Source organism: Osmia lignaria, unplaced genomic scaffold (genome assembly GCF_051020975.1).
Source record: "Osmia lignaria lignaria isolate PbOS001 unplaced genomic scaffold, iyOsmLign1 scaffold0002, whole genome shotgun sequence".
NCBI classification, from domain to species: domain Eukaryota; kingdom Metazoa; phylum Arthropoda; class Insecta; order Hymenoptera; family Megachilidae; genus Osmia; species Osmia lignaria.
The window spans coordinates 20819063-20891151 of NW_027478159.1; positions in this window are offsets into that span (position 1 = coordinate 20819063).

Here is a 72089-nt window from a genome sequence, read left to right on the forward strand (position 1 = left end):
CTCGATATATCTCGAGAACTACGCTTCTGATCAAAAAATATCACAGAACATAAAAAGTAGGAAACTTAATTCTCTACAAAAAAGGTCTCTTAACATTTTGCCATAGCTCGCTTCGTTTCCGAGATATTTGCAGATTTATCTCAAGGGAAGGGGCCTGACGGACATATTTCGAGATATTTCTTCTTCTTGTTGTTCTTCCTCTGCACAGCTAAGCTGGAAGTGGCATTTGCAGCTCGCAATAGTGCAGAGTTATCTCAAAGAAAGGGGCCACGGTGTTTCTGTATCTCTATTATGTTGGTGCGGCTTCGGAACTTTTAAATATCTTGATATATCTCGAGAACTACGCATCTGATCAAAAAATATCATAGAACATAAAAAGTAGGAAACTTAATTCTCTACAAAAAAGGTCTCTTAACATTTTGCCATAGCTCGCTTCGTTTCCGAGATATGTGCAGATTTATCTCAAGGGAAGGGGCCTGACGGACATATTTCGAGATATTTCTTCTTCTTGTTGTTCTTCTTCTGCACAGCTAAGCTGGAAGTGGCATTTGCGGCTCGCACTAGTGCAGACTTATCTCAAAGAAAGGGGCCACGGTGTTTCTGTATCTCTATTATGTTGGTGCGGCTTCGGAACTTTTAAATATCTTGAAATATCTCGAGAACTACGCATCTGATCAAAAAATATCATAGAACATGAAAAGTAGGAAACTAAATTCTCTACAAAAGAGGTCTCTTAACATTTTGCCATAGCTCGCTTCCTTTCCGAGATATTTGCAGATATATCTCAAGGGAAGGGGCCTGACGGACATATTTCGAGATATTTCTTCTTCTTGTTGTTCTTCTTCTGCACAGCTAAGCTGGAAGTGGCATTTGCGGCTCGCACTAGTGCAGACTTATCTCAAAGAAAGGGGCCACGGTGTTTCTGTATCTCTATTATGTTGGTGCGGCTTCGGAACTTTTAAATATCTTGATATATCTCGAGAACTACGCATCTGATCAAAAAATATCATAGAACATGAAAAGTAGCAAACTTAATTCTCTACAAAAGAGGTCTCTTAACATTTTGCCATAGCTCGCTTCCTTTCCGAGATATTTGCAGATATATCTCAAGGGAAGGGGCCTGACGGACATATTTCGAGATATTTCTTCTTCTTGTTGTTCTTCTTCTGCACAGCTAAGCTGGAAGTGGCATTTGCGGCTCGCACTAGTGCACAGTTATCTCAAAGAAAGGGGCCACGGTGTTTCTGTATCTCTATTATGTTGGTGGGTCTTCGGAACTTTTAAATATCTTGATATATCTCGAGAACTACGCATCTGATCAAAAAATATCGTAGAACGTAAAAAGTAGGAAACTTAATTCTCTACAAAAAAGGTCTCTTAACATTTCGCCATAGCTCGCTTCGTTTCCGAGATATTTGCAGATTTATCTCAAGGGAAGGGGCCTGACGGACATATTTCGAGATATTTCTTCTTCTTGTTGTTCTTCTTCTGCACAGCTAAGCTGGAAGTGGCATTTGCGGCTCGCACTAGTGCACAGTTATCTCAAAGAAAGGGGCCACGGTGTTTCTGTATCTCTATTATGTTGGTGCGTCTTCGGAACTTTTAAATATCTCGATATATCTCGAAAACTACGCTTCTGATCAAAAAATATCATAGAACATAAATTGTAGGAAACATAATTCTCTACAAAAAACGTCTCTTAACATTTTGCCATAGCTCGCTTCGTTTCCGAGATATTTGCAGATTCAGCTCAAAGGAACTGGCCTGACGGACATATTTCGAGATATTTCTTCTTCTTGTTGTTCTTCTTCTGCACAGCTAAGCTGGAAGTGGCATTTGCAGCGCGCAATAGTGCAGAGTTATCTCAAAGAAAGGGGCCACGGTGTTTCTGTATCTCTATTATGTTGGTGCGGCTTCGGAACTTTTAAATATCTTGATATATCTCGAGAACTACGCATCTGATCAAAAAATATCATACTACATAAAAAGTAGGAAACTTAATTCTCTACAAGAAAGGTCTCTAAACATTTTGCCATAGCTCGCTTCGTTTCCGAGATATTTGCAGATTTATCTCAAGGGAAGGGGCCTGACGGACATATTTTGAGATATTTCTTCTTCTTGTTGTTCTTCTTCTGCACAGCTAAGCTGGAAGTGGCATTTGCAGCTCGCAATAGTGCAGAGTTATCTCAAAGAAAGGGGCCACGGTGTTTCTGTATCTCTATTATGTTGGTGCGGCTTCGGAACTTTTAAATATCTTGATATATCTCGAGAACTACGCATCTGATCAAAAAATATCATAGAACATAAAAAGTAGGAAACTTAATTCTCTACAAAAAAGGTCTCTTAACATTTTGCCATAGCTCGCTTCGTTTCCGAGATATTTGCAGATTTATCTCAAGGGAAGGGGACTAACGGACATATTTCGAGATATTTCTTCTTCTTGTTGTTCTTCTTCTGCACAGCTAAGCTGGAAGTGGCATTTCCAGCTCGCAATAGTGCAGAGTTATCTCAAAGAAAGGGGCCACGGTGTTTCTGTATCTCTATTATGTTGGTGCGGCTTCGGAACTTTTAAATATCTCGATATATCTCGAAAACTACGCTTCTGATCAAAAAATATCATAGAACATAAATTGTAGGAAACATAATTCTCTACAAAAAAGGTCTCTTAACATTTTGCCATAGCTCGCTTCGTTTCCGAGATATTTAAGATATATCTCAAGGGAAGGGGCCTGACGGACATATTTCGAGATATTTCTTCTTCTTGTTGTTCTTCTTCTGCACAGCTAAGCTGGAAGTGGCATTTACAGCTCGGAATAGTGCAGAGTTATCTCAAAGAGAGGGGCCACGGTGTTTCTGTATCTCTATTATGTTGGTGCGGCTTCGGAACTTTTAAATATCTTGATATATCTCGAGAACTACGCATCTGATCAAAAAATATCATAGAACATAAAAAGTAGGAAACTTAATTCTCTACAAAAAAGGTCTCTTAACATTTTGCCATAGCTCGCTTCGTTTCCGAGATATTTGCAGATTTATCTCAAGGGAAGGGGCCTAACGGACATATTTCGAGATATTTCTTCTTCTTGTTGTTCTTCTTCTGCACAGCTAAACTGGAAGTGGCATTTCCAGCTCGCAATAGTGCAGAGTTATCTCAAAGAGAGGGGCCACGGTGTTTCTGTATCTCTATTATGTTGGTGCGGCTTCGGAACTTTTAAATATCTTGATATATCTCGAGACCTACGCATCTGATCAAAAAATATCATAGAACATGAAAAGTAGGAAACTTAATTCTCTACAAAAAAGGTCTCTTAACATTTTGCCATAGCTCTCTTGGTTTCCGAGATATTTGCAGATTTATCTCAAGGGAAGGGGCCTGACGGACATATTTCGAGATATTTCTTCTTCCTGTTGTTCCTCTTCTGCACAGCTAAGCTGGAAGTGGCATTTGCGGCTCGCACTAGTGCAGAGTTATCTCAAAGAAAGGGGCCACGGTGTTTCTGTATCCCTATTATGTTGGTGCGGCTTCGGAACTTTTAAATATCTCGATATATCTCGAGAACTACGCTTCTGATCAAAAAATATCATAGAACATAAATTGTAGGAAACATAATTCTCTACAAAAAACATCTCTTAACATTTTGCCATAGCTCGCTTCGTTTCCGAGATATTTGCAGATTCAGCTCAAAGGAACTGGCCTGACGGACATATTTCGAGATATTTCTTCTTCTTGTTGTTCTTCCTCTGCACAGGTAAGCTGGAAGTGGCATTTGCAGCTCGCAAAGTGCAGAGTTATCTCAAAGAAAGGGGCCACGGTGTTTCTGTATCTCTATTATGTTGGTGCGGCTTCGGAACTTTTAAATATCTTGATATATCTCGAGAACTACGCCTCTGATCGAAAAATATGATAGAACATAAAAAGTAGGAAACTCAATTCTCTACAAAAAAGGTCTCTTAACATTTTGCCATAGCTCGCTTCGTTTCCGAGATATTTGCAGATTTATCTCAAGGGAAGGGGCCTGACGGACATATTTCGAGATATTTCTTCTTCTTGTTGTTCTTCTTCTGCACAGCTAAGCTGGAAGTGGCATTTGCAGCGCGCAATAGTGCAGAGTTATCTCAAAGAAAGGGGCCACGGTGTTTCTGTATCTCTATTATGTTGGTGCGGCTTCGGAACTTTTAAACATCTTGATATATCTCGAGAACTACGCATCTGATCAAAAAATATCATACTACATAAAAAGTAGGAAACTTATTTCTCTACAAGAAAGGTCTCTAAACATTTTGCCATAGCTCGCTTCGTTTCCGAGATATTTGCAGATTTATCTCAAGGGAAGGGGCCTGACGGACATATTTCGAGATATTTCTTCTTCTTGTTGTTCTTCTTCTGCACAGCTAAGCTGGAAGTGGCATTTGCAGCTCGCAATAGTGCAAAGTTATCTCAAAGAAAGGGGCCACGGTGTTTCTGTATCTCTATTATGTTGGTGCGGCTTCGGAACTTTTAAATATCTTGATATATCTCGAGAACTACGCATCTGATCAAAAAATATCATAGAACATGAAAAGTAGGAAACTTAATTCTCTACAAAAAAGGTCTCTTAACATTTTGCCATAGCTCTCTTCGTTTGAGAGATATTTGCAGATTTATCTCAAGGGAAGGGGCCTGACGGACATATTTCGAGATATTTCTTCTTCTTGTTGTTCTTCTTCTGCACAGCTAAGCTGGAAGTGGCATTTGCGGCTCGCACTAGTGCAGAGTTATCTCAAAGAAAGGGGCCACGGTGTTTCTGTATCCCTATTATGTTGGTGCGGCTTCGGAACTTTTAAATATCTCGATATATCTCGAGAACTACGCTTCTGATCAAAAAATATCATAGAACATAAATTGTAGGAAACAGAATTCTCTACAAAAAACGTCCCTTAACATTTTGCCATAGCTCGCTTCGTTTCCGAGATATTTGCAGATTTATCTCAAGGGAAGGGGCCTGACGGACATATTTCGAGATATTTCTTCTTCTTGTTGTTCTTCTTCTGCACAGCTAAGCTGGAAGTGGCATTTGCGGCTCGCACTAGTGCACAGTTATCTCAAAGAAAGGGGCCACGGTGTTTCTGTATCTCTATTATGTTGGTGCGTCTTCGGAACTTTTAAATATCTCGATATATCTCGAAAACTACGCTTCTGATCAAAAAATATCATAGAACATAAATTGTAGGAAACATAATTCTCTACAAAAAACGTCTCTTAACATTTTGCCATAGCTCGCTTCGTTTCCGAGATATTTGCAGATTCAGCTCAAAGCAACTGGCCTGACGGACATATTTCGAGATATTTCTTCTTCTTGTTGTTCTTCTTCTGCACAGCTAAGCTGGAAGTGGCATTTGCAGCGCGCAATAGTGCAGAGTTATCTCAAAGAAAGGGGCCACGGTGTTTCTGTATCTCTATTATGTTGGTGCGGCTTCGGAACTTTTAAATATCTTGATATATCTCGAGAACTACGCATCTGATCAAAAAATATCATACTACATAAAAAGTAGGAAACTTAATTCTCTACAAGAAAGGTCTCTAAACATTTTGCCATAGCTCGCTTCGTTTCCGAGATATTTGCAGATTTATCTCAAGGGAAGGGGCCTGACGGACATATTTTGAGATATTTCTTCTTCTTGTTGTTCTTCTTCTGCACAGCTAAGCTGGAAGTGGCATTTGCAGCTCGCAATAGTGCAGAGTTATCTCAAAGAAAGGGGCCACGGTGTTTCTGTATCTCTATTATGTTGTTGCGGCTTCGGAACTTTTAAATATCTTGCTATATCTCGAGAACTACGCGTCTGATCAAAAAATATCATAGAAGATAAAAAGTAGGAAACTTAATTCTCTACAAAAACGGTCTCTTAACATTTTGCCATAGCTCGCTTCGTTTCCGAGATATTTGCAGATATATCTCAAGGGAAGGGGCCTGACGGACATATTTCGAGATATTTCTTCTTCTTGTTGTTCTTCTTCTGCACAGCTAAGCTGGAAGTGGCATTTGCGGCTCGCACTAGTGCACAGTTATCTCAAAGAAAGGGGCCACGGTGTTTCTGTATCTCTATTATGTTGGTGCGTCTTCGGAACTTTTAAATATCTCGATATATCTCGAAAACTACGCTTCTGATCAAAAAATATCATAGCACATAAATTGTAGGAAACATAATTCTCTACAAAAAACGTCTCTTAACATTTTGCCATAGCTCGCTTCGTTTCCGAGATATTTGCAGATTGAGCTCAAAGGAACTGGCCTGACGGACATATTTCGAGATATTTCTTCTTCTTGTTGTTCTTCCTCTGCACAGCTGAGCTGGAAGTGGCATTTGCAGGTCGCAATAGTGCAGAGTTATCTCAAAGAAAGTGGCCACGGTGTTTCTGTATCTCTATTATGTTGGTGCGGCTTCGGAACTTTAAAATATTTCGATATATCTCGAAAACTACGCTTCTGATCAAAAAATATCATAGAACGTAAATTGTAGGAAACATTATTCTCTACAAAAAAGGTCCCTTAACATTTTGCCATAGCTCGCTTCGTTTCCGAGATATTTGCAGATTTATCTCAAGGGAAGGGTCCTGATGGACATATTTCGAGATATTTCTTCTTCTTGTAGTTCTTCTTCTGCACAGCTAAACTGGAAGTGGCATTTCCAGCTCGCAATAGTGCAGAGTTATCTCAAAGAAAGGGGCCACGGTGTTTCTGTATCTCTATTATGTTGGTGCGGCTTCGGAACTTTTAAATATCTTGATATATCTCGCGAACTACGCATCTGATCAAAAAATATCATAGAACGTAAAAAGTAGGAAACTTAATTCTCTACAAAAAAGGTCTCTTAACATTTTGCCATAGCTCGCTTCGTTTCCGAGATATTTGCAGATTTATCTCAAGGGAAGGGGCCTGACGGACATATTTCGAGATATTTCTTCTTCTTGTTGTTCTTCTTCTGCACAGCTGAGCTGGAAGTGGCATTTGCAGGTCGCAATAGTGCAGAATTATCTCAAAGAAAGGGGCCACGGTGTTTCTGTATCTCTATTATGTTGGTGCGGCTTCGCAACTTTTAAATATCTCGATATATCTCGAAAACTACGCTTCTGATCAAAAAATATCATAGAACGTAAATTGTAGGAAACATTATTCTCTACAAAAAAGGTCCCTTAACATTTTGCCATAGCTCGCTTCGTTTCCGAGATATTTGCAGATTTATCTCAAGGGAAGGGTCCTGATGGACATATTTCGAGATATTTCTTCTTCTTGTTGTTCTTCTTCTGCACAGCTGAACTGGAAGTGGCATTTCCAGCTCGCAATCGTGCAGAGTTATCTCAAAGAAAGGGGCCACGGTGTTTCTGTATCTCTATTATGTTGGTGCGGCTTCGGAACTTTTAAATATCTTGATATATCTCGAGAACTACGCCTCTGATCGAAAAATATCATAGAACATAAAAAGTAGGAAACTTAATTCTCTACAAAAAAGGTCTCTTTACATTTTCCCATAGCTCGCTTCGTTTCCGAGATATTTGCAGATTTATCTCAAGGGAAGGGGCCTGACGGACATATTTCGAGATATTTCTTCTTCTTGTTGTTCTTCTTCTGCACAGCTAAGCTGGAAGTGGCATTTGCAGCGCGCAATAGTGCAGAGTTATCTCAAAGAAAGGGGCCACGGTGTTTCTGTATCTCTATTATATTGGTGCGGCTTCGGAACTTTTAAATATCTTGATATATCTCGAGAACTACGCATCTGATCAAAAAATATCATACTACATAAAAAGTAGGAAACTTAATTCTCTACAAGAAAGGTCTCTAAACATTTTGCCATAGCTCGCTTCGTTTCCGAGATATTTGCAGATTTATCTCAATGGAAGGGGCCTGACGGACATATTTCGAGATATTTCTTCTTCTTGTTGTTCTTCTTCTGCACAGCTAAGCTGGAAGTGGCATTTGCAGCTCGCAATAGTGCAGAGTTATCTCAAAGAAAGGGGCCACGGTGTTTCTGTATCTCTATTATGTTGGTGCGGCTTCGGAACTTTTAAATATCTTGATATATCTCGAGAACTACGCATCTGATCAAAAAATATCATAGAACATAAAAAGTAGGAAACTTAATTCTCTACAAAAAAGGTCTCTTAACATTTTGCCATAGCTCGCTTCGTTTCCGAGATATTTGCAGATTTATCTCAAGGGAAGGGGCCTGACGGACATATTTCGAGATATTTCTTCTTCTTGTTGTTCTTCTTCTGCACAGCTGAGCTGCAAGTGGCATTTGCAGGTCGCAATAGTGCAGAGTTATCTCAAAGAAAGGGGCCACGGTGTTTCTGTATCTCTATTATGTTGGTGCGGCTTCGGAATTTTTAAATATCTCGATATATCTCGAAAACTACGCTTCTGATCAAAAAATATCATAGAACGTAAATTGTAGGAAACATTATTCTCTACAAAAAAGGTCTCTTAACATTTCGCCATAGCTCGCTTCGTTTCCGAGATATTTGCAGATTTATCTCAAGGGAAGGGGCCTGACGGACATATTTCGAGATATTTCTTCTTCTTGTTGTTCTTCTTCTGCACAGCTAAGCTGGAAGTGGCATTTGCAGCGCGCAATAGTGCAGAGTTATCTCAAAGAAAGGGGCCACGGTGTTTCTGTATCTCTATTATGTTGGTGCGGCTTCGGAACTTTTAAATATCTTGATATATCTCGAGAACTACGCATCTGATCAAAAAATATCATACTACATAAAAAGTAGGAAACTTAATTCTCTACAAGAAAGGTCTCTAAAGATTTTGCCATAGCTCGCTTCGTTTCCGAGATATTTGCATATTTATCTCAAAGGAAGGGGCCTGACGGACATATTTCGAGATATTTCTTCTTCTTCTTGTTCTTCTTCTGCACAGCTAAGCTGGAAGTGGCATTTGCAGGTCGCAATAGTGCAGAGTTATCTCAAAGAAAGGGGCCACGGTGTTTCTGTATCTCTATTATGTTGGTGCGGCTTCGGAACTTTTAAATATCTCGATATATCTTGAAAACTACGCTTCTGATCAAAAAATATGATAGAACGTAAATTGTAGGAAACATTATTCTCTACAAAAAAGGTCTCTTAACATTTTGCCATAGCTCGCTTCGTTTCCGAGATATTTGCAGATTTGTCTCAAGGGAAGGGGCCTGACGGACATATTTCGAGATATTTCTTCTTGTTGTTGTTCTTCTTCTGCACAGCTAAGCTGGAAGTGGCATTTGCAGCTCGCAATAGTGCAGAGTTATCACAAAGAAAGAGGCCACGGTGTTTCTGTATCTCTATTATGTTGGTGCGGCTTCGGAACTTTTAAATATCTTGATATATCTCGAGAACTACGCATCTGATCAAAAAATATCATACTACATAAAAAGTAGGAAACTTAATTCTCTACAAGAAAGGTCTCTAAAGATTTTGCCATAGCTCGCTTCGTTTCCGAGATATTTGCATATTTATCTCAAGGGAAGGGGCCTGACGGACATATTTCGAGATATTTCTTCTTCTTCTTGTTCTTCTTCTGCACAGCTAAGCTGGAAGTGGCATTTGCGGCTCGCACTAGTGCAGAGTTATCTCAAAGAAAGGGGCCACGGTGTTTCTGTATCTCTATTATGTTGGTGCGGCTTCGGAACTTTTAAATATCTCGATATATCTCGAGAACTACGCCTCTGATCGAAAAATATCATAGAACATAAAAAGTAGGAAACTGAATTCTCTACAAAAAAGGTCTCTTAACATTTTGCCATAGCTCGCTTCGTTTCCGAGATATTTGCAGATTTATCTCAAGGGAAGGGGCCTGACGGACATATTTCGAGATATTTCTTCTTCTTGTTGTTCTTCTTCTGCACAGCTAAGCTGGAAGTGGCATTTGCAGGTCGCAATAGTGCAGAGTTATCTCAAAGAAAGGGGCCACGGTGTTTCTGTATCTCTATTATGTTGGTGCGGCTTCGGAACTTTTAAATATCTCGATATATCTTGAAAACTACGCTTCTGATCAAAAAATATCATAGAACGTAAATTGTAGGAAACATTATTCTCTACAAAAAAGGTCTCTTAACATTTTGCCATAGCTCGCTTCGTTTCCGAGATATTTGCATATTTATCTCAAGGGAAGGGGCCTGACGGACATATTTCGAGATATTTCTTCTTCTTCTTGTTCTTCTTCTGCACAGCTAAGCTGGAAGTGGCATTTGCAGCGCGCAATAGTGCAGAGTTATCTCAAAGAAAGGGGCCACGGTGTTTCTGTATCTCTATTATATTGGTGCGGCTTCGGAACTTTTAAATATCTTGATATATCTCGAGAACTACGCATCTGATCAAAAAATATCATACTACATAAAAAGTAGGAAACTTAATTCTCTACAAGAAAGGTCTCTAAAGATTTTGCCATAGCTCGCTTCGTTTCCGAGATATTTGCATATTTATCTCAAGGGAAGGGGCCTGACGGACATATTTCGAGATATTTCTTCTTCTTCTTGTTCTTCTTCTGCACAGCTAAGCTGGAAGTGGCATTTGCAGCGCGCAATAGTGCAGAGTTATCTCAAAGAAAGGGGCCACGGTGTTTCTGTATCTCTATTATATTGGTGCGGCTTCGGAACTTTTAAATATCTTGATATATCTCGAGAACTACGCATCTGATCAAAAAATATCATACTACATAAAAAGTAGGAAACTTAATTCTCTACAAGAAAGGTCTCTAAACATTTTGCCATAGCTCGCTTCGTGTCCGAGATATTTGCAGATTTATCTCAATGGAAGGGGCCTGACGGACATATTTCGAGATATTTCTTCTTCTTGTTGTACTTCTTCTGCACAGCTAAGCTGGAAGTGGCATTTGCAGCTCGCAATAGTGCAGAGTTATCTCAAAGAAAGGGGCCACGGTGTTTCTGTATCTCTATTATGTTGGTGCGGCTTCGGAACTTTTAAATATCTTGATATATCTCGAGAACTACGCATCTGATCAAAAAATATCATAGAACCTAAAAAGTAGGAAACTTAATTCTCTACAAAAAAGGTCTCTTAACATTTTGCCATAGCTCGCTTCGTTTCCGAGATATTTGCAGATTTATCTCAAGGGAAGGGGCCTGACGGACATATTTCGAGATATTTCTTCTTCTTGTTGTTCTTCTTCTGCACAGCTGAGCTGGAAGTGGCATTTGCAGGTCGCAATAGTGCAGAGTTATCTCAAAGAAAGGGGCCACGGTGTTTCTGTATCTCTATTATGTTGGTGCGGCTTCGGAATTTTTAAATATCTCGATATATCTCGAAAACTACGCTTCTGATCAAAAAATATCATAGAACGTAAATTGTAGGAAACATTATTCTCTACAAAAAAGGTCTCTTAACATTTTGCCATAGCTCGCTTCGTTTCCGAGATATTTGCAGATTTATCTCAAGGGAAGGGGCCTGACGGACATATTTCGAGATATTTCTTCTTCTTGTTGTTCTTCTTCTGCACAGCTAAGCTGGAAGTGGCATTTGCAGCGCGCAATAGTGCAGAGTTATCTCAAAGGAAGGGGCCACGGTGTTTCTGTATCTCTATTATGTTGGTGCGGCTTCGGAACTTTTAAATATCTTGATATATCTCGAGAACTACGCATCTGATCAAAAAATATCATACTACATAAAAAGTAGGAAACTTAATTCTCTACAAGAAAGGTCTCTAAAGATTTTGCCATAGCTCGCTTCGTTTCCGAGATATTTGCATATTTATCTCAAGGGAAGGGGCCTGACGGACATATTTCGAGATATTTCTTCTTCTTCTTGTTCTTCTTCTGCACAGCTAAGCTGGAAGTGGCATTTGCGGCTCGCACTAGTGCAGAGTTATCTCAAAGAAAGGGGCCACGGCGTTTCTGTATCTCTATTATGTTGGTGCGGCTTCGGAACTTTTAAATATCTCGATATATCTCGAGAACTACGCCTCTGATCGAAAAATATCATAGAACATAAAAAGTAGGAAACTGAATTCTCTATAAAAAAGGTCTCTTAACATTTTGCCATAGCTCGCTTCGTTTCCGAGATATTTGCAGATTTATCTCAAGGGAAGGGGCCTGACGGACATATTTCGAGATATTTCTTCTTCTTGTTGGTCTTCTTCTGCACAGCTAAGCTGGAAGTGGCATTTGCAGCGCGCAATAGTGCAGAGTTATCTCAAAGAAAGGGGCCACGGTGTTTCTGTATCTCTATTACGTTGGTGCGGCTTCGGAACTTTTAAATATCTTGATATATCTCGAGAACTACGCATCTGATCAGAAAATATCATACTACATAAAAAGTAGGAAACTTAATTCTCTACAAGAAAGGTCTCTAAACATTTTGCCATAGCTCGCTTCGTTTCCGAGATATTTGCAGATTTATCTCAAGGGAAGGGGCCTGACGGACATATTTCGAGATATTTCTTCTTGTTGTTGTTCTTCTTCTGCACAGCTAAGCTGGAAGTGGCATTTGCAGCGCGCAATAGTGCAGAGTTATCTCAAAGAAAGGGGCCACGGTGTTTCTGTATCTCTATTATGTTGGTGCGGCTTCGGAACTTTTAAATATCTCGATATATCTCGAAAACTACGCTTCTGATCAAAAAATATCATAGAACGTAAATTGTAGGAAACATTATTCTCTACAAAAAAGGTCTCTTAACATTTTGCCATAGCTCGCTTCGTTTCCGAGATATTTGCAGATTTATCTCAAGGGAAGGAGCCTGACGGACATATTTCGAGATATTTCTTCTTCTTGTTGTTCTTCTTCTGCACAGCTAAGCTGGAAGTGGCATTTGCAGCTCGCAATAGTGCAGAGTTATCTCAAAGAGAGGGGCCACGGTGTTTCTGTATCTCTATTATGTTGGTGCGGCTTCGGAACTTTTAAATATCTTGATATATCTCGAGAACTACGCATCTGATCAAAAAATATCATTGAAGATAAAAAGTAGGAAACTTAATTCTCTACAAAAAAGGTCTCTTAACATTTCGCCATAGCTCGCTTCGTTTCCGAGATATTTGCAGATTTATCTCAAGGGAAGGGGCCTGACGGACATATTTCGAGATATTTCTTCTTCTTGTTGTTCTTCTTCTGCACAGCTGAGCTGGAAGTGGCATTTGCAGGTCGCAATAGTGCAGAGTTATCTCAAAGAAAGGGGCCACGGTGTTTCTGTATCTCTATTATGTTGGTGCGGCTTCGGAACTTTTAAATATCTCGATATATCTCGAAAACTACGCTTCTGATCAAAAAATATCATAGAACGTAAATTGTAGGAAACATTATTCTCTACAAAAAAGGTCTCTTAACATTTTGCCATAGCTCGCTTCGTTTCCGAGATATTTGCAGATTTATCTCAAGGGAAGGGGCGTGACGGACATATTTCGAGATATTTCTTCTTCTTGTTGTTCTTCTTCTGCACAGCTAAGCTGGAAGTGGCATTTGCAGCTCGCAATAGTGCAGAGTTATCTCAAAGAGAGGGGCCACGGTGTTTCTGTATCTCTATTATGTTGGTGCGGCTTCGGAACTTTTAAATATCTTGATATATCTCGAGAACTACGCATCTGATCAAAAAATATGATAGAAGATAAAAAGTAGCAAACAGAATTCTCTACAAAAAAGGTCTCTTCACATTTTGCCATAGCTCGCTTCGTTTCCGAGATATTTGCAGATATATCTCAAGGGAAGGGGCCTGACGGACATATTTCGAGATATTTCTTCTTCTTGTTGTTCTTCTTCTGCACAGCTAAACTGGAAGTGACATTTCCAGCTCGCAATTGTGCAGAGTTATCTCAAAGAAAGGGGCCACGGTGTTTCTGTATCTCTATTATGTTGGTGCGGCTTCGGAACTTTTAAATATCTCGATATATCTCGAAAACTACGCTTCTGATCAAAAAATATCATAGAACGTAAATTGTAGGAAACATTATTCTCTACAAAAAAGGTCTCTTAACATTTTGCCATAGCTCGCTTCGTTTCCGAGATATTTGCAGATTTATCTCAAGGGAAGGGGCCTGACGGACATATTTCGAGATATTTCTTCTTCTTGTTGTTCTTCTTCTGCACAGCTAAGCTGGAAGTGGCATTTGCAGCTCGCAATAGTGCAGAGTTATCCCAAAGAAAGGGGCCACGGTGCTTCTGTATCTCTATTATGTTGGTGCGGCTTCGGAACTTTTAAGTATCTTGATATATCTCGAGAACTACGCATCTGATCAAAAAATATCATACTACATAAAAAGTAGGAAACTTAATTCTCCACAAGAAAGGTCTCTAAACATTTTGCCATAGCTCGCTTCGTTTCCGAGATATTTGCAGATTTATCTCAAGGGAAGGGGCCTGACGGACATATTTCGAGATATTTCTTCTTCTTGTTGTTCTTCTTCTGCACAGCTAAGCTGGAAGTGGCATTTGCAGCTCGCAATAGTGCAGAGTTATCTCAAAGAGAGGGGCCACGGTGTTTCTGTATCTCTATTATGTTGGTGCGGCTTCGGAACTTTTAAATATCTTGATATATCTCGAGAACTACGCATCTGATCAAAAAATATCATAGAAGATAAAAAGTAGGAAACTTAATTCTCTACAAAAAAGGTCTCTTAACATTTTGCCATAGCTCGCTTCGTTTCCGAGATATTTGCAGATTTATCTCAAGGGAAGGGGCCTGACGGACATATTTCGAGATATTTCTTCTTCTTGTTGTTCTTCTTCTGCACAGCTAAGCTGGAAGTGGCATTTACAGCTCGCAATAGTGCAGAGTTATCTCAAAGAAAGGGGCCACGGTGTTTCTGTATCTCTATTATGTTGGTGTGGCTTCGGAACTTTTAAATATCTTGATATATCTCGAGAACTACGCATCTGATCAAAAAATATCATAGAACATAAATTGTAGGAAACATAATTCTCTACAAAAAACGTCTCTTAACATTTTGCCATAGATCGCTTCGTTTCCGAGATATTTGCAGATTCAGCTCAAAGGAACTGGCCTGACGGACATATTTCGAGATATTTCTTCTTCTTGTTGTTCTTCTTCTGCACAGCTGAGCTGGAAGTGGCATTTGCAGGTCGCAATAGTGCAGAGTTATCTCAAAGAAAGGGGCCACGGTGTTTCTGTATCTCTATTATGTTGGTGCGGCTTCGGAACTTTTAAATATCTCGATATATCTCGAAAACTACGCTTCTGATCAAAAAATATCATAGAACGTAAATTGTAGGAAACATTATTCTCTACAAAAAAGGTCTCTTAACATTTTGCCATAGCTCGCTTCGTTTCCGAGATATTTGCAGATTCATCTCAAGGGAAGGGGTCTGACGGACATATTTCGAGATATTTCTTCTTCTTGTTGTTCTTCTTCTGCACAGCTAAGCTCGAAGCGGCATTTGCAGCTCGCAATAGTGCAGAGTTATCTCAAAGAAAGAGGCCACGGTGTTTCTGTATCTCTATTATGTTGGTGCGGCTTCGGAACTTTTAAATATCTTGATATATCTCGAGAACTACGCATCTGATCAAAAAATATCATAGAACATAAAAAGTAGGAAACTTAATTCTCTACAAAAAAGGTCTCTTAACATTTTGCCATAGCTCGCTTCGTTTCCGAGATATTTGCAGATTTATCTGAAGGGAAGGGGCCTGACGGACGTATTTCGAGATATTTCTTCTTCTTGTTGTTCTTCTTCTGCACAGCTAAGCTGGAAGTGGCATTTGCGGCTCGCACTAGTGCAGATTTATCTCAAAGAAAGGGGCCACGGTGTTTCTGTATCTCTATTATGTTGGTGCGGCTTCGGAACTTTTAAATATCTCGATATATCTCGAAAACTACGCTTCTGATCAAAAAATATCATAGAACATAAATTGTAGGAAACATAATTCTCTACAAAAAAGGTCTCTCAACATTTTGCCATAGCTCTCTTCGTTTCCGAGATATTTGCAGATTTATCTCAAGGGAAGGGGCCTGACGGACATATTTCGAGATATTTCTTCTTCTTGTTGTTCTTCTTCTGCACAGCTAAGCTGGAAGTGGCATTTGCGGCTCGCACTGGTGCACAGTTATCTCAAAGAAAGGGGCCACGGTGTTTCTGTATCTCTATTATGTTGGTGCGTCTTCGGAACTTTTAAATATCTCGATATATCTCGAAAACTACGCTTCTGATCAAAAAATATCATAGAACATAAATTGTAGGAAACATAATTCTCTACAAAAAACGTCTCTTAACATTTTGCCATAGCTCGCTTCGTTTCCGAGATATTTGCAGATTCAGCTCAAAGGAACTGGCCTGACGGACATATTTCGAGATATTTCTTCTTCTTGTTGTTCTTCCTCTGCACAGCTAATCTGGAAGTGGCATTTGCAGCTCGCAATAGTGCAGAGTTATCTCAAAGAAAGGGGCCACGGTGTTTCTGTATCTCTATTATGTTGGTGCGGCTTCGGAACTTTTAAATATCTTGATATATCTCGAGAACTACGCATCTCATCAAAAAATATCATAGAACATAAAAAGTAGGAAACTTAATTCTCTACAAAAAAGGTCTCTTAACATTTTGCCATAGCTCGCTTCGTTTCCGAGATATTTGCATATTTATCTCAAGGGAAGGGGCCTGACGGACATATTTCGAGATATTTCTTCTTCTTGTTGTTCTTCTTCTGCACAGCTAAGCTGGAAGTGGCATTTGCGGCTCGCACTGGTGCACAGTTATCTCAAAGAAAGGGGCCACGGTGTTTCTGTATCTCTATTATGTTGGTGCGTCTTCGGAACTTTTAAATATCTCGATATATCTCGAAAACTACGCTTCTGATCAAAAAATATCATAGAACATAAATTGTAGGAAACATAATTCTCTACAAAAAACGTCTCTTAACATTTTGCCATAGCTCGCTTCGTTTCCGAGATATTTGCAGATTCAGCTCAAAGGAACTGGCCTGACGGACATATTTCGAGATATTTCTCCTTCTTGTTGTTCTTCCTCTGCACAGCTAAGCTGGAAGTGGCATTTGCAGCTCGCAATAGTGCAGAGTTATCTCAAAGAAAGGGGCCACGGTGTTTCTGTATCTCTATTATGTTGGTGCGGCTTCGGAACTTTTAAATATCTTGATATATCTCGAGAACTACGCATCTCATCAAAAAATATCATAGAACATAAAAAGTAGGAAACTTAATTCTCTACAAAAAAGGTCTCTTAACATTTTGCCATAGCTCGCTTCGTTTCCGAGATATTTGCATATTTATCTCAAGGGAAGGGGCCTGACGGACATATTTCGAGATATTTCTTCTTCTTGTTGTTCTTCTTCTGCACAGCTAAGCTCGAAGTGGCATTTGCAGCTCGCAATAGTGCAGAGTTATCTCAAAGAAAGAGGCCACGGTGTTTCTGTACCTCTATTATGTTGGTGCAGCTTCGGAACTTTTAAATATCTTGATATATCTCGAGAACTACGCATCTGATCAAAAAATATCATCGAACATAAAAAGTAGGAAACTTAATTCTCTACAAAAAAGGTCTCTTAACATTTTGCCATAGCTCGCTTCATTTCCGAGATATTTGCAGATTTATCTCAAGGGAAGTGGCCTGACGGACGTATTTCGAGATATTTCTTCTTCTTGTTGTTCTTCTTCTGCACAGCTAAGCTGGAAGTGGCATTTGCGGCTCGCACTAGTGCAGAGTTATCTCAAAGAAAGGGGCCACGGTGTTTCTGTATCTCTATTATGTTGGTGCGGCTTCGGAACTTTTAAATATCTCGATATATCTCGAAAACTACGCTTCTGATCAAAAAATATCATAGAACATAAAAAGTAGGAAACTTAATTCGCTACAAAAAAGGTCTCTTAACATTTTGCCATAGCTCGCTTCGTTTCCGAGATATTTGCAGATTTATCTCAAGGGAAGGGGCCTAACGGACATATTTCGAGATATTTCTTCTTCTTGTTGTTCTTCTTCTGCACAGCTAAACTGGAAGTGGCATTTCCAGCTCGCAATAGTGCGGAGTTATCTCAAAGAAAGGGGCCACGGTGTTTCTGTATCTCTATTATGTTGGTGCGGTTTCGGAACTTTTAAATATCTTGATATATCTCGAGAACTACGCATCTGATCAAAAAATATCATAGAACATAAAAAGTAGGAAACTTAATTCTCTACAAAAAAGGTCTCTTAACATTTTGCCATAGCTCGCTTCGTTTCCGAGATATTTGCAGATTTATCTCAAGGGAAGGGGCCTGACGGACGTATTTCGAGATACTTCTTCTTCTTGTTGTTCTTCTTCTGCACAGCTGAGCTGGAAGTGGCATTTGCAGCTCGCAATAGTGCAGAGTTATCTCAAAGAAAGGGGCCACGGTGTTTCTGTATCTCTATTATGTTGGTGCGGCTTCGGAACTTTTAAATATCTTGATATATCTCGAGAACTACGCATCTGATCAAAAAATATCATAGAACATAAAAAGTAGGAAACTTAATTCTCTACAAAAAAGGTCTCTTAACATTTTGCCATAGCTCGCTTCGTTTCCGAGACATTTGCAGATTTATCTCAAGGGAAGGGGCCTGACGGACATATTTCGAGATATTTCTTCTTCTTGTTGTTCTTCTTCTGCACAGCTAAGCTGGAAGTTGCATTTGCGGCTCTCACTAGTGCAGAGTTATCTCAAAGAAAGGGGCCACGGTGTTTCTGTATCTCTATTATGTTGGTGCGGCTTCGGAACTTTTAAATATCTCGATATATCTCGAAAACTACGCTTCTGATCAAAAAATATCATTGAACGAAAATTGTAGGAAACATAATTCTCTACAAAAAAGGTCTCTTAACATTTTGCCATAGCTCGCTTCGTTTCCGAGATATTTGCAGATATATCTCAAGGGAAGGGGCCTGACGGACATATTTCGAGATATTTCTTCTTCTTGTTGTTCTTCTTCTGCACAGCTAAGCTGGAAGTGGCATTTACAGCTCGCAATAGTGCAGAGTTATCTCAAAGAAAGGGGCCACGGTGTTTCTGTATCTCTATTATGTTGGTGTGGCTTCGGAACTTTTAAATACCTTGATATATCTCGAGAACTACGCATCTGATCAAAAAATATCATAGAACATAAATTGTAGGAAACATAATTCTCTACAAAAAACGTCTCTTAACATTTTGCCATAGATTGCTTCGTTTCCGAGATATTTGCAGATTCAGCACAAAGGAACTGGCCTGACGGACATATTTCGAGATATTTCTTCTTCTTGTTGTTCTTCCTCTGCACAGCTAAGCTGGAAGTGGCATTTGCAGCTCGCAATAGTGCAGAGTTATCTCAAAGAAAGGGGCCACGGTGTTTCTGTATCTCTATTATGTTGGTGCGGCTTCGGAACTTTTAAATATCTCGATATATCTCGAAAACTACGCTTCTGATCAAAAAATATCATAGAACATAAATTGTAGGAAACATAATTCTCTACAAGAAAGGTCTCTTAACATTTTGCGATAGCTCGCTTCGTTTCCGAGATATTTGCAGATTTATCTCAAGGGAAGGGGCCTGACGTACATATTTCGAGATATTTCTTCTTCTTGTTGTTCTTCTTCTGCACAGCTAAGCTGGAAGTGGCATTTGCGGCTCGCACTAGTGCAGAGTTATCTCAAAGAAAGGGGCCACGGTGTTTCTGTATCCCTATTATGTTGGTGCGGCTTCGGAACTTTTAAATATCTTGATATATCTCGAGAACTACGCATCTGATCAAAAAATATCATAGAACATAAAAAGTAGGAAACTTAATTCTCTACAAAAAAGGTCTCTTAACATTTTGCCATAGCTCGCTTCGTTTCCGAGATATTTGCAGATTTATCTCAAGGGAAGGGGCCTGACGGACATATTTCGAGATATTTCTTCTTCTTGTTGTTCTTCTTCTGCACAGCTAAGCTGGAAGTGGCATTTGCGGCTCGCACTAGTGCAGATTTATCTCAAAGAAAGGGGCCACGGTGTTTCTGTATCTCTATTATGTTGGTGCGGCTTCGGAACTTTTAAATATCTCGATATATCTCGAAAACTACGCTTCTGATCAAAAAATATCATAGAACATAAATTGTAGGAAACATAATTCTCTACAAAAAAGGTCTCTCAACATTTTGCCATAGCTCTCTTCGTTTCCGAGATATTTGCAGATTTATCTCAAGGGAAGGGGCCTGACGGACATATTTCGAGATATTTCTTCTTCTTGTTGTTCTTCTTCTGCACAGCTAAGCTGGAAGTGGCATTTGCGGCTCGCACTGGTGCACAGTTATCTCAAAGAAAGGGGCCACGGTGTTTCTGTATCTCTATTATGTTGGTGCGTCTTCGGAACTTTTAAATATCTCGATATATCTCGAAAACTACGCTTCTGATCAAAAAATATCATAGAACATAAATTGTAGGAAACATAATTCTCTACAAAAAACGTCTCTTAACATTTTGCCATAGCTCGCTTCGTTTCCGAGATATTTGCAGATTCAGCTCAAAGGAACTGGCCTGACGGACATATTTCGAGATATTTCTTCTTCTTGTTGTTCTTCCTCTGCACAGCTAAGCTGGAAGTGGCATTTGCAGCTCGCAATAGTGCAGAGTTATCTCAAAGAAAGGGGCCACGGTGTTTCTGTATCTCTATTATGTTGGTGCGGCTTCGGAACTTTTAAATATCTTGATATATCTCGAGAACTACGCACCTCATGAAAAAATATCATAGAACATAAAAAGTAGGAAACTTAATTCTCTACAAAAAAGGTCTCTTAACATTTTGCCATAGCTCGCTTCGTTTCCGAGATATTTGCATATTTATCTCAAGGGAAGGGGCCTGACGGACATATTTCGAGATATTTCTTCTTCTTGTTGTTCTTCTTCTGTACAGCTAAGCTCGAAGTGGCATTTGCAGCTCGCAATAGTGCAGAGTTATCTCAAAGAAAGAGGCCACGGTGTTTCTGTACCTCTATTATGTTGGTGCAGCTTCGGAACTTTTAAATATCTTGATATATCTCGAGAACTACGCATCTGATCAAAAAATATCATCGAACATAAAAAGTAGGAAACTTAATTCTCTACAAAAAAGGTCTCTTAACATTTTGCCATAGCTCGCTTCGTTTCCGAGATATTTGCAGATTTATCTCAAGGGAAGGGGCTTGACGGACATATTTCGAGATATTTCTTCTTCTTGTTGTTCTTCTTCCGCACAGCTAAGCTGGAAGTGGCATTTGCAGCTCGCAATAGTGCAGAGTTATCTCAAAGAGAGGGGACACGGTGTTTCTGTATCTCTATTATGTTGGTGCGGCTTCGGAACTTTTAAGTATCTTGATATATCTCGAGAACTACGCATCTGATCAAAAAATATCATACTACATAAAAAGTAGGAAACTTAATTCTCTACAAGAAAGGTCTCTAAACATTTTGCCATAGCTCGCTTCGTTTCCGAGATATTTCCAGATTCAGCTCAAAGGAACTGGCCTGACGGACATATTTCGAGATATTTCTTCTTCTTGTTGTTCTTCCTCTGCACAGCTAAGCTGGAAGTGGCATTTGCAGCTCGCAATAGTGCAGAGTTATCTCAAAGAAAGGGGCCACGGTGTTTCTGTATCTCTATTATGTTGGTGCGGCTTCGGAACTTTTAAATATCTTGATATATCTCGAGAACTACGCATCTGATCAAAAAATATCATAGAACGTAAAAAGTAGGAAACTTAATTCTCTACAAAAAAGGTCTCTTAACATTTTGCCATAGCTCGCTTCGTTTCCGAGATATTTGCAGATTTATCTCAAGGGAAGGGGCCTGACGGACATATTTCGAGATATTTCTTCTTCTTGTTGTTCTTCTTCTGCACAGCTAAGCTGGAAGTGGCATTTGCAGCTCGCAATAGTGCAGAGTTATCTCAAAGAAAGGGGCCACGGTGTTTCTGTATCTCTATTATGTTGGTGCGGCTTCGGAACTTTTAAATATCTTGATATATCTCGAGAACTACGCATCTGATCAAAAAATATCATAGAACATAAAAAGTAGGAAACTTAATTCTCTACAAAAAAGGTCTCTTAACATTTTACCATAGCTCGCTTCGTTTCCGAGATATTTGCAGATTTATCTCAAGGGAAGGGGCCTGACGGATATATTTCGAGATATTTCTTCTTCTTGTTGTTCTTCTTCTGCACAGCTAAGCTGGAAGTGGCATTTGCGGCTCGCACTAGTGCAGAGTTATCTCAAAGAAAGGGGCCACGGTGTTTCTGTATCTCTATTATGTTGGTGCGGCTTCGGAACTTTTAAATATCTTGATATATCTCGAGAACTACGCATCTGATCAAAAAATATCATAGAACATCAAAAGTAGGAAACTTAATTCTCTACAAAAATGGTCTCTTAACATTTTGCCATAGCTCTCTTCGTTTCCGAGATATTTGCAGATTTATCTCAAGGGAAGGGGCCTGACGGACATATTTCGAGATATTTCTTCTTCTTGTTGTTCTTCTTCTGCACAGCTAAGCTGGAAGTGGCATTTGCAGCTCGCAATAGTGCAGAGTTACCTCAAAGAAAGAGGCCACGGTGTTTCTGTACCTCTATTATGTTGGTGCAGCTTCGGAACTTTTAAATATCTTGATATATCTCGAGAACTACGCATCTGATCAAAAAATATCATCGAACATAAATTGTAGGAAACATAATTCTCTACAAAAAAGGTCTCTTAACATTTTGCCATAGCTCGCTTCGTTTCCGAGATATTTGCAGATTTATCTCAAGGGAAGGGGCCTGACGGACATATTTCGAGATATTTCTTCTTCTTGTTGTTCTTCTTCTGCACAGCTAAGCTGGAAGTGGCATTTGCAGCGCGCAATAGTGCAGAGTTATCTCAAAGAAAGGGGCCACGGTGTTTCTGTATCTCTATTATGTTGGTGCGGCTTCGGAACTTTTAAATATCTTGATATATCTCGAGAACTACGCATCTGATCAAAAAATATCATACTACATAAAAAGTAGGAAACTTAATTCGCTACAAGAAAGGTCTCTAAACATTTTGCCATAGCTCGCTTCCTTTCCGAGATATTTGCAGATTTATCTCAAGGGAAGGGGCCTGACGGACATATTTCGAGATATTTCTTCTTCTTGTTGTTCTTCTTCTGCACAGCTAAGCTGGAAGTGGCATTTGCAGCTCGCAATAGTGCAGAGTTATCTCAAAGAGAGGGGCCACGGTGTTTCTGTATCTCTATTATGTTGGTGCGGCTTCGGAACTTTTAAGTATCTTGATCTATCTCGAGAACTACGCATCTGATCAAAAAATATCATAGAAGATAAACAGTAGGAAACTTAATTCTCTACAAAAAAGGTCTCTTAACATTTCGCCATAGCTCGCTTCGTTTCCGAGATATTTGCAGATTTATCTCAAGGGAAGGGGCCTGTCGGACATATTTCGAGATATTTCTTCTTCTTGTTGCTCTTCTTCTGCACAGCTAAGCTGGAAGTGGCATTTGCGGCTCGCACTAGTGCAGAGTTATCTCAAAGAAAGGGGCCACGGTGTTTCTGTATCTCTATTATGTTGGTGCGGCTTCGGAACTTTTAAATATCTCGATATATCTCGAAAACTACGCTTCTGATCAAAAAATATCATACAACATAAATTGTAGGAAACATAATTCTCTACAAAAAACGTCTCCTAACATTTTGCCATAGCTCGCTTCGTTTCCGAGATATTTGCAGATTTATCTCAAGGGAAGTGGCCTGACGGACATATTTCGAGATATTTCTTCTTCTTGTTGTTCTTCTTCTGCACAGCTAAGCTGGAAGTGGCATTTGCGGCTCGCACTAGTGCAGAGTTATCTCAAAGAAAGGAGCCACGGTGTTTCTGTATCCCTATTATGTTGGTGCGGCTTCGGAACTTTTAAATATCTCGATATATCTCGAAAACTACGCTTCTGATCAAAAAATATCATAGAACATAAATTGTAGGAAACATAATTCTCTACAAAAAACGTCTCTTAACATTTTGCCATAGCTCGCTTCGTTTCCGAGATATTTGCAGATTCAGCTCAAAGGAACTGGCCTGACGGACATATTTCGAGATATTTCTTCTTCTTGTTGTTCTTCTTCTGCACAGCTAAGCTGGAAGTGGCATTTACAGCTCGCAATAGTGCAGAGTTATCTCAAAGAAAGGGGCCACGGTGTTTCTGTATCCCTATTATGTTGGTGCGGCTTCGGAACTTTTAAATATCTCGATATATCTCGAAAACTACGCTTCTGATCAAAAAATATCATAGAACATAAATTGTAGGAAACATAATTCTCTACAAAAAACGTCTCTTAACATTTTGCCATAGCTCGCTTCGTTTCCGAGATATTTGCAGATTCAGCTCAAAGGAACTGGCCTGACGGACATATTTCGAGATATTTCTTCTTCTTGTTGTTCTTCTTCTGCACAGCTAAGCTGGAAGTGGCATTTACAGCTCGCAATAGTGCAGAGTTATCTCAAAGAAAGGGGCCACGGTGTTTCTGTATCTCTATTATGTTGGTGCGGCTTCGGAACTTTTAAATATCTTGATATATCTCGAGAACTACGCATCTGATCAAAAAATATCATAGAACATCAAAAGTAGGAAACTTAATTCTCTACAAAAATGGTCTCTTAACATTTTGCCATAGCTCGCTTCCTTTCCGAGATATTTGCAGATTTATCTCAAGGGAAGGGGCCTGACGGACATATTTCGAGATATTTCTTCTTCTTGTTGTTCTTCTTCTGCACAGCTAAGCTGGAAGTGGCATTTGCAGCTCGCAATAGTGCAGAGTTATCTCAAATAGAGGGGCCACGGTGTTTCTGTATCTCTATTATGTTGGTGCGGCTTCGGAACTTTTAAGTATCTTGATCTATCTCGAGAACTACGCATCTGATCAAAAAATATCATAGAAGATAAACAGTAGGAAACTTAATTCTCTACAAAAAAGGTCTCTTAACATTTCGCCATAGCTCGCTTCGTTTCCGAGATATTTGCAGATTTATCTCAAGGGAAGGGGCCTGTCGGACATATTTCGAGATATTTCTTCTTCTTGTTGCTCTTCTTCTGCACAGCTAAGCTGGAAGTGGCATTTGCGGCTCGCACTAGTGCAGAGTTATCTCAAAGAAAGGGGCCACGGTGTTTCTGTATCTCTATTATGTTGGTGCGGCTTCGGAACTTTTAAATATCTCGATATATCTCGAAAACTACGCTTCTGATCAAAAAATATCATACAACATAAATTGTAGGAAACATAATTCTCTACAAAAAACGTCTCCTAACATTTTGCCATAGCTCGCTTCGTTTCCGAGATATTTGCAGATTTATCTCAAGGGAAGTGGCCTGACGGACATATTTCGAGATATTTCTTCTTCTTGTTGTTCTTCTTCTGCACAGCTAAGCTGGAAGTGGCATTTGCGGCTCGCACTAGTGCAGAGTTATCTCAAAGAAAGGAGCCACGGTGTTTCTGTATCCCTATTATGTTGGTGCGGCTTCGGAACTTTTAAATATCTCGATATATCTCGAAAACTACGCTTCTGATCAAAAAATATCATAGAACATAAATTGTAGGAAACATAATTCTCTACAAAAAACGTCTCTTAACATTTTGCCATAGCTCGCTTCGTTTCCGAGATATTTGCAGATTCAGCTCAAAGGAACTGGCCTGACGGACATATTTCGAGATATTTCTTCTTCTTGTTGTTCTTCTTCTGCACAGCTAAGCTGGAAGTGGCATTTACAGCTCGCAATAGTGCAGAGTTATCTCAAAGAAAGGGGCCACGGTGTTTCTGTATCTCTATTATGTTGGTGCGGCTTCGGAACTTTTAAATATCTTGATATATCTCGAGAACTACGCATCTGATCAAAAAATATCATAGAACATCAAAAGTAGGAAACTTAATTCTCTACAAAAATGGTCTCTTAACATTTTGCCATAGCTCTCTTCGTTTCCGAGATATTTGCAGATTTATCTCAAGGGAAGGGGCCTGACGGACATATTTCGAGATATTTCTTCTTCTTGTTGTTCTTCTTCTGCACAGCTAAGCTGGAAGTGGCATTTGCAGCTCGCAATAGTGCAGAGTTACCTCAAAGAAAGAGGCCACGGTGTTTCTGTACCTCTATTATGTTGGTGCAGCTTCGGAACTTTTAAATATCTTGATATATCTCGAGAACTACGCATCTGATCAAAAAATATCATCGAACATAAATTGTAGGAAACATAATTCTCTACAAAAAAGGTCTCTTAACATTTTGCCATAGCTCGCTTCGTTTCCGAGATATTTGCAGATTTATCTCAAGGGAAGGGGCCTGACGGACATATTTCGAGATATTTCTTCTTCTTGTTGTTCTTCTTCTGCACAGCTAAGCTGGAAGTGGCATTTGCAGCGCGCAATAGTGCAGAGTTATCTCAAAGAAAGGGGCCACGGTGTTTCTGTATCTCTATTATGTTGGTGCGGCTTCGGAACTTTTAAATATCTTGATATATCTCGAGAACTACGCATCTGATCAAAAAATATCATACTACATAAAAAGTAGGAAACTTAATTCGCTACAAGAAAGGTCTCTAAACATTTTGCCATAGCTCGCTTCCTTTCCGAGATATTTGCAGATTTATCTCAAGGGAAGGGGCCTGACGGACATATTTCGAGATATTTCTTCTTCTTGTTGTTCTTCTTCTGCACAGCTAAGCTGGAAGTGGCATTTGCAGCTCGCAATAGTGCAGAGTTATCTCAAAGAGAGGGGCCACGGTGTTTCTGTATCTCTATTATGTTGGTGCGGCTTCGGAACTTTTAAGTATCTTGATCTATCTCGAGAACTACGCATCTGATCAAAAAATATCATAGAAGATAAACAGTAGGAAACTTAATTCTCTACAAAAAAGGTCTCTTAACATTTCGCCATAGCTCGCTTCGTTTCCGAGATATTTGCAGATTTATCTCAAGGGAAGGGGCCTGTCGGACATATTTCGAGATATTTCTTCTTCTTGTTGCTCTTCTTCTGCACAGCTAAGCTGGAAGTGGCATTTGCGGCTCGCACTAGTGCAGAGTTATCTCAAAGAAAGGGGCCACGGTGTTTCTGTATCTCTATTATGTTGGTGCGGCTTCGGAACTTTTAAATATCTCGATATATCTCGAAAACTACGCTTCTGATCAAAAAATATCATACAACATAAATTGCAGGAAACATAATTCTCTACAAAAAACGTCTCCTAACATTTTGCCATAGCTCGCTTCGTTTCCGAGATATTTGCAGATTTATCTCAACGGAAGTGGCCTGACGGACATATTTCGAGATATTTCTTCTTCTTGTTGTTCTTCTTCTGCACAGCTAAGCTGGAAGTGGCATTTGCGGCTCGCACTAGTGCAGAGTTATCTCAAAGAAAGGAGCCACGGTGTTTCTGTATCCCTATTATGTTGGTGCGGCTTCGGAACTTTTAAATATCTCGATATATCTCGAAAACTACGCTTCTGATCAAAAAATATCATAGAACATAAATTGTAGGAAACATAATTCTCTACAAAAAACGTCTCTTAACATTTTGCCATAGCTCGCTTCGTTTCCGAGATATTTGCAGATTCAGCTCAAAGGAACTGGCCTGACGGACATATTTCGAGATATTTCTTCTTCTTGTTGTTCTTCTTCTGCACAGCTAAGCTGGAAGTGGCATTTACAGCTCGCAATAGTGCAGAGTTATCTCAAAGAAAGGGGCCACGGTGTTTCTGTATCTCTATTATGTTGGTGCGGCTTCGGAACTTTTAAATATCTTGATATATCTCGAGAACTACGCATCTGATCAAAAAATATCATAGAACATAAAAAGTAGGAAACCTAATTCTCTACAAAAAAGGTCTCTTAACATTTTGCCATAGCTCGCTTCGTTTCCGAGATATTTGCAGATTTATCTCAAGGGAAGCGGCCTGACGGACATATTTCGAGATATTTCTTCTTCTTGTTGTTCTTCTTCTGCACAGCTAAGCTGGAAGTGGCATTTGCGGCTCGCACTAGTGCAGAGTTATCTCAAAGAAAGGGCCCACGGTGTTTCTGTATCCCTATTATGTTGGTGCGGCTTCGGAACTTTTAAATATCTCGATGTATCTCGAAAACTACGCTTCTGATCAAAAAATATCATAGAACATAAATTGTAGGAAACATAATTCTCTACAAAAAACGTCTCATAACATTTTGCCATAGCTCGCTTCGTTTCCGAGATATTTGCAGATTCAGCTCAAAGGAACTGGCCTGACGGACATATTTCGAGATATTTCTTCTTCTTGTTGTTCTTCCACTGCACAGCTAAGCTGGAAGTGGCATTTGCAGCTCGCAATAGTGCAGAGTTATCTCAAAGAAAGGGGCCACGGTGTTTCTGTATCTCTATTATGTTGGTGCGGCTTCGGAACTTTTGAATATCTTGAAATATCTCGAGAACTACGCATCTGATCAAAAAATATCATAGAACATAAAAAGTAGGAAACTTAATTCTCTACAAAAAAGGTCTCTTAACATTTTGCCATAGCTCGCTTCGTTTCCGAGATATTTGCAGATTTATCTCAAGGGAAGGGGCCTGACGGACATATTTCGAGATATTTCTTCTTCTTGTTGTTCTTCTTCTGCACAGCTAAGCTGGAAGTGGCATTTACAGCTCGCAATAGTGCAGAGTTATCTCAAAGAAAGGGGCCACGGTGTTTCTGTATCTCTATTATGTTGGTGCGGCTTCGGAACTTTTAAATATCTTGATATATCTCGAGAACTACGCATCTGATCAAAAAATATCATAGAACATAAAAAGTAGGAAACCTAATTCTCTACAAAAAAGGTCTCTTAACATTTTGCCATAGCTCTCTTCGTTTCCGAGATATTTGCAGATTTATCTCAAGGGAAGGGGCCTGACGGACATATTTCGAGATATTGCTTCTTCTTGTTGTTCTTCTTCTGTACAGCTAAGCTGAAAGTGGCATTTGCAGATCGCAATAGTGCAGAGTTATCTCAAAGAAAGGGGCCACGGTGTTTCTGTATCTCTATTATGTTGGTGCGGCTTCGGAACTTTTAAATATCTTGATATATCTCGAAAACTACGCATCTGATCAAAAAATATCATAGAACATAAAAAGTAGGAAACTTAATTCTCTACAAAAAAGGTCGCTTAACATTTTGCCATAGCTCGCTTCGTTTCCGAGATATTTGCATATGTATCTCAAGGGAAGGGGCCTGACGGACATATTTCGAGATATTTCTTCTTCTTGTTGTTCTTTTTCTGCACAGCTAAGCTGGAAGTGGCATTTGCGGCTCGCACTAGTGCAGAGTTATCTCAAAGAACGGGGCCACGGTGTTTCTGTATCCCTATTATGTTGGTGCGGCTTCGGAACTTTTAAATATCTTGATATATCTCGAGAACTACGCTTCTGATCAAAAAATATCATAGAACATAAATTGTAGGAAACATAATTCTCTACAAAAAACGTCTCTTAACATTTTGCCATAGCTCGCTTCGTTTCCGAGATATTTGCAGATATATCTCAAGGGAAGGGGCCTGACGGACATATTTCGAGATATTTCTTCTTCTTGTTGTTCTTCTTCTGCACAGCTAAGCTGGAAGTGGCATTTACAGCTCGCAATAGTGCAGAGTTATCTCAAAGAAAGGGGCCACGGTGTTTCTGTATCTCTATTATGTTGGTGCGGCTTCGGAACTTTTAAATATCTTGATATATCTCGAGAACTACGCATCTGATCAAAAAATATCATAGAACATAAAAAGTAGGAAACCTAATTCTCTACAAAAAAGGTCTCTTAACATTTTGCCATAGCTCTCTTCGTTTCCGAGATATTTGCAGATTTATCTCAAGGGAAGGGGCCTGACGGACATATTTCGAGATATTTCTTCTTCTTGTTGTTCTTCTTCTGTACAGCTAAGCTGAAAGTGGCATTTGCAGCTCGCAATAGAGCAGAGTTATCTCAAAGAAAGGGGCCACGGTGTTTCTGTATCTCTATTATGTTGGTGCGGCTTCGGAACTTTTAAATATCTTGATATATCTCGAGAACTACGCATCTGATCAAAAAATATCATAGAACATAAAAAGTAGGAAACTTAATTCTCTACAAAAAAGGTCGCTTAACATTTTGCCATAGCTCGCTTCGTTTCCGAGATATTTGCATATTTATCTCAAGGGAAGGGGCCTGACGGACATATTTCGAGATATTTCTTCTTCTTGTTGTTCTTCTTCTGCACAGCTAAGCTGGAAGTGGCATTTGCGGCTCGCACTAGTGCAGGGTTATCTCAAAGAACGGGGCCACGGTGTTTCTGTATCCCTATTATGTTGGTGCGGCTTCGGAACTTTTAAATATCTTGATATATCTCGAGAACTACGCTTCTGATCAAAAAATATCATAGAACATAAATTGTAGGAAACATAATTCTCTACAAAAAACGTCTCTTAACATTTTGCCATAGCTCGCTTCGTTTCCGAGATATTTGCAGATTCAGCTCAAAGGAACTGGCCTGACGGACATATTTCGAGATATTTCTTCTTCTTGTTGTTCTTCCACTGCACAGCTAAGCTGGAAGTGGCATTTGCAGCTCGCAATAGTGCAGAGTTATCTCAAAGAAAGGGGCCACGGTGTTTCTGTATCTCTATTATGTTGGTGCGGCTTCGGAACTTTTGAATATCTTGAAATATCTCGAGAACTACGCATCTGATCAAAAAATATCATAGAACATAAAAAGTAGGAAACTTAATTCTCTACAAAAAAGGTCTCTTAACATTTTGCCATAGCTCGCTTCGTTTCCGAGATATTTGCAGATTTATCTCAAGGGAAGGGGCCTGACGGACATATTTCGAGATATTTCTTCTTCTTGTTGTTCTTCTTCTGCACAGCTAAGCTGGAAGTGGCATTTACAGCTCGCAATAGTGCAGAGTTATCTCAAAGAAAGGGGCCACGGTGTTTCTGTATCTCTATTATGTTGGTGCGGCTTCGGAACTTTTAAATATCTTGATATATCTCGAGAACTACGCATCTGATCAAAAAATATCATAGAACATAAAAAGTAGGAAACCTAATTCTCTACAAAAAAGGTCTCTTAACATTTTGCCATAGCTCTCTTCGTTTCCGAGATATTTGCAGATTTATCTCAAGGGAAGGGGCCTGACGGACATATTTCGAGATATTGCTTCTTCTTGTTGTTCTTCTTCTGTACAGCTAAGCTGAAAGTGGCATTTGCAGATCGCAATAGTGCAGAGTTATCTCAAAGAAAGGGGCCACGGTGTTTCTGTATCTCTATTATGTTGGTGCGGCTTCGGAACTTTTAAATATCTTGATATATCTCGAAAACTACGCATCTGATCAAAAAATATCATAGAACATAAAAAGTAGGAAACTTAATTCTCTACAAAAAAGGTCGCTTAACATTTTGCCATAGCTCGCTTCGTTTCCGAGATATTTGCATATGTATCTCAAGGGAAGGGGCCTGACGGACATATTTCGAGATATTTCTTCTTCTTGTTGTTCTTTTTCTGCACAGCTAAGCTGGAAGTGGCATTTGCGGCTCGCACTAGTGCAGAGTTATCTCAAAGAACGGGGCCACGGTGTTTCTGTATCCCTATTATGTTGGTGCGGCTTCGGAACTTTTAAATATCTTGATATATCTCGAGAACTACGCTTCTGATCAAAAAATATCATAGAACATAAATTGTAGGAAACATAATTCTCTACAAAAAACGTCTCTTAACATTTTGCCATAGCTCGCTTCGTTTCCGAGATATTTGCAGATATATCTCAAGGGAAGGGGCCTGACGGACATATTTCGAGATATTTCTTCTTCTTGTTGTTCTTCTTCTGCACAGCTAAGCTGGAAGTGGCATTTACAGCTCGCAATAGTGCAGAGTTATCTCAAAGAAAGGGGCCACGGTGTTTCTGTATCTCTATTATGTTGGTGCGGCTTCGGAACTTTTAAATATCTTGATATATCTCGAGAACTACGCATCTGATCAAAAAATATCATAGAACATAAAAAGTAGGAAACCTAATTCTCTACAAAAAAGGTCTCTTAACATTTTGCCATAGCTCTCTTCGTTTCCGAGATATTTGCAGATTTATCTCAAGGGAAGGGGCCTGACGGACATATTTCGAGATATTTCTTCTTCTTGTTGTTCTTCTTCTGTACAGCTAAGCTGAAAGTGGCATTTGCAGCTCGCAATAGAGCAGAGTTATCTCAAAGAAAGGGGCCACGGTGTTTCTGTATCTCTATTATGTTGGTGCGGCTTCGGAACTTTTAAATATCTTGATATATCTCGAGAACTACGCATCTGATCAAAAAATATCATAGAACATAAAAAGTAGGAAACTTAATTCTCTACAAAAAAGGTCGCTTAACATTTTGCCATAGCTCGCTTCGTTTCCGAGATATTTGCATATTTATCTCAAGGGAAGGGGCCTGACGGACATATTTCGAGATATTTCTTCTTCTTGTTGTTCTTCTTCTGCACAGCTAAGCTGGAAGTGGCATTTGCGGCTCGCACTAGTGCAGGGTTATCTCAAAGAACGGGGCCACGGTGTTTCTGTATCCCTATTATGTTGGTGCGGCTTCGGAACTTTTAAATATCTTGATATATCTCGAGAACTACGCTTCTGATCAAAAAATATCATAGAACATAAATTGTAGGAAACATAATTCTCTACAAAAAACGTCTCTTAACATTTTGCCATAGCTCGCTTCGTTTCCGAGATATTTGCAGATTCAGCTCAAAGGAACTGGCCTGACGGACATATTTCGAGATATTTCTTCTTCTTGTTGTTCTTCCACTGCACAGCTAAGCTGGAAGTGGCATTTGCAGCTCGCAATAGTGCAGAGTTATCTCAAAGAAAGGGGCCACGGTGTTTCTGTATCTCTATTATGTTGGTGCGGCTTCGGAACTTTTGAATATCTTGATATATCTCGAGCACTACGCATCTGATCAAAAAATATCATAGAACATAAAAAGTAGGAAACTTAATTCTCTACAAAAAAGGTCTCTTAACATTTTGCCATAGCTCGCTTCGTTTCCGAGATATTTGCAGATTTATCTCAAGGGAAGGGGCCTGACGGACATATTTCGAGATATTTCTTCTTCTTGTTGTTCTTCTTCTGCACAGCTAAGCTGGAAGTGGCATTTGCGGCTCGCACTAGTGCAGAGTTATCTCAACGAAAGGGGCCACGGTGTTTCTGTATCTCTATTATGTTGGTGCGGCTTCGGAACTTTTAAATATCCCGATATATCTCGAAAACTACGCTTCTGATCAAAAAATATCATAGAACATAAATTGTAGGAAACATAATTCTCTACAAAAAAGGTCTCTTAACATTTTGCCATAGCTCGCTTCGTTTCCGAGATATTTGCAGATTTATCTCAAGGGAAGGGGCCTGACGGACATATTTCGAGATATTTCTTCTTCTTGTTGTTCTTCTTCTGCACAGCTAAGCTGGAAGTGGCATTTGCGGCTCGCACTAGTGCAGAGTTATCTCAACGAAAGGGGCCACGGTGTTTCTGTATCTCTATTATGTTGGTGCGGCTTCGGAACTTTTAAATATCTCGATATATCTCGAAAACTACGCTTCTGAACAAAAAATATCATAGAACATAAATTGTAGGAAACATAATTCTCTACAAAAAAGGTCTCTTAACATTTTGCCATAGCTCGCTTCGTTTCCGAGATATTTGCAGATTCAGCTCAAAGGAACTGGCCTGACGGACATATTTCGAGATATTTCTTCTTCTTGTTGTTCTTCCACTGCACAGCTAAGCTGGAAGTGGCATTTGCAGCTCGCAATAGTGCAGAGTTATCTCAAAGAAAGGGGCCACGGTGTTTCTGTATCTCTATTATGTTGGTGCGGCTTCGGAACTTTTGAATATCTTGATATATCTCGAGAACTACGCATCTGATCAAAAAATATCATAGAACATAAATTGTAGGAAACATAATTCTCTACAAAAAAGGTCTCTTAACATTTTGCCATAGCTCGCTTCGTTTCCGAGATATTTGCAGATATATCTCAAGGGAAGGGGCCTGACGGACATATTTCGAGATATTTCTTCTTCTTGTTGTTCTTCTTCTGCACAGCTTAACTGGAAGTGGCATTTACAGCTCGCAATAGTGCAGAGTTATCTCAACGAAAGGGGCCACGGTGTTTCTGTATCTCTATTATGTTGGTGCGGCTTCGGAACTTTTAAATATCTCGATATATCTCGAAAACTACGCTTCTGAACAAAAAATATCATAGAACATAAATTGTAGGAAACATAATTCTCTACAAAAAAGGTCGCTTAACATTTTGCCATAGCTCGCTTCGTTTCCGAGATATTTGCAGATATATCTCAAGGGAAGGGGCCTGACGGACATATTTCGAGATATTTCTTCTTCTTGTTGTTCTTCTTCTGCACAGCTTAACTGGAAGTGGCATTTACAGCTCGCAATAGTGCAGAGTTCTCTCAAAGAAAGGGGCCACGGTGTTTCTGTATCTCTATTATGTTGGTGCGGCTTCGGAGCTTTTAAATATCTTGATATATCTCGAGAACTACTCATCTGATCAAAAAATATCATAGAACATAAAAAGTAGGAAACCTAATTCTCTACAAAAAAGGTCTCTTAACATTTTGCCATAGCTCGCTTCGTTTCCGAGATATTTGCAGATTTATCTCAAGGGAAGGGGCCTGACGGACATATTTCGAGATATTTCTTCTTCTTGTTGTTCTTCTTCTGCACAGCTAAGCTGGAAGTGGCATTTGCGGCTCGCACTAGTGCAGGGTTATCTCAACGAAAGGGGCCACGGTGTTTCTGTATCTCTATTATGTTGGTGCGGCTTCGGAACTTTTAAATATCTCGATATATCTCGAAAACTACGCTTCTGAACAAAAAATATCATAGAACATAAATTGTAGGAAACATAATTCTCTACAAGAAAGGTCTCTAAACATTTTGCCATAGCTCGCTTCGTTTCCGAGATATTTGCAGATATATCTCAAGGGAAGGGGCCTGACGGACATATTTCGAGATATTTCTTCTTCTTGTTGTTCTTCTTCTGCACAGCTTAACTGGAAGTGGCATTTACAGCTCGCAATAGTGCAGAGTTCTCTCAAAGAAAGGGGCCACGGTGTTTCTGTATCTCTATTATGTTGGTGCGGATTCGGAACTTTTAAATATCTTGATATATCTCGAGAACTACTCATCTGATCAAAAAATATCATAGAACATAAAAAGTAGGAAACCTAATTCTCTACAAAAAAGGTCTCTTAACATTTTGCCATAGCTCTCTTCGTTTCCGAGATATTTGCAGATTTATCTCAAGGGAAGGGGCCTGACGGACATATTTCGAGATATTTCTTCTTCTTGTTGTTCTTCTTCTGCACAGCTAAGCTGGAAGTTGCATTTGCGGCTCGCACTAGTGCAGAGTTATCTCAACGAAAGGGGCCACGGTGTTTCTGTATCTCTATTATGTTGGTGCGGCTTCGGAACTTTTAAATATCTCGATATATCTCGAAAACTACGCTTCTGATCAAAAAATATGATAGAGCATAAATTGTAGGAAACATAATTCTCTACAAAAAAGGTCTCTTAACATTTTGCCATAGCTCGCTTCGTTTCCGAGATATTTGCAGATTTATCTCAAGGGAAGGGGCCTGACGGACATATTTCGAGATATTTCTTCTTCTTGTTGTTCTTCTTCTGCACAGCTAAGCTGGAAGTGGCATTTGCGGCTCGCACTAGTGCAGAGTTATCTCAACGAAAGGGGCCACGGTGTTTCTGTATCTGTATTATGTTGGTGCGGCTTCGGAACTTTTAAATATCTCGATATATCTCGAAAACTACGCTTCTGAACAAAAAATATCATAGAACATAAATTGTAGGAAACATAATTCTCTACAAAAAAGGTCTCTTAACATTTTGCCATAGCTCGCTTCGTTTCCGAGATATTTGCAGATATATCTCAAGGGAAGGGGCCTGACGGACATATTTCGAGATATTTCTTCTTCTTGTTGTTCTTCTTCTGCACAGCTTAACTGGAAGTGGCATTTACAGCTCGCAATAGTGCAGAGTTCTCTCAAAGAAAGGGGCCACGGTGTTTCTGTATCTCTATTATGTTGGTGCGGCTTCGGAACTTTTAAATATCTTGATATATCTCGAGAACTACTCATCTGATCAAAAAATATCATAGAACATAAAAAGTAGGAAACCTAATTCTCTACAAAAAAGGTCTCTTAACATTTTGCCATAGCTCTCTTCGTTTCCGAGATATTTGCAGATTTATCTCAAGGGAAGGGGCCTGACGGACATATTTCGAGATATTTCTTCTTCTTGTTGTTCTTCTTCTGCACAGCTAAGCTGGAAGTTGCATTTGCGGCTCGCACTAGTGCAGAGTTATCTCAACGAAAGGGGCCACGGTGTTTCTGTATCTCTATTATGTTGGTGCGGCTTCGGAACTTTTAAATATCTCGATATATCTCGAAAACTACGCTTCTGATCAAAAAATATCATAGAACATAAATTGTAGGAAACATAATTCTCTACAAAAAAGGTCTCTTAACATTTTGCCATAGCTCGCTTCGTTTCCGAGATATTTGCAGATTTATCTCAAGGGAAGGGGCCTGACGGACATATTTCGAGATATTTCTTCTTCTTGTTGTTCTTCTTCTGCACAGCTAAGCTGGAAGTGGCATTTGCGGCTCGCAATAGTGCAGAGTTATCTCAACGAAAGGGGCCACGGTGTTTCTGTATCTCTATTATGTTGGTGCGGCTTCGGAACTTTTAAATATCTCGATATATCTCGAAAACTACGCTTCTGAACAAAAAATATCATAGAACATAAATTGTAGGAAACATAATTCTCTACAAAAAGGTCTCTTAACATTTTGCCATAGCTCGCTTCGTTTCCGAGATATTTGCAGATATATCTCAAGGGAAGGGGCCTGACGGACATATTTCGGGATATTTCTTCTTCTTGTTGTTCTTCTTCTGCACAGCTTAACTGGAAGTGGCATTTACAGCTCGCAATAGTGCAGAGTTCTCTCAAAGAAAGGGGCCACGGTGTTTCTGTATCTCTATTATGTTGGTGCGGCTTCGGAACTTTTAAATATCTTGATATATCTCGAGAACTACTCATCTGATCAAAAAATATCATAGAACATAGAAAGTAGGAAACCTAATTCTCTACAAAAAAGGTCTCTTAACATTTTGCCATAGCTCTCTTCGTTTCCGAGATATTTGCAGATTTATCTCAAGGGAAGGGGCCTGACGGACATATTTCGAGATATTTCTTCTTCTTGTTGTTCTTCTTCTGTACAGCTAAGCTGAAAGTGGCATTTGCAGCTCGCAATAGTGCAGAGTTATCTCAAAGAAAGGGGCCACGGTGTTTCTGTATCTCTATTATGTTGGTGCGGCTTCGGAACTTTTAAATATCTTGATATATCTCGAGAACTACGCATCTGATCAAAAAATATCATAGAACATAAAAAGTAGGAAACTTAATTCTCTACAAAAAAGGTCGCTTAACATTTTGCCATAGCTCGCTTCGTTTCCGAGATATTTGCATATTTATCTCAAGGGAAGGGGCCTGACGGACATATTTCGAGATATTTCTTCTTCTTGTTGTTCTTCTTCTGCACAGCTAAGCTGGAAGTGGCATTTGCGGCTCGCACTAGTGCAGGGTTATCTCAAAGAACGGGGCCACGGTGTTTCTGTATCCCTATTATGTTGGTGCGGCTTCGGAACTTTTAAATATCTTGATATATCTCGAGAACTACGCTTCTGATCAAAAAATATCATAGAACATAAATTGTAGGAAACATAATTCTCTACAAAAAACGTCTCTTAACATTTTGCCATAGCTCGCTTCGTTTCCGAGATATTTGCAGATTCAGCTCAAAGGAACTGGCCTGACGGACATATTTCGAGATATTTCTTCTTCTTGTTGTTCTTCCACTGCACAGCTAAGCTGGAAGTGGCATTTGCAGCTCGCAATAGTGCAGAGTTATCTCAAAGAAAGGGGCCACGGTGTTTCTGTATCTCTATTATGTTGGTGCGGCTTCGGAACTTTTGAATATCTTGATATATCTCGAGAACTACGCATCTGATCAAAAAATATCATAGAACATAAAAAGTAGGACACTTAATTCTCTACAAAAAAGGTCTCTTAACATTTTGCCATAGCTCGCTTCGTTTCCGAGATATTTGCAGATTTATCTCAAGGGAAGGGGCCTGACGGACATATTTCGAGATATTTCTTCTTCTTGTTGTTCTTCTTCTGCACAGCTAAGCTGGAAGTGGCATTTGCGGCTCGCACTAGTGCAGAGTTATCTCAACGAAAGGGGCCACGGTGTTTCTGTATCTCTATTATGTTGGTGCGGCTTCGGAACTTTTAAATATCCCGATATATCTCGAAAACTACGCTTCTGATCAAAAAATATCATAGAACATAAATTGTAGGAAACATAATTCTCTACAAAAAAGGTCTCTTAACATTTTGCCATAGCTCGCTTCGTTTCCGAGATATTTGCAGATTTATCTCAAGGGAAGGGGCCTGACGGACATATTTCGAGATATTTCTTCTTCTTGTTGTTCTTCTTCTGCACAGCTAAGCTGGAAGTGGCATTTGCGGCTCGCACTAGTGCAGAGTTATCTCAACGAAAGGGGCCACGGTGTTTCTGTATCTCTATTATGTTGGTGCGGCTTCGGAACTTTTAAATATCTCGATATATCTCGAAAACTACGCTTCTGAACAAAAAATATCATAGAACATAAATTGTAGGAAACATAATTCTCTACAAAAAAGGTCTCTTAACATTTTGCCATAGCTCGCTTCGTTTCCGAGATATTTGCAGATTCAGCTCAAAGGAACTGGCCTGACGGACATATTTCGAGATATTTCTTCTTCTTGTTGTTCTTCCACTGCACAGCTAAGCTGGAAGTGGCATTTGCAGCTCGCAATAGTGCAGAGTTATCTCAAAGAAAGGGGCCACGGTGTTTCTGTATCTCTATTATGTTGGTGCGGCTTCGGAACTTTTGAATATCTTGATATATCTCGAGAACTACGCATCTGATCAAAAAATATCATAGAACATAAATTGTAGGAAACATAATTCTCTACAAAAAAGGTCTCTTAACATTTTGCCATAGCTCGCTTCGTTTCCGAGATATTTGCAGATATATCTCAAGGGAAGGGGCCTGACGGACATATTTCGAGATATTTCTTCTTCTTGTTGTTCTTCTTCTGCACAGCTTAACTGGAAGTGGCATTTACAGCTCGCAATAGTGCAGAGTTATCTCAACGAAAGGGGCCACGGTGTTTCTGTATCTCTATTATGTTGGTGCGGCTTCGGAACTTTTAAATATCTCGATATATCTCGAAAACTACGCTTCTGAACAAAAAATATCATAGAACATAAATTGTAGGAAACATAATTCTCTACAAAAAAGGTCGCTTAACATTTTGCCATAGCTCGCTTCGTTTCCGAGATATTTGCAGATATATCTCAAGGGAAGGGGCCTGACGGACATATTTCGAGATATTTCTTCTTCTTGTTGTTCTTCTTCTGCACAGCTTAACTGGAAGTGGCATTTACAGCTCGCAATAGTGCAGAGTTCTCTCAAAGAAAGGGGCCACGGTGTTTCTGTATCTCTATTATGTTGGTGCGGCTTCGGAGCTTTTAAATATCTTGATATATCTCGAGAACTACTCATCTGATCAAAAAATATCATAGAACATAAAAAGTAGGAAACCTAATTCTCTACAAAAAAGGTCTCTTAACATTTTGCCATAGCTCGCTTCGTTTCCGAGATATTTGCAGATTTATCTCAAGGGAAGGGGCCTGACGGACATATTTCGAGATATTTCTTCTTCTTGTTGTTCTTCTTCTGCACAGCTAAGCTGGAAGTGGCATTTGCGGCTCGCACTAGTGCAGAGTTATCTCAACGAAAGGGGCCACGGTGTTTCTGTATCTCTATTATGTTGGTGCGGCTTCGGAACTTTTAAATATCTCGATATATCTCGAAAACTACGCTTCTGAACAAAAAATATCATAGAACATAAATTGTAGGAAACATAATTCTCTACAAGAAAGGTCTCTAAACATTTTGCCATAGCTCGCTTCGTTTCCGAGATATTTGCAGATATATCTCAAGGGAAGGGGCCTGACGGACATATTTCGAGATATTTCTTCTTCTTGTTGTTCTTCTTCTGCACAGCTTAACTGGAAGTGGCATTTACAGCTCGCAATAGTGCAGAGTTATCTCAACGAAAGGGGCCACGGTGTTTCTGTATCTCTATTATGTTGGTGCGGCTTCGGAACTTTTAAATATCTCGATATATCTCGAAAACTACGCTTCTGAACAAAAAATATCATAGAACATAAATTGTAGGAAACATAATTCTCTACAAAAAAGGTCTCTTAACATTTTGCCAGAGCTCGCTTCGTTTCCGAGATATTTGCAGATATATCTCAAGGGAAGGGGCCTGACGGACATATTTCGAGATACTTCTTCTTCTTGTTGTTCTTCTTCTGCGCAGCTAAGCTGGAAGTGGCATTTGCAGCTCGCAATAGTGCAGAGATATCTCAAAGAAAGCGGCCACGGTGTTTCTGTATCTCTATTATGTTGGTGCGGCTTCGGAACTTTTAAATATCTTGATATATCTCGAGAACTACGCGTCTGATCAAAAAATATCATAGAACATACAAAGTAGGAAACTTAATTCGCTACAAAAAAGGTCTCTTAACATTTTGCCATAGCTCGCTTGGTTTCCGAGATATTTGCAGATTTATCTCAAGGGAAGGGGCCTGACGGACATATTTCGAGATATTTCTTCTTCTTGTTGTTCTTCTTCTGCACAGCTAAGCTGGAAGTGGCATTTGCGGCTCGCACTAGTGCAGAGTTATCTCAAAGAAAGGGGCCACGGTGTTTCTGTATCTCTATTATGTTGGTGCAGCTTCAGAACTTTTAAATACCTTGATGTATCTCGTGAACTACGCATCTGATCAAAAAATATCATGCAACATAAATTGTAGGAAACATAATTGTCTACAAAAAAGGTCTCTTAACATTTTCCCATACCTGGCATCGTTTCCGAGATATTTGCAGATTTATCTCAAGGGAAGGGGCCTGACGGACATATTCCGAGATATTTCTTCTTCTTGTTGTTCCTCTTCTGCACAGCTAAGCTGGAAGTGGCATTTGCAGCTCGCAATAGTGCAGAGTTATCTCAAAGAGAGGGGCCACGGTGTTTCTGTATCTCTATTATGTTGGTGCGGCTTCGGAACTTTTAAATATCTTGATATATCTCGAGAACTACGCATCTGATCAGAAAATATCATAGAAGATAAAAAGTAGGAAACTTAATTCTCTACAAAAAAGGTCTCTTAACATTTTGCCATAGCTCGCTTCGTTTCCGAGATATTTGCAGATTTATCTCAAGGTAAGGGGCCTGACGGACATATTTCGAGATATTTCTTCTTCTTGTTGTTCTTCTTCTGCACAGCTTAACTGGAAGTGGCATTTACAGCTCGCAATAGTGCAGAGTTATCTCAACGAAAGGGGCCACGGTGTTTCTGTATCTCTATTATGTTGGTGCGGCTTCGGAACTTTTAAATATCTCGATATATCTCGAAAACTACGCTTCTGAACAAAAAATATCATAGAACATAAATTGTAGGAAACATAATTCTCTACAAAAAAGGTCGCTTAACATTTTGCCATAGCTCGCTTCGTTTCCGAGATATTTGCAGATATATCTCAAGGGAAGGGGCCTGACGGACATATTTCGAGATATTTCTTCTTCTTGTTGTTCTTCTTCTGCACAGCTTAACTGGAAGTGGCATTTACAGCTCGCAATAGTGCAGAGTTCTCTCAAAGAAAGGGGCCACGGTGTTTCTGTATCTCTATTATGTTGGTGCGGCTTCGGAGCTTTTAAATATCTTGATATATCTCGAGAACTACTCATCTGATCAAAAAATATCATAGAACATAAAAAGTAGGAAACCTAATTCTCTACAAAAAAGGTCTCTTAACATTTTGCCATAGCTCGCTTCGTTTCCGAGATATTTGCAGATTTATCTCAAGGGAAGGGGCCTGACGGACATATTTCGAGATATTTCTTCTTCTTGTTGTTCTTCTTCTGCACAGCTAAGCTGGAAGTGGCATTTGCGGCTCGCACTAGTGCAGAGTTATCTCAACGAAAGGGGCCACGGTGTTTCTGTATCTCTATTATGTTGGTGCGGCTTCGGAACTTTTAAATATCTCGATATATCTCGAAAACTACGCTTCTGAACAAAAAATATCATAGAACATAAATTGTAGGAAACATAATTCTCTACAAGAAAGGTCTCTAAACATTTTGCCATAGCTCGCTTCGTTTCCGAGATATTTGCAGATATATCTCAAGGGAAGGGGCCTGACGGACATATTTCGAGATATTTCTTCTTCTTGTTGTTCTTCTTCTGCACAGCTTAACTGGAAGTGGCATTTACAGCTCGCAATAGTGCAGAGTTATCTCAACGAAAGGGGCCACGGTGTTTCTGTATCTCTATTATGTTGGTGCGGCTTCGGAACTTTTAAATATCTCGATATATCTCGAAAACTACGCTTCTGAACAAAAAATATCATAGAACATAAATTGTAGGAAACATAATTCTCTACAAAAAAGGTCTCTTAACATTTTGCCAGAGCTCGCTTCGTTTCCGAGATATTTGCAGATATATCTCAAGGGAAGGGGCCTGACGGACATATTTCGAGATACTTCTTCTTCTTGTTGTTCTTCTTCTGCGCAGCTAAGCTGGAAGTGGCATTTGCAGCTCGCAATAGTGCAGAGATATCTCAAAGAAAGCGGCCACGGTGTTTCTGTATCTCTATTATGTTGGTGCGGCTTCGGAACTTTTAAATATCTTGATATATCTCGAGAACTACGCGTCTGATCAAAAAATATCATAGAACATACAAAGTAGGAAACTTAATTCGCTACAAAAAAGGTCTCTTAACATTTTGCCATAGCTCGCTTGGTTTCCGAGATATTTGCAGATTTATCTCAAGGGAAGGGGCCTGACGGACATATTTCGAGATATTTCTTCTTCTTGTTGTTCTTCTTCTGCACAGCTAAGCTGGAAGTGGCATTTGCGGCTCGCACTAGTGCAGAGTTATCTCAAAGAAAGGGGCCACGGTGTTTCTGTATCTCTATTATGTTGGTGCAGCTTCAGAACTTTTAAATACCTTGATGTATCTCGTGAACTACGCATCTGATCAAAAAATATCATGCAACATAAATTGTAGGAAACATAATTGTCTACAAAAAAGGTCTCTTAACATTTTCCCATACCTGGCATCGTTTCCGAGATATTTGCAGATTTATCTCAAGGGAAGGGGCCTGACGGACATATTCCGAGATATTTCTTCTTCTTGTTGTTCCTCTTCTGCACAGCTAAGCTGGAAGTGGCATTTGCAGCTCGCAATAGTGCAGAGTTATCTCAAAGAGAGGGGCCACGGTGTTTCTGTATCTCTATTATGTTGGTGCGGCTTCGGAACTTTTAAATATCTTGATATATCTCGAGAACTACGCATCTGATCAGAAAATATCATAGAAGATAAAAAGTAGGAAACTTAATTCTCTACAAAAAAGGTCTCTTAACATTTTGCCATAGCTCGCTTCGTTTCCGAGATATTTGCAGATTTATCTCAAGGTAAGGGGCCTGACGGACATATTTCCAGATATTTCTTCTTCTTGTTGTTCTTCTTCTGCACAGCTAAGCTGGAAGTGGCATTTGCAGCTCGCAATAGTGCAGAGTTATCTCAAAGAAAGGGGCCACGGTGTTTCTGTATCTCTATTATGTTGGTGCGGCTTCGGAACTTTTAAATATCTTGATATATCTCGAGAACTACGCATCTGATCAAAAAATATCATAGAACATAAAAAGTAGGAAACTTAATTCGCTACAAAAAAGGTCTCTTAACATTTTGCCATAGCTCGCTTCGTTTCCGAGATATTTGCAGATTTATCTCAAGGTAAGGGGCCTGACGGACATATTTCGAGATATTTCTTCTTCTTGTTGTTCTTCCTCTGCACAGCTAAGCTGGTAGTGGCATTTGCAGCTCGCAATAGTGCAGAGTTATCTCAAAGAAAGGGGCCACGGTGTTTCTGTATCTCTATTATGTTGGTGCGGCTTCGGAACTTTTAAATATCTTGATATATCTCGAGAACTACGCATCTGATCAAAAAATATCATAGAACATAAAAAGTAGGACACTTAATTCTCTACAAAAAAGGTCTCTTATCATTTTGCCATAGCTCTCTTCGTTTCCGAGATATTTGCAGATTTATCTCAAGGGAAGGGGCCTGACGGACATATTTCCAGATATTTCTTCTTCTTGTTGTTCTTCTTCTGCACAGCTAAGCTGGAAGTGGCATTTGCAGCTCGCAATAGTGCAGAGTTATTACAAAGAAAGGGGCCACGGTGTTTCTGTATCTCTATTATGTTGGTGCGGCTTCGGAACTTTTAAATATCTTGATATATCTCGAGAACTACGCATCTGATCAAAAAATATCATAGAACATAAAAAGTAGGAAACTTAATTCGCTACAAAAAAGGTCTCTTAACATTTTGCCATAGCTCGCTTCGTTTCCGAGATATTTGCAGATTTATCTCAAGGTAAGGGGCCTGACGGACATATTTCGAGATATTTCTTCTTCTTGTTGTTCTTCCTCTGCACAGCTAAGCTGGTAGTGGCATTTGCAGCTCGCAATAGTGCAGAGTTATCTCAAAGAAAGGGGCCACGGTGTTTCTGTATCTCTATTATGTTGGTGCGGCTTCGGAACTTTTAAATATCTTGATATATCTCGAGAACTACGCATCTGATCAAAAAATATCATAGAACATAAAAAGTAGGACACTTAATTCTCTACAAAAAAGGTCTCTTATCATTTTGCCATAGCTCTCTTCGTTTCCGAGATATTTGCAGATTTATCTCAAGGGAAGGGGCCTGACGGACATATTTCGAGATATTTCTTCTTCTTGTTGTTCTTCTTCTGCACAGCTAAGCTGGAAGTGGCATTTGCAGCTCGCAATAGTGCAGAGTTATCTCAAAGAAAGGGGCCACGGTGTTTCTGTATCTCTATTATGTTGGTGCGGCTTCGGAACTTTTAAATATCTTGATATATCTCGAGAACTACGCATCTGATCAAAAAATATCATAGAACATAAAACGTAGGAAACTTAATTCTCTACAAAAAAGGTCTCTTAACATTTTGCCATAGCTCGCTTCGTTTCCGAGATATTTGCAGATTTATCTCAAGGGAAGGGGCCTAACGGACATATTTCGAGATATTTCTTCTTCTTGTTGTTCTTCTTCTGCACAGCTAAGCTGGAAGTGGCATTTGCAGCTCGCAATAGTGCAGAGTTATCTCAAAGAAAGGGGCCACGGTGTTTCTGTATCTCTATTATGTTGGTGCGGCTTCGGAACTTTTAAATATCTGGATATATCTCGAGAACTACGCATCTGATCAAAAAATATCATAGAACATAAAACGTAGGAAACTTAATTCTCTACAAAAAAGGTCTCTTAACATTTTGCCATAGCTCGCTTCGTTTCCGAGATATTTGCAGATTTATCTCAAGGGAAGGGGCCTAACGGACATATTTCGAGATATTTCTTCTTCTTGTTGTTCTTCTTCTGCACAGCTAAACTGGAAGTGGCATTTCCAGGTCGCAATAGTGCAGAGTTATCTCAAAGAAAGGAGCCACGGTGTTTCTGTATCTCTATTATGTTGGTGCGGCTTCGGAACTTTTAAATATCTTGATATATCTCGAGAACTACGCATCTGATCAAAAAATATCATAGAACATAAAAAGTAGGAAACTTAATTCGCTACAAAAAAGGTCTCTTAACATTTTGCCATAGCTCGCTTCGTTTCCGAGATATTTGCAGATTTATCTCAAGGGAAGGGGCCGACGGACATATTTCGAGATATTTCTTCTTCTTGTTGTTCTTCTTCTGCACAGCTAAGCTGGTAGTGGCATTTGCAGGTCGCAATAGTGCAGAGTTATCTCAAAGAAAGGGGCTACGGTGTTTCTGTATCTCTATTATGTTGGTGCGGCTTCGGAACTTTTAAATATCTCGATATATCTCGAAAACTGCGCTTCTGATCAAAAAATATCAGAGAACGTAAATTGTAGGAAACATAATTCTCTACAAAAAAGGTCTCTTATGATTTTGCCATAGCTCGCTTCGTTTCCGAGATATTTGCAGATTTATCTCAAGGGAAGGGGCCTGACGGACATATTTCGAGATATTTCTTCTTCTTGTTGTTCTTCTTCTGCACAGCTAAGCTGGAAGTGGCATTTGCAGCTCGCAATAGTGCAGAGTTACCTCAAAGAAAGGGGCCACGGTGTTTCTGTATCTCTATTATGTTGGTGCCGCTTCGGAACTTTTAAATATCTGGATATATCTCGAGAACTACGCATCTGATCAAAAAATACCATATAACATAAAAAGTAGGAAACTTAATTCTCTACAAAAAAGGTCTCTTAACATTTTGCCATAGCTCGCTTCGTTGCCGAGATATTTGCAGATTTATCCCAAGGGAAGGGGCCTGACGGACATATTTCGAGATATTTCTTCTTCTTGTTGTTCTTCTTCTGCACAGCTAAGCTGGAAGTGGCATTTGCAGCTCGCAGTAGTGCAGAGTTATCTCAAAGAAAGGGGCCACGGTGTTTCTGTATCTCTATTATGTTGGTGCGGCTTCGGAACTTTTAAATATCTTGATATATCTCGAGAACTACGCATCTGATCAAAAAATATCATAGAACATAAAAAGTAGGAAACTTAATTCTCTACAAAAAAGGTCTCTTAACGTTTTGAAATAGCTCGCTTCGTTTCCGAGATATTTGCAGATTTATCTCAAGGGAAGGGTCCTGACGGACATATTTCGAGATATTTCTTCTTCTTGTTGTTCTTCTTCTGCACAGCTAAACTGGAAGTGGCATTTCCAGCTCGCAATAGTGCAGAGTTATCCCAAAGAAAGGGGCCACGATGTTTCTGTATCTCTATTATGTTGGTGCGGCTTCGGAACTTTTAAATTTCTCGATATATCTCGAAAACTACGCTTCTGATCAAAAAATATAATAGAACATAAATTGTAGGAAACATAATTCTCTACAAAAAAGGTCTCTTAACATTTTGCCATAGCTCGCTTCGTTTCCGAGATATTTGCAGATTTATCTCAAGGGAAGGGGCCTGACGGACATATTTCGAGATATTTCTTCTTCTTGTTGTTCTTCTTCTGCACAGCTAAGCTGGAAGTGGCATTTGCAGCTCGCAATTGTGCAGAGTTATCTCAAAGAGAGGGGCCACGGTGTTTCTGTATCTCTATTATGTTGGTGCGGCTTCGGAACTTTTAAATATCTTGATATATCTCGAGAACTACGCATCTGATCAAAAAATATCGCAGAACATAAAAAGTAGGAAACTTAATTCTCTACAAATAAGGTCTCTTAACATTTTGCCATAGCTCGCTTGGTTTCCGAGATATTTGCAGATTTATCTCAAGGGAAGGGGCCTGAGGGACATATTTCGAGATATTTCTTCTTCTTGTTGTTCTTCTTCTGCACAGCTAAGCTGCAAGTGGCATTTGCAGGTCGCAATAGTGCAGAGTTATCTCAAAGAAAGGGGCTACGGTGTTTCTGTATCTCTATTATGTTGGTGCGGCTTCGGAACTTTTAAATATCTCGATATATCTCGAAAACTACGCTTCTGATCAAAAAATATCAGAGAACGTAAATTGTAGGAAACATAATTCTCTACAAAAAAGGTCTCTTAACGTTTTGCCATAGCTCGCTTCGTTTCCGAGATATTTGCAGATTTATCTGAAGGGAAGGGGCCTGACGGACATATTTCGAGATATTTCTTCTTCTTGTTGTTCTTCTTCTGCACAGCTAAGCTGGAAGTGGCATTTGCAGCTCGCAATAGTGCAGAGTTATCTCAAAGAAAGGGGCCACGGTGTTTCTGTATCTCTATTATGTTGGTGCGGCTTCGGAACTTTTAAATATCTTGATATATCTCGAGAACTACGCATCTGATCAAAAAATATCGTAGAACATAAAAAGTAGGAAACTTAATTCTCTACAAATAAGGTCTCTTAACATTTTGCCATAGCTCGCTTGGTTTCCGAGATATTTGCAGATTTATCTCAAGGGAAGGGGCCTGAGGGACATATTTCGAGATATTTCTTCTTCTTGTTGTTCTTCTTCTGCACAGCTAAGCTGGAAGTGGCATTTGCAGCTCGCAATAGTGCAGAGTTACCTCAAAGAAAGGGGCCACGGTGTTTCTGTATCTCTATTATGTTGGTGCCGCTTCGGAACTTTTAAATATCTGGATATATCTCGAGAACTACGCATCTGATCAAAAAATATCATAGAACATAAAAAGTAGGAAACTTAATTCTCTACAAAAAAGGTCTCTTAACATTTTGCCATAGCTCGCTTCGTTTCCGAGATATTTGCAGATTTATCCCAAGGGAAGGGGCCTGACGGACATATTTCGAGATATTTCTTCTTCTTGTTGTTCTTCTTCTGCACAGCTAAGCTGGAAGTGGCATTTGCAGCTCGCAGTAGTGCAGAGTTATCTCAAAGAAAGGGGCCACGGTGTTTCTGTATCTCTATTATGTTGGTGCGGCTCCGGAACTTTTAAATATCTTGATATATCTCGAGAACTACGCATCTGATCAAAAAATATCATAGAACATAAAAAGTAGGAAACTTAATTCTCTACAAAAAAGGTCTCTTAACATTTTGCCATAGCTCGCATCGTTTCCGAGGTATTTGCAGATTTATCTCAAGGGAAGGGGCCTGACGGACATATTTCGAGATATTTCTTCTTCTTGTTGTTCTTCTTCTGCACAGCTAAGCTGGAAGTGCCATTTGCAGCGCGCAATAGTGCAGAGTTATCTCAAAGAAAGGGGCCACGGTGTTTCTGTATCTCTATTATGTTGGTGCGGCTTCGGAACTTTTAAATATCTTGATATATCTCGAGAACTACGCATCTGTTCAAAAAATATCATAGAACATAAAAAGTAGGAATCCTAATTTTCTACAAAAAAGGTCTCTTAACATTTTGCCGTAGCTCGCTTCGTTTCCGAGATATTTGCAGATTTATCTCAAGGGAAGGGGCCTGACGGACATATTTCCAGATATTTCTTCTTCTTGTTGTTCTTCTTCTGCACAGCTAAGCTGGAAGTGGCATTTGCAGCTCGCAATTGTGCAGAGTTATCTCAAAGAGAGGGGCCACGGTGTTTCTGTATCTCTATTATGTTGGTGCGGCTTCGGAACTTTTAAATATCTTGATATATCTCGAGAACTACGCATCTGATCAAAAAATATCATAGAACATAAAACGTAGGAAACTTAATTCTCTACAAAAAAGGTCTCTTAACATTTTGCCATAGCTCGCTTCGTTTCCGAGATATTTGCAGATTTATCTCAAGGGAAGGGGCCTAACGGACATATTTCGAGATATTTCTTCTTCTTGTTGTTCTTCTTCTGCACAGCTAAACTGGAAGTGGCATTTCCAGGTCGCAATAGTGCAGAGTTATCTCAAAGAAAGGAGCCACGGTGTTTCTGTATCTCTATTATGCTGGTGCGGCTTCGGAACTTTTAAATATCTTGATATATCTCGAGAACTACGCGTCTGATCAAAAAATATCATAGAACATAAAAAGTAGGAAACATAATTCTCTACAAAAAAGGTCTCTTAACATTTTGCCATAGCTCGCTTCGTTTCCGAGATATTTGCAGATGTATCTCAAGGTAAGGGGCCTGACGGACATATTTCGAGATATTTCTTCTTCTTGTTGTTCTTCTTCTGCACAGCTAAGCTGGAAGTGGCATTTGCAGCTCGCAATAGTGCATAGCTATCTGAAAGAAAGGGGCCACGGTGTTTCTGTATCTCTATTATGTTGGTGCGGCTTCGGAACTTTTAAATATCTTGATATATCTCGAGAACTACGCATCTGATCAAAAAATATCATAGAACATAAAAAGTAGGAAACTTAATTCGCTACAAAAAAGGTCTCTTAACATTTTGCCATAGCTCGCTTCGTTTCCGAGATATTTGCAGATTTATCTCAAGGGAAGGGGCCTAACGGACATATTTCGTGATATTTCTTCTTCTTGTTGTTCTTCTTCTGCACAGCTAAGCTGGAAGTGGCATTTGCAGCTCGCAATAGTGCAGAGTTATCTCAAAGAAAGGGGCCACGGTGTTTCTGTATCTCTATTATGTTGGTGCGGCTTCGGAATTTTTAAATATCTCGATATATCTCGAAAACTACGCTTCTGATCAAAAAATATCATAGAACATAAATTGTAGGAAACATAATTCTCTACAAAAAACGTCTCTTAACATTTTGCCATAGCTCGCTTCGTTTCCGAGATATTTGCAGATTCAGCTCAAAGGAACTGGCCTGACGGACATATTTCGAGATATTTCTTCTTCTTGTTGTTCTTCTTCTGCACAGCTAAGCTGGAAGTGGCATTTGCAGCTCGCAATAGTGCAGAGTTATCTCAAAGAAAGGGGCCACGGTGTTTCTGTATCTCTATTATGTTGGTGCGGCTTCGGAACTTTTAAATATCTTGATATATCTCGAGAACTACGCATCTGATCAAAAAATATCATAGAACATAAAAAGTAGGCAACTTAATTCTCTACAAAAAAGGTCTCTTATCATTTTGCCATAGCTCTCTTCGTTTCCGAGATATTTGCAGATTTATCTCAAGGGAAGGGGCCTGACGGACATATTTCGAGATATTTCTTCTTCTTGTTGTTCTTCTTCTGCACAGCTAAGCTGGAAGTGGCATTTGCAGCTCGCGAGGTGCAGAGTTATCTCAAAGAAAGGGGCCACGGTGTTTCTGTATCTCTATTATGTTGGTGCGGCTTCGGAACTTTTAAATATCTTGATATATCTCGAGAACTACGCGTCTGATCAAAAAATATCATAGAACATAAAAAGTAGGAAACTTAATTCTCTACAAAAAAGGTCTCTTAACATTTTGCCATAGCTCGCTTCGTTTCCGAGATATTTGCAGATTTATCTCAAGGGAAGGGGCCGACGGACATATTTCGAGATATTTCTTCTTCTTGTTGTTCTTCTTCTGCACAGCTAAGCTGGAAGTGGCATTTGCAGGTCGCAATAGTGCAGAGTTATCTCAAAGAAAGGGGCTACGGTGTTTCTGTATCTCTATTATGTTGGTGCGGCTTCGGAACTTTTAAATATCTCGATATATCTCGAAAACTGCGCTTCTGATCAAAAAATATCAGAGAACGTAAATTGTAGGAAACATAATTCTCTACAAAAAAGGTCTCTTAAGATTTTGCCATAGCTCGCTTCGTTTCCGAGATATTTGCAGATTTATCTCAAGGGAAGGGGCCTGACGGACATATTTCGAGATATTTCTTCTTCTTGTTGTTCTTCTTCTGCACAGCTAAGCTGGAAGTGGCATTTGCAGCTCGCAATAGTGCAGAGTTACCTCAAAGAAAGGGGCCACGGTGTTTCTGTATCTCTATTATGTTGGTGCCGCTTCGGAACTTTTAAATATCTTGATATATCTCGAGAACTACGCATCTGATTAAAAAATATCGTAGAACATAAAAAGTAGGAAACTTAATTCTCTACAAATAAGGTCTCTTAACATTTTGCCATAGCTCGCTTGGTTTCCGAGATATTTGCAGATTTATCTCAAGGGAAGGGGCCTGAGGGACATATTTCGAGATATTTCTTCTTCTTGTTGTTCTTCTTCTGCACAGCTAAGCTGCAAGTGGCATTTGCAGGTCGCAATAGTGCAGAGTTATCTCAAAGAAAGGGGCTACGGTGTTTCTGTATCTCTATTATGTTGGTGCGGCTTCGGAACTTTTAAATATCTCGATATATCTCGAAAACTACGCTTCTGATCAAAAAATATCAGAGAACGTAAATTGTAGGAAACATAATTGTCTACAAAAAAGGTCTCTTAACGTTTTGCCATAGCTCGCTTCGTTTCCGAGATATTTGCAGATTTATCTGAAGGGAAGGGGCCTGACGGACATATTTCGAGATATTTCTTCTTCTTGTTGTTCTTCTTCTGCACAGCTAAGCTGGAAGTGGCATTTGCAGCTCGCAATAGTGCAGAGTTATCTCAAAGAAAGGGGCCACGGTGTTTCTGTATCTCTATTATGTTGGTGCGGCTTCGGAACTTTTAAATATCTTGATATATCTCGAGAACTACGCATCTGATCAAAAAATATCGTAGAACATAAAAAGTAGGAAACTTAATTCTCTACAAATAAGGTCTCTTAAGATTTTGCCATAGCTCGCTTGGTTTCCGAGATATTTGCAGATTTATCTCAAGGGAAGGGGCCTGAGGGACATATTTCGAGATATTTCTCCTTCTTGTTGTTCTTCTTCTGCACAGCTAAGCTGGAAGTGGCATTTGCAGCTCGCAATAGTGCAGAGTTACCTCAAAGAAAGGGGCCACGGTGTTTCTGTATCTCTATTATGTTGGTGCGGCTTCGGAACTTTTAAATATCTTGATATATCTCGAGAACTACGCATCTGATCAAAAAATATCGTAGAACATAAAAAGTAGGAAACTTAATTCTCTACAAATAAGGTCTCTTAACATTTTGCCATAGCTCGCTTGGTTTCCGAGATATTTGCAGATTTATCTCAAGGGAAGGGGCCTGAGGGACATATTTCGAGATATTTCTTCTTCTTGTTGTTCTTCTTCTGCACAGCTAAGCTGGAAGTGGCATTTGCAGCTCGCAATAGTGCAGAGTTACCTCAAAGAAAGGGGCCACGGTGTTTCTGTATCTCTATTATGTTGGTGCCGCTTCGGAACTTTTAAATATCTGGATATATCTCGAGAACCACGCATCTGATCAAAAAATATCATAGAACATAAAAAGTAGGAAACTTAATTCTCTACAAAAAAGGTCTCTTAACATTTTGCCATAGCTCGCTTCGTTTCCGAGATATTTGCAGATTTATCCCAAGGGAAGGGGCCTGACGGACATATTTCGAGATATTTCTTCTTCTTGTTGTTCTTCTTCTGCACAGCTAAGCTGGAAGTGCCATTTGCAGCGCGCAATAGTGCAGAGTTATCTCAAAGAAAGGGGCCACGGTGTTTCTGTATCTCTATTATGTTGGTGCGGCTTCGGAACTTTTAAATATCTTGATATATCTCGAGAACTACGCATCTGTTCAAAAAATATCATAGAACATAAAAAGTAGGAATTCTAATTTTCTACAAAAAAGGTCTCTTAACATTTTGCCGTAGCTCGCTTCGTTTCCGAGATATTTGCAGATTTATCTCAAGGGAAGGGGCCTGACGGACATATTTCCAGATATTTCTTCTTCTTGTTGTTCTTCTTCTGCACAGCTAAGCTGGAAGTGGCATTTGCAGCTCGCAATAGTGCAGAGTTATCTCAAAGAAAGGGGCCACGGTGTTTCTGTATCTCTATTATGTTGGTGCGGCTTCGGAACTTTTAAATATCTTGATATATCTCGAGAACTACGCATCTGATCAAAAAATATCATAGAACATAAAAAGTAGGAAACTTAATTCTCTACAAAAAAGGTCTCTGAACGTTTTGCAATAGCTCGCTTCGTTTCCGAGATATTTGCAGATTTATCTCAAGGGAAGGGTCCTGACGGACATATTTCGAGATATTTCTTCTTCTTGTTGTTCTTCTTCTGCACAGCTAAACTGGAAGTGGCATTTCCAGCTCGCAATAGTGCAGAGTTATCCCAAAGAAAGGGGCCACGATGTTTCTGTATCTCTATTATGTTGGTGCGGCTTCGGAACTTTTAAATATCTCGATATATCTCGAAAACTACGCTTCTGATCAAAAAATATCATAGAACATAAATTGTAGGAAACATAATTCTCTACAAAAAAGGTCTCTTAACATTTTGCCATAGCTCGCTTCGTTTCCGAGATATTTGCAGATTTATCTCAAGGGAAGGGGCCTGACGGACATATTTCGAGATATTTCTTCTTCTTGTTGTTCTTCTTCTGCACAGCTAAGCTGGAAGTGGCATTTGCAGCTCGCAATTGTGCAGAGTTATCTCAAAGAGAGGGGCCACGGTGTTTCTGTATCTCTATTATGTTGGTGCGGCTTCGGAACTTTTAAATATCTTGATATATCTCGAGAACTACGCATCTGTTCAAAAAATATCATAGAACATAAAAAGTAGGAATTCTAATTTTCTACAAAAAAGGTCTCTTAACATTTTGCCGTAGCTCGCTTCGTTTCCGAGATATTTGCAGATTTATCTCAAGGGAAGGGGCCTGACGGACATATTTCCAGATATTTCTTCTTCTTGTTGTTCTTCTTCTGCACAGCTAAGCTGGAAGTGGCATTTGCAGCTCGCAATAGTGCAGAGTTATCTCAAAGAAAGGGGCCACGGTGTTTCTGTATCTCTATTATGTTGGTGCGGCTTCGGAACTTTTAAATATCTTGATATATCTCGAGAACTACGCATCTGATCAAAAAATATCATAGAACATAAAAAGTAGGAAACTTAATTCTCTACAAAAAAGGTCTCTGAACGTTTTGCAATAGCTCGCTTCGTTTCCGAGATATTTGCAGATTTATCTCAAGGGAAGGGTCCTGACGGACATATTTCGAGATATTTCTTCTTCTTGTTGTTCTTCTTCTGCACAGCTAAACTGGAAGTGGCATTTCCAGCTCGCAATAGTGCAGAGTTATCCCAAAGAAAGGGGCCACGATGTTTCTGTATCTCTATTATGTTGGTGCGGCTTCGGAACTTTTAAATATCTCGATATATCTCGAAAACTACGCTTCTGATCAAAAAATATCATAGAACATAAATTGTAGGAAACATAATTCTCTACAAAAAAGGTCTCTTAACATTTTGCCATAGCTCGCTTCGTTTCCGAGATATTTGCAGATTTATCTCAAGGGAAGGGGCCTGACGGACATATTTCGAGATATTTCTTCTTCTTGTTGTTCTTCTTCTGCACAGCTAAGCTGGAAGTGGCATTTGCAGCTCGCAATTGTGCAGAGTTATCTCAAAGAGAGGGGCCACGGTGTTTCTGTATCTCTATTATGTTGGTGCGGCTTCGGAACTTTTAAATATCTTGATATATCTCGAGAACTACGCATCTGATCAAAAAATATCGTAGAACATAAAAAGTAGGAAACTTAATTCTCTACAAATAAGGTCTCTTAACATTTTGCCATAGCTCGCTTGGTTTCCGAGATATTTGCAGATTTATCTCAAGGGAAGGGGCCTGAGGGACATATTTCGAGATATTTCTTCTTCTTGTTGTTCTTCTTCTGCACAGCTAAGCTGCAAGTGGCATTTGCAGGTCGCAATAGTGCAGAGTTATCTCAAAGAAAGGGGCTACGGTGTTTCTGTATCTCTATTATTTTGGTGCGGCTTCGGAACTTTTAAATATCTCGATATATCTCGAAAACTACGCTTCTGATCAAAAAATATCAGAGAGCGTAAATTGTAGGAAACATAATTCTCTACAAAAAAGGTCTCTTAAGATTTTGCCATAGCTCGCTTCGTTTCCGAGATATTTGCAGATTTATCTCAAGGGAAGGGGCCTGACGGACATATTTCGAGATATTTCTTCTTCTTGTTGTTCTTCTTCTGCACAGCTAAGCTGGAAGTGGCATTTGCAGCTCGCAATAGTGCAGAGTTATCTCAAAGAAAGGGGCCACGGTGTTTCTGTATCTCTATTATGTTGGTGCGGCTTCGGAACTTTTAAATATCTTGATATATCTCGAGAACTACGCATCTGATCAAAAAATATCGTAGAACATAAAAAGTAGGAAACTTAATTCTCTACAAATAAGGTCTCTTAAGATTTTGCCATAGCTCGCTTGGTTTCCGAGATATTTGCAGATTTATCTCAAGGGAAGGGGCCTGAGGGACATATTTCGAGATATTTCTCCTTCTTGTTGTTCTTCTTCTGCACAGCTAAGCTGGAAGTGGCATTTGCAGCTCGCAATAGTGCAGAGTTACCTCAAAGAAAGGGGCCACGGTGTTTCTGTATCTCTATTATGTTGGTGCGGCTTCGGAACTTTTAAATATCTTGATATATCTCGAGAACTACGCATCTGATCAAAAAATATCATAGAACATGAAAAGTAGGAAACTTAATTCTCTACAAAAAAGGTCTCTTAACATTTTGCCATAGCTCGCTTCGTTTCCGAGATATTTGCAGATTTATCTCAAGGGAAGGGGCCTGACGGACATATTTCGAGATATATCTTCTTCTCGTTGTCCTTCTTCTGCACAGCTAAGCTGTAAGTGGCATTTGCGGCTCGCGCTAGTGCAGAGTTATCTCAAAGAAAGGGGCCACGGTGTTTCTGTATCTCTATTATGTTGGTGCAGCTTCGGAACTTTTAAATATCTTGCTATATCTCGAGAACTACGCGTCTGATCAAAAAATATCATAGAACATAAAAAGTAGGAAACATAATTCTGTACAAAAAAGGTCTCTTAACATTTTGCCATAGCTCGCTTCGTTTCCGAGATATTTGCAGATTTATCTCAAGGGAAGGGGCCTGACGGACATATTTCGAGATATTTCTTCTTCTTGTTGTTCTTCTTCTGCACAGCTAAGCTGGAAGTGGCATTTACCGCTCGCAATAGTGCAGAGTTACCTCAAAGAAAGGGGCCACGGTGTTTCTGTATCTCTATTATGTTGGTGCCGCATCGGAACTTTTAAATATCTGGATATATCTCGAGAACTACGCATCTGATCAAAAAATATCATAGAACATAAAAAGTAGGAAACTTAATTCTCTACAAAAAAGCTCTCTTAACATTTTGCCATAGCTCTCTTCGTTTCCGAGATATTTCCAGATTTATCTCAAGGGAAGGGGCCTGACGGACATATTTCGAGATATTTCTTCTTCTTGTTGTTCTTCTTCTGCACAGCTAAGCTGGAAGTGGCATTTGCAGCTCGCAGTAGTGCAGAGTTATCTCAAAGAAAGGGGCCACGGTGTTTCTGTATCTCTATTATGTTGGTGCGGCTTCGGAACTTTTAAATATCTTGATATGTCTCGAGAACTACGCATCTGATCAAAAAATGTCATAGAACGTAAAAAGTAGGAAACTTAATTCTCTACAAAAAAGGTCTCTTAACATTTTGCCATAGCTCGCTTCGTTTCCGAGATATTTGCAGATTTATCTCAAGGGAAGGGGCCTGACGGACATATTTCGAGATATTTCTTCTTCTTGTTGTTCTTCTTCTGCACAGCTAAGCTGGAAGTGGCATTTGCGGCTCGCACTAGTGCAGAGTTAGCTCAAAGAAAGGGGCCACGGTGTTTCTGTATCTCTATTATGTTGGTGCGGCTTCGGAACTTTTAAATATCTTGATATATCTGGAGAACTACGCATCTGATCCAAAAATATCATAGAACATAAAAAGTAGGAAACATAATTCTCTACAAAAAAGGTCTCTTAACATTTTGCCATAGCTCGCTTCGTTTCCGAGATATTTGCAGATATATCTCAAGGGCAGGGGCCTGACGGACATATTTCGAGATATTTCTTCTTCTTGTTGTTCTTCTTCTGCACAGCTAAGCTGGAAGTGGCATTTGCGGCTCGCACTAGTGCAGAGTTATCTCAAAGAAAGGGGCCACGGTGTTTCTGTATCTCTATTATGTTGGTGCGGCTTCGGAACCTTTAAATATCTCGATATATCTCGAAAACTACGCTTCTGATCAAAAAATATCATAGAACGTAAATTGTAGGAAACATAATTCTGTACAAAAAAGGTCTCTTAACATTTTGCCATAGCTCGCTTCGTTTCCGAGATATTTGCAGATTTATCTCAAGGGAAGGGGCCTGACGGACATATTTCGAGATATTTCTTCTTCTCGTTGTTCTTCTTCTGCACAGCTAAGCTGTAAGTGGCATTTGCGGCTCGCGCTAGTGCAGAGTTATCTCAAAGAAAGGGGCCACGGTGTTTCTGTATCTCTATTATGTTGGTGCGGCTTCGGAACTTTTAAATATCTTGCTATATCTCGAGAACTACGCGTCTGATCAAAAAATATCATAGAACATAAAAAGTAGGAAACATAATTCTGTACAAAAAAGGTCTCTTAACATTTTGCCATAGCTCGCTTCGTTTCCGAGATATTTGCAGATTTATCTCAAGGGAAGGGGCCTGACGGACATATTTCGAGATATTTCTTCTTCTTGTTGTTCTTCTTCTGCACAGCTAAGCTGGAAGTGGCATTTACAGCTCGCAATAGTGCAGAGTTATCTCAAAGAAAGGGGCCACGGTGTTTCTGTATCTCTATTATGTTGGTGCGGCTTCGGAACCTTTAAATATCTTGATATATCTCGAGAACTACGCATCTGATCAAAAAATATCATAGAACATAAAAAGTAGGAAACTTAATTCTCTACAAAAAAGGTCTCTTAACATTTTGCCATAGCTCGCTTCGTTTCCGAGATATTTGCAGATTTATCTCAAGGGAAGGGGCCTAACGGACATATTTCGAGATATTTCTTCTTCTTGTTGTTCTTCTTCTGCACAGCTAGACTGGAAGTGGCATTTCCAGCTCGCAATAGTGCAGAGTTATCTCAAAGAAAGGAGCCACGGTGTTTCTGTATCTCTATTATGTTGGTGCGGCTTCGGAACTTTTAAATATCTTGATATATCTCGAGAACTACGCATCTGATCAAAAAATATCATAGAACATAAAATGTAGGAAACTTAATTCTCTACAAAAAAGGTCTCTTAACATTTTGCCATAGCTCGCTTGGTTTCCGAGATATTTGCAGATTTATCACAAGGGAAGGGGCCTGACGGACATATTTCGAGATATTTCTTCTTCTCGTTGTTCTTCTTCTGCACAGCTAAGCTGTAAGTGGCATTTGCGGCTCGCGCTAGTGCAGAGTTATCTCAAAGAAAGGGGCCACGGTGTTTCTGTATCTCTATTATGTTGGTGCGGCTTCGGAACTTTTAAATATCTTGATATATCTCGAGAACTACGCATCTGATCAAAAAATATCGTAGAACATAAAAAGTAGGAAACTTAATTCTCTACAAATAAGGTCTCTTAACATTTTGCCATAGCTCGCTTGGTTTCCGAGATATTTGCAGATTTATCTCAAGGGAAGGGGCCTGAGGGACATATTTCGAGATATTTCTTCTTCTTGTTGTTCTTCTTCTGCACAGCTAAGCTGCAAGTGGCATTTCCAGGTCGCAATAGTGCAGAGTTATCTCAAAGAAAGGGGCTACGGTGTTTCTGTATCTCTATTATGTTGGTGCGGCTTCGGAACTTTTAAATATCTCGATATATCTCGAAAACTACGCTTCTGATCAAAAAATATCATAGAACATAAATTGTAGGAAACATAATTCTCTACAAAAAAGGTCTCCTAACATTTTGCCATAGCTCGCTTCGTTTCCGAGATATTTGCAGATTTATCTCAAGGGAAGGGGCCTGACGGACATATTTCGAGATATTTCTTCTTCTTGTTGTTCTTCTTCTGCACAGCTAAGCTGGAAGTGGCATTTGCAGCTCGCAATTGTGCAGAGTTATCTCAAAGAGAGGGGCCACGGTGTTTCTGTATCTCTATTATGTTGGTGCGGCTTCGGAACTTTTAAATATCTTGATATATCTCGAGAACTACGCATCTGATCAAAAAATATCGTAGAACATAAAAAGTAGGAAACTTAATTCTCTACAAATAAGGTCTCTTAACATTTTGCCATAGCTCGCTTGGTTTCCGAGATATTTGCAGATTTATCTCAAGGGAAGGGGCCTGAGGGACATATTTCGAGATATTTCTTCTTCTTGTTGTTCTTCTTCTGCACAGCTAAGCTGCAAGTGGCATTTGCAGGTCGCAATAGTGCAGAGTTATCTCAAAGAAAGGGGCTACGGTGTTTCTGTATCTCTATTATTTTGGTGCGGCTTCGGAACTTTTAAATATCTCGATATATCTCGAAAACTACGCTTCTGATCAAAAAATATCAGAGAGCGTAAATTGTAGGAAACATAATTCTCTACAAAAAAGGTCTCTTAAGATTTTGCCATAGCTCGCTTCGTTTCCGAGATATTTGCAGATTTATCTCAAGGGAAGGGGCCTGACGGACATATTTCGAGATATTTCTTCTTCTTGTTGTTCTTCTTCTGCACAGCTAAGCTGGAAGTGGCATTTGCAGCTCGCAATAGTGCAGAGTTATCTCAAAGAAAGGGGCCACGGTGTTTCTGTATCTCTATTATGTTGGTGCGGCTTCGGAACTTTTAAATATCTTGATATATCTCGAGAACTACGCATCTGATCAAAAAATATCGTAGAACATAAAAAGTAGGAAACTTAATTCTCTACAAATAAGGTCTCTTAAGATTTTGCCATAGCTCGCTTGGTTTCCGAGATATTTGCAGATTTATCACAAGGGAAGGGGCCTGAGGGACATATTTCGAGATATTTCTCCTTCTTGTTGTTCTTCTTCTGCACAGCTAAGCTGGAAGTGGCATTTGCAGCTCGCAATAGTGCAGAGTTACCTCAAAGAAAGGGGCCACGGTGTTTCTGTATCTCTATTATGTTGGTGCGGCTTCGGAACTTTTAAATATCTTGATATATCTCGAGAACTACGCATCTGATCAAAAAATATCATAGAACATGAAAAGTAGGAAACTTAATTCTCTACAAAAAAGGTCTCTTAACATTTTGCCATAGCTCGCTTCGTTTCCGAGATATTTGCAGATTTATCTCAAGGGAAGGGGCCTGACGGACATATTTCGAGATATTTCTTCTTCTCGTTGTCCTTCTTCTGCACAGCTAAGCTGTAAGTGGCATTTGCGGCTCGCGCTAGTGCAGAGTTATCTCAAAGAAAGGGGCCACGGTGTTTCTGTATCTCTATTATGTTGGTGCGGCTTCGGAACTTTTAAATATCTTGCTATATCTCGAGAACTACGCGTCTGATCAAAAAATATCATAGAACATAAAAAGTAGGAAACATAATTCTGTACAAAAAAGGTCTCTTAACATTTTGCCATAGCTCGCTTCGTTTCCGAGATATTTGCAGATTTATCTCAAGGGAAGGGGCCTGACGGACATATTTCGAGATATTTCTTCTTCTTGTTGTTCTTCTTCTGCACAGCTAAGCTGGAAGTGGCATTTACAGCTCGCAATAGTGCAGAGTTATCTCAAAGAAAGGGGCCACGGTGTTTCTGTATCTCTATTATGTTGGTGCGGCTTCGGAACCTTTAAATATCTTGATATATCTCGAGAACTACGCATCTGATCAAAAAATATCATAGAACATAAAAAGTAGGAAACTTAATTCTCTACAAAAAAGCTCTCTTAACATTTTGCCATAGCTCTCTTCGTTTCCGAGATATTTCCAGATTTATCTCAAGGGAAGGGGCCTGACGGACATATTTCGAGATATTTCTTCTTCTTGTTGTTCTTCTTCTGCACAGCTAAGCTGGAAGTGGCATTTGCAGCTCGCAGTAGTGCAGAGTTATCTCAAAGAAAGGGGCCACGGTGTTTCTGTATCTCTATTATGTTGGTGCGGCTTCGGAACTTTTAAATATCTTGATATGTCTCGAGAACTACGCATCTGATCAAAAAATGTCATAGAACGTAAAAAGTAGGAAACTTAATTCTCTACAAAAAAGGTCTCTTAACATTTTGCCATAGCTCGCTTCGTTTCCGAGATATTTGCAGATTTATCTCAAGGGAAGGGGCCTGACGGACATATTTCGAGATATTTCTTCTTCTTGTTGTTCTTCTTCTGCACAGCTAAGCTGGAAGTGGCATTTGCGGCTCGCACTAGTGCAGAGTTAGCTCAAAGAAAGGGGCCACGGTGTTTCTGTATCTCTATTATGTTGGTGCGGCTTCGGAACTTTTAAATATCTTGATATATCTGGAGAACTACGCATCTGATCCAAAAATATCATAGAACATAAAAAGTAGGAAACATAATTCTCTACAAAAAAGGTCTCTTAACATTTTGCCATAGCTCGCTTCGTTTCCGAGATATTTGCAGATATATCTCAAGGGCAGGGGCCTGACGGACATATTTCGAGATATTTCTTCTTCTTGTTGTTCTTCTTCTGCACAGCTAAGCTGGAAGTGGCATTTGCGGCTCGCACTAGTGCAGAGTTATCTCAAAGAAAGGGGCCACGGTGTTTCTGTATCTCTATTATGTTGGTGCGGCTTCGGAACCTTTAAATATCTCGATATATCTCGAAAACTACGCTTCTGATCAAAAAATATCATAGAACATAAATTGTAGGAAACATAATTCTGTACAAAAAAGGTCTCTTAACATTTTGCCATAGCTCGCTTCGTTTCCGAGATATTTGCAGATTTATCTCAAGGGAAGGGGCCTGACGGACATATTTCGAGATATTTCTTCTTCTCGTTGTTCTTCTTCTGCACAGCTAAGCTGTAAGTGGCATTTGCGGCTCGCGCTAGTGCAGAGTTATCTCAAAGAAAGGGGCCACGGTGTTTCTGTATCTCTATTATGTTGGTGCGGCTTCGGAACTTTTAAATATCTTGCTATATCTCGAGAACTACGCGTCTGATCAAAAAATATCATAGAACATAAAAAGTAGGAAACATAATTCTGTACAAAAAAGGTCTCTTAACATTTTGCCATAGCTCGCTTCGTTTCCGAGATATTTGCAGATTTATCTCAAGGGAAGGGGCCTGACGGACATATTTCGAGATATTTCTTCTTCTTGTTGTTCTTCTTCTGCACAGCTAAGCTGGAAGTGGCATTTACAGCTCGCAATAGTGCAGAGTTATCTCAAAGAAAGGGGCCACGGTGTTTCTGTATCTCTATTATGTTGGTGCGGCTTCGGAACCTTTAAATATCTTGATATATCTCGAGAACTACGCATCTGATCAAAAAATATCATAGAACATAAAAAGTAGGAAACTTAATTCTCTACAAAAAAGGTCTCTTAACATTTTGCCATAGCTCGCTTCGTTTCCGAGATATTTGCAGATTTATCTCAAGGGAAGGGGCCTAACGGACATATTTCGAGATATTTCTTCTTCTTGTTGTTCTTCTTCTGCACAGCTAGACTGGAAGTGGCATTTCCAGCTCGCAATAGTGCAGAGTTATCTCAAAGAAAGGAGCCACGGTGTTTCTGTATCTCTATTATGTTGGTGCGGCTTCGGAACTTTTAAATATCTTGATATATCTCGAGAACTACGCATCTGATCAAAAAATATCATAGAACATAAAATGTAGGAAACTTAATTCTCTACAAAAAAGGTCTCTTAACATTTTGCCATAGCTCGCTTGGTTTCCGAGATATTTGCAGATTTATCACAAGGGAAGGGGCCTGACGGACATATTTCGAGATATTTCTTCTTCTCGTTGTTCTTCTTCTGCACAGCTAAGCTGTAAGTGGCATTTGCGGCTCGCGCTAGTGCAGAGTTATCTCAAAGAAAGGGGCCACGGTGTTTCTGTATCTCTATTATGTTGGTGCGGCTTCGGAACTTTTAAATATCTTGATATATCTCGAGAACTACGCATCTGATCAAAAAATATCGTAGAACATAAAAAGTAGGAAACTTAATTCTCTACAAATAAGGTCTCTTAACATTTTGCCATAGCTCGCTTGGTTTCCGAGATATTTGCAGATTTATCTCAAGGGAAGGGGCCTGAGGGACATATTTCGAGATATTTCTTCTTCTTGTTGTTCTTCTTCTGCACAGCTAAGCTGCAAGTGGCATTTCCAGGTCGCAATAGTGCAGAGTTATCTCAAAGAAAGGGGCTACGGTGTTTCTGTATCTCTATTATGTTGGTGCGGCTTCGGAACTTTTAAATATCTCGATATATCTCGAAAACTACGCTTCTGATCAAAAAATATCAGAGAACGTAAATTGTAGGAAACATAATTCTCTACAAAAAAGGTCTCTTAACGTTTTGCCATAGCTCGCTTCGTTTCCGAGATATTTGCAGATTTATCTGAAGGGAAGGGGCCTGACGGACATATTTCGAGATATTTCTTCTTCTTGTTGTTCTTCTTCTGCACAGCTAAGCTGGAAGTGGCATTTGCAGCTCGCAATAGTGCAGAGTTATCTCAAAGAAAGGGGCCACGGTGTTTCTGTATCTCTATTATGTTGGTGCGGCTTCGGAACTTTTAAATATCTTGATATATCTCGAGAACTACGCATCTGATCAAAAAATATCGTAGAACATAAAAAGTAGGAAACTTAATTCTCTACAAATAAGGTCTCTTAACATTTTGCCATAGCTCGCTTGGTTTCCGAGATATTTGCAGATTTATCTCAAGGGAAGGGGCCTGAGGGACATATTTCGAGATATTTCTTCTTCTTGTTGTTCTTCTTCTGCACAGCTAAGCTGGAAGTGGCATTTGCAGCTCGCAATAGTGCAGAGTTACCTCAAAGAAAGGGGCCACGGTGTTTCTGTATCTCTATTATGTTGGTGCCGCTTCGGAACTTTTAAATATCTGGATATATCTCGAGAACTACGCATCTGATCAAAAAATATCATAGAACATAAAAAGTAGGAAACTTAATTCTCTACAAAAAAGGTCTCTTAACATTTTGCCATAGCTCGCTTCGTTTCCGAGATATTTGCAGATTTATCCCAAGGGAAGGGGCCTGACGGACATATTTCGAGATATTTCTTCTTCTTGTTGTTCTTCTTCTGCACAGCTAAGCTGGAAGTGGCATTTGCAGCTCGCAGTAGTGCAGAGTTATCTCAAAGAAAGGGGCCACGGTGTTTCTGTATCTCTATTATGTTGGTGCGGCTCCGGAACTTTTAAATATCTTGATATATCTCGAGAACTACGCATCTGATCAAAAAATATCATAGAACATAAAAAGTAGGAAACTTAATTCTCTACAAAAAAGGTCTCTTAACATTTTGCCATAGCTCGCATCGTTTCCGAGATATTTGCAGATTTATCTCAAGGGAAGGGGCCTGAGGGACATATTTCGAGATATTTCTTCTTCTTGTTGTTCTTCTTCTGCACAGCTAAGCTGCAAGTGGCATTTGCAGGTCGCAATAGTGCAGAGTTATCTCAAAGAAAGGGGCTACGGTGTTTCTGTATCTCTATTATGTTGGTGCGGCTACGGAACTTTTAAATATCTCGATATATCTCGAAAACTACGCTTCTGATCAAAAAATATCAGAGAACGTAAATTGTAGGAAACATAATTCTCTACAAAAAAGGTCTCTTAACGTTTTGCCATAGCTCGCTTCGTTTCCGAGATATTTGCAGATTTATCTGAAGGGAAGGGGCCTGACGGACATATTTCGAGATATTTCTTCTTCTTGTTGTTCTTCTTCTGCACAGCTAAGCTGGAAGTGGCATTTGCAGCTCGCAATAGTGCAGAGTTATCTCAAAGAAAGGGGCCACGGTGTTTCTGTATCTCTATTATGTTGGTGCGGCTTCGGAACTTTTAAATATCTTGATATATCTCGAGAACTACGCATCTGATCAAAAAATATCGTAGAACATAAAAAGTAGGAAACTTAATTCTCTACAAATAAGGTCTCTTAACATTTTGCCATAGCTCGCTTGGTTTCCGAGATATTTGCAGATTTATCTCAAGGGAAGGGGCCTGAGGGACATATTTCGAGATATTTCTTCTTCTTGTTGTTCTTCTTCTGCACAGCTAAGCTGGAAGTGGCATTTGCAGCTCGCAATAGTGCAGAGTTACCTCAAAGAAAGGGGCCACGGTGTTTCTGTATCTCTATTATGTTGGTGCCGCTTCGGAACTTTTAAATATCTGGATATATCTCGAGAACTACGCATCTGATCAAAAAATATCATAGAACATAAAAAGTAGGAAACTTAATTCTCTACAAAAAAGGTCTCTTAACATTTTGCCATAGCTCGCTTCGTTTCCGAGATATTTGCAGATTTATCCCAAGGGAAGGGGCCTGACGGACATATTTCGAGATATTTCTTCTTCTTGTTGTTCTTCTTCTGCACAGCTAAGCTGGAAGTGGCATTTGCAGCTCGCAGTAGTGCAGAGTTATCTCAAAGAAAGGGGCCACGGTGTTTCTGTATCTCTATTATGTTGGTGCGGCTCCGGAACTTTTAAATATCTTGATATATCTCGAGAACTACGCATCTGATCAAAAAATATCATAGAACATAAAAAGTAGGAAACTTAATTCTCTACAAAAAAGGTCTCTTAACATTTTGCCATAGCTCGCATCGTTTCCGAGATATTTGCAGATTTATCTCAAGGGAAGGGGCCTGACGGACATATTTCGAGATATTTCTTCTTCTTGTTGTTCTTCTTCTGCACAGCTAAGCTGGAAGTGCCATTTGCAGCGCGCAATAGTGCAGAGTTATCTCAAAGAAAGGGGCCACGGTGTTTCTGTATCTCTATTATGTTGGTGCGGCTTCGGAACTTTTAAATATCTTGATATATCTCGAGAACTACGCATCTGTTCAAAAAATATCATAGAACATAAAAAGTAGGAATCCTAATTTTCTACAAAAAAGGTCTCTTAACATTTTGCCGTAGCTCGCTTCGTTTCCGAGATATTTGCAGATTTATCTCAAGGGAAGGGGCCTGACGGACATATTTCCAGATATTTCTTCTTCTTGTTGTTCTTCTTCTGCACAGCTAAGCTGGAAGTGGCATTTGCAGCTCGCAATAGTGCAGAGTTATCTCAAAGAAAGGGGCCACGGTGTTTCTGTATCTCTATTATGTTGGTGCGGCTTCGGAACTTTTAAATATCTTGATATATCTCGAGAACTACGCATCTGATCAAAAAATATCATAGAACATAAAAAGTAGGAAACTTAATTCTCTACAAAAAAGGTCTCTTAACATTTTGCCATAGCTCGCTTCGTTTCCGAGATATTTGCATATTTATCTCAAGGGAAGGGGCCTGACGGACATATTTCGAGATATTTCTTCTTCTTGTTGTTCTTCTTCTGCACAGCTAAGCTGGAAGTGGCATTTACAGCTCGCAATAGTGCAGAGTTATCTCAAAGAAAGGGGCCACGGTGTTTCTGTATCTCTATTATGTTGGTGCGGCTTCGGAACTTTTAAATATCTTGATATATCTCGAGAACTACGCATCTGATCAAAAAATATCATAGAACATAAAAAGTAGGAAACTTAATTCTCTACAAAAAAGGTCTCTTAACATTTTGCCATAGCTCGCTTCGTTTCCGAGATATTTGCAGATTTATCTCAAGGGAAGGGGCCTGACGGACATATTTCGAGATATTTCTTCTTCTCGTTGTTCTTCTTCTGCACAGCTAAGCTGTAAGTGGCATTTGCGGCTCGCGCTAGTGCAGAGTGCTCTCAAAGAAAGGGGCCACGGTGTTTCTGTATCTCTATTATGTTGGTGCGGCTTCGGAACTTTTAAATATCTTGCTATATCTCGAGAACTACGCGTCTGATCAAAAAATATCATAGAACATAAAAAGTAGGAAACATAATTCTGTACAAAAAAGGTCTCTTAACATTTTGCCATAGCTCGCTTCGTTTCCGAGATATTTGCAGATTTATCTCAAGGGAAGGGGCCTGACGGACATATTTCGAGATATTTCTTCTTCTTGTTGTTCTTCTTCTGCACAGCTAAGCTGGAAGTGGCATTTACAGCTCGCAATAGTGCAGAGTTACCTCAAAGAAAGGGGCCACGGTGTTTCTGTATCTCTATTATGTTGGTGCCGCATCGGAACTTTTAAATATCTGGATATATCTCGAGAACTACCCATCTGATCAAAAAATATCATAGAACATAAAAAGTAGGAAACTTAATTCTCTACAAAAAAGCTCTCTTAACATTTTGCCATAGCTCTCTTCGTTTCCGAGATATTTCCAGATTTATCTCAAGGGAAGGGGCCTGACGGACATATTTCGAGATATTTCTTCTTCTTGTTGTTCTTCTTCTGCACAGCTAAGCTGGAAGTGGCATTTGCAGCTCGCAGTAGTGCAGAGTTATCTCAAAGAAAGGGGCCACGGTGTTTCTGTACCTCTATTATGTTGGTGCGGCTTCGGAACTTTTAAATATCTTGATATATCTCGAGAACTACGCATCTGATCAAAAAATATCATAGAACATGAAAAGTAGGAAACTTAATTCTCTACAAAAAAGGTCTCTTAACATTTTGCCATAGCTCGCTTCGTTTCCGAGATATTTGCAGATATATCTCAACGGAAGGGGCCTGACGGACATATTTCGAGATATTTCTTCTTCTTGTTGTTCTTCTTCTGCACAGCTAAGCTGGAAGTGGCATTTACAGCTCGCAATAGTGCAGAGTTATCTCAAAGAAAGGGGCCACGGTGTTTCTGTATCTCTATTATGTTGGTGCGGCTTCGGAACTTTTAAATATCTTGATATATCTCGAGAACTACGCATCTGATCAAAAAATGTCATAGAACGTAAAAAGTAGGAAACTTAATTCTCTACAAAAAAGGTCTCTTAACATTTTGCCATAGCTCGCTTCGTTTCCGAGATATTTGCAGATTTATCTCAAGGGAAGGGGCCTGACGGACATATTTCGAGATATTTCTTCTTCTTGTTGTTCTTCTTCTGCACAGCTAAGCTGGAAGTGGCATTTGCGGCTCGCACTAGTGCAGAGTTAGCTCAAAGAAAGGGGCCACGGTGTTTCTGTATCTCTATTATGTTGGTGCGGCTTCGGAACTTTTAAATATCTTGATATATCTCGAGAACTACGCATCTGATCAAAAAATATCATAGAACATAAAAAGTAGGAAACATAATTCTCTACAAAAAAGGTCTCTTAACATTTTGCCATAGCTCGCTTCGTTTCCGAGATATTTGCAGATATATCTCAAGGGCAGGGGCCTGACGGACATATTTCGAGATATTTCTTCTTCTTGTTGTTCTTCTTCTGCACAGCTAAGCTGGAAGTGGCATTTACAGCTCGCAATAGTGCAGAGTTATCTCAAAGAAAGGGGCCACGGTGTTTCTGTATCTCTATTATGTTGGTGCGGCTTCGGAACTTTTAAATATCTTGCTATATCTCGAGAACTACGCGTCTGATCAAAAAATATCATAGAACATAAAAAGTAGGAAACATAATTCTGTACAAAAAAGGTCTCTTAACATTTTGCCATAGCTCGCTTCGTTTCCGAGATATTTGCAGATTTATCTCAAGGGAAGGGGCCTGACGGACATATTTCGAGATATTTCTTCTTCTTGTTGTTCTTCTTCTGCACAGCTAAGCTGGAAGTGGCATTTACAGCTCGCAATAGTGCAGAGTTATCTCAAAGAAAGGGGCCACGGTGTTTCTGTATCTCTATTATGTTGGTGCGGCTTCGGAACCTTTAAATATCTTGATATATCTCGAGAACTACGCATCTGATCAAAAAATATCATAGAACATAAAAAGTAGGAAACATAATTCTGTACAAAAAAGGTCTCTTAACATTTTGCCATAGCTCGCTTCGTTTCCGAGATATTTGCAGATTTATCTCAAGGGAAGGGGCCTGACGGACATATTTCGAGATATTTCTTCTTCTTGTTGTTCTTCTTCTGCACAGCTAAGCTGGAAGTGGCATTTACAGCTCGCAATAGTGCAGAGTTACCTCAAAGAAAGGGGCCACGGTGTTTCTGTATCTCTATTATGTTGGTGCCGCATCGGAACTTTTAAATATCTGGATATATCTCGAGAACTACCCATCTGATCAAAAAATATCATAGAACATAAAAAGTAGGAAACTTAATTCTCTACAAAAAAGCTCTCTTAACATTTTGCCATAGCTCTCTTCGTTTCCGAGATATTTGCAGATTTATCTCAAGGGAAGGGGCCTGACGGACATATTTCGAGATATTTCTTCTTCTTGTTGTTCTTCTTCTGCACAGCTAAGCTGGAAGTGGCATTTGCAGCTCGCAGTAGTGCAGAGTTATCTCAAAGAAAGGGGCCACGGTGTTTCTGTATCTCTATTATGTTGGTGCGGCTTCGGAACTTTTAAATATCTTGATATATCTCGAGAACTACGCATCTGATCAAAAAATATCATAGAACATGAAAAGTAGGAAACTTAATTCTCTACAAAAAAGGTCTCTTAACATTTTGCCATAGCTCGCTTCGTTTCCGAGATATTTGCAGATATATCTCAACGGAAGGGGCCTGACGGACATATTTCGAGATATTTCTTCTTCTTGTTGTTCTTCTTCTGCACAGCTAAGCTGGAAGTGGCATTTACAGCTCGCAATAGTGCAGAGTTATCTCAAAGAAAGGGGCCACGGTGTTTCTGTATCTCTATTATGTTGGTGCGGCTTCGGAACTTTTAAATATCTTGATATATCTGGAGAACTACGCATCTGATCCAAAAATATCATAGAACATAAAAAGTAGGAAACATAATTCTCTACAAAAAAGGTCTCTTAACATTTTGCCATAGCTCGCTTCGTTTCCGAGATATTTGCAGATATATCTCAAGGGCAGGGGCCTGACGGACATATTTCGAGATATTTCTTCTTCTTGTTGTTCTTCTTCTGCACAGCTAAGCTGGAAGTGGCATTTGCGGCTCGCACTAGTGCAGAGTTATCTCAAAGAAAGGGGCCACGGTGTTTCTGTATCTCTATTATGTTGGTGCGGCTTCGGAACCTTTAAATATCTCGATATATCTCGAAAACTACGCTTCTGATCAAAAAATATCATAGAACATAAATTGTAGGAAACATAATTCTGTACAAAAAAGGTCTCTTAACATTTTGCCATAGCTCGCTTCGTTTCCGAGATATTTGCAGATTTATCTCAAGGGAAGGGGCCTGACGGACATATTTCGAGATATTTCTTCTTCTCGTTGTTCTTCTTCTGCACAGCTAAGCTGTAAGTGGCATTTGCGGCTCGCGCTAGTGCAGAGTTATCTCAAAGAAAGGGGCCACGGTGTTTCTGTATCTCTATTATGTTGGTGCGGCTTCGGAACTTTTAAATATCTTGCTATATCTCGAGAACTACGCGTCTGATCAAAAAATATCATAGAACATAAAAAGTAGGAAACATAATTCTGTACAAAAAAGGTCTCTTAACATTTTGCCATAGCTCGCTTCGTTTCCGAGATATTTGCAGATTTATCTCAAGGGAAGGGGCCTGACGGACATATTTCGAGATATTTCTTCTTCTTGTTGTTCTTCTTCTGCACAGCTAAGCTGGAAGTGGCATTTACAGCTCGCAATAGTGCAGAGTTATCTCAAAGAAAGGGGCCACGGTGTTTCTGTATCTCTATTATGTTGGTGCGGCTTCGGAACCTTTAAATATCTTGATATATCTCGAGAACTACGCATCTGATCAAAAAATATCATAGAACATAAAAAGTAGGAAACTTAATTCTCTACAAAAAAGGTCTCTTAACATTTTGCCATAGCTCGCTTCGTTTCCGAGATATTTGCAGATTTATCTCAAGGGAAGGGGCCTAACGGACATATTTCGAGATATTTCTTCTTCTTGTTGTTCTTCTTCTGCACAGCTAGACTGGAAGTGGCATTTCCAGCTCGCAATAGTGCAGAGTTATCTCAAAGAAAGGAGCCACGGTGTTTCTGTATCTCTATTATGTTGGTGCGGCTTCGGAACTTTTAAATATCTTGATATATCTCGAGAACTACGCATCTGATCAAAAAATATCATAGAACATAAAATGTAGGAAACTTAATTCTCTACAAAAAAGGTCTCTTAACATTTTGCCATAGCTCGCTTGGTTTCCGAGATATTTGCAGATTTATCACAAGGGAAGGGGCCTGACGGACATATTTCGAGATATTTCTTCTTCTCGTTGTTCTTCTTCTGCACAGCTAAGCTGTAAGTGGCATTTGCGGCTCGCGCTAGTGCAGAGTTATCTCAAAGAAAGGGGCCACGGTGTTTCTGTATCTCTATTATGTTGGTGCGGCTTCGGAACTTTTAAATATCTTGATATATCTCGAGAACTACGCATCTGATCAAAAAATATCGTAGAACATAAAAAGTAGGAAACTTAATTCTCTACAAATAAGGTCTCTTAACATTTTGCCATAGCTCGCTTGGTTTCCGAGATATTTGCAGATTTATCTCAAGGGAAGGGGCCTGAGGGACATATTTCGAGATATTTCTTCTTCTTGTTGTTCTTCTTCTGCACAGCTAAGCTGCAAGTGGCATTTCCAGGTCGCAATAGTGCAGAGTTATCTCAAAGAAAGGGGCTACGGTGTTTCTGTATCTCTA